Raw genomic sequence first — 72,089 nt, forward strand, 5'->3', positions numbered from 1 at the left:
ATCCTCTTCAGGTTTTAGTCCGCATTTTTCTGGAAATTTCCAAGGTGCTGAAACTATTTTGGAAATAGGCTTCAGCCTCTTGGATGCTAGACTCTGAAGACTGGACAATTTGTCACTAAAGGTATCATCACCAGTCTGTTAAACTTCATCTGCTATGCTTATGCTCATCTGCTATGCTCTGTGTTCCCTCATTTTGAAAAAAAAATGACACTGGGCACCAATCATGAGTTATATTAGGGCCTCTTAATTTAAATAATTCCCAAGGCTGAAGCTGAGTTATGGGGTCCTTTTAAACCTTCTTATTGCCAGTGTTGGGTGGACCACCCAAATCCCAGGCACAAGCCAAAGCAAGTAGCTTTAATTTGGTTCCATGGATAGTCCATTTTCCCAAACCTAATCCCTGCAATTTGAAGTAAGAAGACAGTCCTTCTATGCAATGGATGTTTATAGATCATCACCTCTAAATCTCTGTTCTTTTCCTCTGCATAACTTGTGGATTGACCAGCTGTTTTAGGCAGCACCACCCAGATCCAATTCTCTTAAACAGGAAAACCCATGTATCCACAAGGGACATATTCAGAGATGGACCTAAGTTAATTGACACTATTGATACAACTGAACATCATTAAATTACCTGAGTTCTGATCCCAGCATACTTTTGAGTTGTGAACCTAGAGATTCCTAAGAATTTGTGAAGTCTTCCAAAGCAACTATTGTCCCCTCCAGGGACAGATGAGTGAAACCACAGATATGGATTCCATGATTACAGGGGGCTTATTGTGTTCCCTGCTATGGTTAATTTATGGTAGGTAGAAACAAATATACACACACTATGCATTTTTATACTGAACTCCATTGGCAAACCAGCAACAACCTGTGGAGACTGAACAAAGGTGAACATTCTTCTCATTTCCCTCTCCACTTTCTATGAGGGAGGCAATATATATGCCTCAAGCAGATGGCTGTGGCTGAAAGCTGGGGTTTAGAAGGACATGTACCTCATCCTAGTCCAAGATCTATTAAGAGTGAAAATTAAAGGTGACATATCCTAGATCCAATCTAGTGTGACCAAAGGGAAAACAAATCTTTGAGTGAGTATGCTTTTATAGACCTTATATATTTCCCTGAGCTTCTGTGGCATAGCATGATTATGTCATGATGGAAGCACATTATTTCCTAGCATTGCCAAATAAAATAAGGAATGTTCCTCCTGTATCCTTAATATTTCTGTAGAAGAGGAAGATCGAGCACCTGCAGCCATTACATTTTTAATAATTAAAGACTTCTGAGCCCTGTCTCTTATTTACCTGGCAACCCTATGACCTCTCCTCTTTCTGGCTGGACTACAGACTTATGAGCTCTGCACAAGCACAGATGTGAATTGTAATGCCTGGCAGCCATTACTAGGTATGTCTGATTGTTTTAATTCAACATCTTGTGCAGGACTGCATTACACCACCAAGTCTGTAGACTCCTGTAAAGGGACTACAGATATCCACATTTATTGCTACATTCATTCTAACAGGCCAAGGTACTCTTAACTTTAGTTGAAATGAGGGAAATAGCTCAGGAAGAAAATAATGAGGGCCACAGAGTAGACAGAGTTTCCCTTTTGATTAAAAAAATCATCCAACAAAGGATAGAAGGCAGTAGGAAAAGAAGATCCTACAGGTAGATAGACTTCAACAAGGAAACCACAGCCCTAAGTTGTTAAGACTTGAGCGAGGCTGGTGATGATAGGGTGACCTGAAGATCTCTCATGCATAGGGTTGCCATAAGCCCAGGAAAGTACAAAGTGTTCGTTATTACCTTTACTCTACATGGTTTGGGTTACGGCTACCTTCTCCCATATTTTCTGCAGACACTTAAGTCCTCTGAGGGATTTTTATTTCAACCAGCCAGAACTCAACAGCAACTATCACCCGGAGGACTTCATCATCCCACTGGAAAAGATTGGGCAGATAACATACTATCAGAATTTTTAAAATAATTAAAGACCCATTCCCTTCTGCAGGCTTATCCAGGCAATTTTAAATTGACTTTTTAATAAGTATGGATATGTAACACTTTGTATTAATGGTTTTGTGTGGTTTTTAGCTATATATTGTATTTTAATTCTTTATTGTATCCCACTTTGTGTCTTGAGCAGAAACAGGGAGGAAATTTTAAAAATCAATACATTATTATTATTATTATTATTATTATTATTTAAAACAAACCATAAATATGCTGTGAGTAAATTCCTAGGCAGCATCATATGCAAACTAGCAATTAGTGGTCATAACTGCATGCAAACCTTGCTACTCCTAATATACACTGTGCACACATTTCTGCCTTCCAGAAACTTGGTGTCAGTTCCTATCTTCTTGCACATATTGCTTGAGGTGTGCACCTCAACATAGCTAATGTAGGACTAACACTTAGGACCTCTTTGCACTGGATAAAATACCTTTTTGCTGCTTTTGTCTGTGGCTTGGAAGGGGCCTGCAGAGTACCATCAGACACTGCATGACAGGTCCTACCCACATTTCTCCTGAAGTGGAGGAGAAGCCCTAGAAGGCACTTCCTCCACCACAGGGAGGGAAGTGTTCTTCGGGTAGCTCTTTGGGTAGATGAAGCTACCTGAATTTTTCTCCTCTTTTCCCCATATGATGGGGCAAAGGGCTGTTGGGCAATACGTTTGATGGGGACAGGGTACCAGAGCGCCTTGTTCCATCCTCACCATGTGATGAAAGAAGGAGGGAGGGTGCGTAGGGTGTCACAAGGCCTTCTTTTCCCTGATAGCTGCCGGCACAATGGCACAGCCTGCATGGGCCGTGTGAAGAGGTCTTTAGGGTGCATCTACACTGACAAATGAATGCAGTTTGGCACCACATTTACTGCCATGTCTCAATACTATGGAATCATAGGAATTGCAATTTGGAAAATCACTAGCACTATTAGGCAAAGAAGGCTAAAGATCTTGTAAAAATTCAATTTCCATGATTTCATAGCACTAAGCCATAACAGTTAAAGTAATGTCATATTGCATGCATTTACAGTGCAGATGCACTCTTGGAGAAAATATTCGGCTGCTTCTTTTGATGGTGCATCATATATTTCAATGTTCAATTTTGGCCTAAACTGCCCTATTAATTAGTGACTGAAATTAGGTGCCCATGGCACACTTTCCTTTCAATGGCTTTTATTCTTTGTGTTTTGTTTCAATTGCAGCCAGGGCCTGGGGATTACTCAAGTTTTCTCTTCTTTACTCTCATAAGATAGGAGTCCAGGGACACCTGATAAAGCCTATGAAAGAGATTTAAGGCAGATAAAAGGAAGCAGCACTTCACACAGAGTGTAGTGAAGCTGAAATTTTTCAACAGAAGAAGAACTGATGATCACCAACTTGGATGGCTTTAAAAAGAGATTAAACAAATTCATAGAAGGTGAGACCCTCTTCGTGTCTGATGCTAGATTCTGAAACACATACTCAGTGAGGATAGACTATCACCCTCTTTGCTATCCTTTTCTTGGCAGGAAAATTATTATTTAAAAATCACACATCACAGAATGTTGTGAACTTCACATTTTAAAAGAAAAGATTTTTAATAGGATATTGTTCTATTTTTATTTGTAGATTTTTTTAAAAAAAATGCACTGTTTTTAAATGGCTTTATGTTTCTTTTCATTGATTGGCCAATTGTATTCAACATCACATCAGGTAAGCATAAATAGCTGCAGACATTATGATATACAAGAATACCAAGCTCTGCAGCAATCTGAGAAAGGATTCCTGCATATGCAAAAAATATGTATACATGCAAATATCCCTAACACAATTTCAGCTAATTGTAATTGTATGGAAATGGTAATGTAACATTTTAACTCTATTGGATTTATTAAAAAATTAAATTGTTTTCCAACATGATCTGGAGGAAAGTGCTGCTACTCCTGCTATTGTCATTGGTTGTTGCTATTCCTGGGACATACCACTGTGAGAATGCTATTATACCCATCTCCTCCTTGTGAACTATGTGTATTGAATTTGAGAGGATGCTACTGATCTCTACTCTTACTTGTTGATTTTTTGGTAGACCATGTGGTTGAAAGTATTGAAAATTCAATGTTGGATAACAGACCTCTAGTCAGATGCAGCACAAGTTTTTCAATATGCTCATTGCTTAGACCACAGATTTCAAATTCGTTTTCACTGACAGCCACATCAACCTTCAAAGGGATATTTGTAATTGTAAGGCTGTATAAATGTAACTATGTTGCCCTGCCATTGAATGCCTTCTGGGCCACATGAAATGACATGAAGGACTGGATTCAGACCGCAGGTCTTGCATACATGTTTAGTTTAGACCATAGGCCATTCACATACAAAATAAATAAATATGATATAAAAGTACGCCAATATAAACAATCTAAAACAATCTAAAAGAACTACAAAAATAATTGCATATTGAAAATTAGTTTCTCTAAAATATAATGCAACACATGACCATCCAAAAAATGCTATGTTCATCAAAAGACAAAAGGGATCCTCTCACTTTTGCAGGAGTCTACCGAATACCATGCAGCTGTGGACAAGTCTACATAGGAACCACCAATCGCAGCAGAATGCCCAAACACGAATCAAGGAACATGAAAGGCACTGCAGACTACTTCAACCAGAGAAGTCAGCCATAGCAGAGCACCTGATGAACCAACCTGGGCACAGCATTTTATTTGAGAACACAGAAATGCTGGGCCACTCTAACAACCACCATGTCAGACTACACAGAGAAGCCATTGAAATCCATAAGCATGTGAAAAATTTCAACAGAAAGGAGGAAACCATGAAAATGAACAAAATCTGGCTACCAGTATTTAAAAAGTCTAAAATTATGACAGTAAAACAACACTCAAACACAGGGCAACTCCAGAGAGGGAACAATCAGGGACAGCTAATCATCTCTCAACAAAAGATTCCTCCAGGCACTAACAAGCTACCCCCCCCCCCCCAAAAAAAAAAACCTGCCAGGCCATTAAACGCTAATCAAGGTGGCCAACTGAAACATTCACATCTGTCTTCAGCAGACAAGAGTTCTTTCTCCCACCCTGGACATTCCACAGATATATAAACCCCATTATCCTAGTTTCCAACAGATCTCACAACCTCTGAGGATGCCTGCCATAGAAGCAGGTGAAACGTCAAGAGGGAATGCTTCTAGAACATGACCATATAGCCTGAAAAACCTACAACAACCCAGTGATTCCAGCCATGAAAGCCTTCGACAATACAACGTATGAAATATAAACAATACTGAAACTTAGATGAGATAAAATTAGATCAGATCCAGCACAACTCTTCCCAGATGCTTACTGAATGAATCCCAAAGTAGCTATTTAGTAGCAAAGACTCACCAAAGGAACTTAGTACGGAAAAGAGAAAAACTGCATTACCGCAAGTTGTCTCTTGGCTTATCTATACCTGCCAATTACTCCAGGACCAGTTCAGAGCAGAAATGCTCTGAACTGGCCCTGGGGGTTCTAGAGATCTTTAGGCACTTTGTTTCCAACCCATGGCAGCAAGGGAGGGGGATACAATCTATATGGTCAGCCAGACTGAAACCAAATAGAATGTCATCTTACTTCTCTGATGAGGCTGAAAGGCAGCTGAAAAAAGTAGGGTAACTGAATGAATCAAGACTGTTCCTGCCATATTGGGACAGTTGGAAGATATGAGACCCTGAGTTTGTAAGACCTGAGCAGGACTGTTAATAAAAGGGTATCTTGCAAGTCTCTCATTTAATGAATTGCCATCCATCAAAGCTGACTTGACAGCACATAACAGATAATGGTGGCATGGTGCAAAATGTATTATCAGTTTTCTTCAATGGTGTTCTTTAAAGGGAGAAAAATACTTTACAAGTATTTTTTTCTCACTTTAAAACAAATGCAAACACAGTATGCTTCCAATATCATAGAAATGGCTAAAAAGAAAAAGGCAATACCTAGAGGATTTGAACTCCTGGAGCTGGTGTTGCATCTTTTCAGCAAGACAGGTGGAAACATTTTATTTATTTTTTATTTAGCTGAAAAGCAAGAGCGTATCACATTTCTGTAAGCTTTGGGGATTCTTTCTACTCAGTTTCCTGGTAGAATTTGTTCTGCTATAAGGGCTGTAACTTACCCAGGTCTATGTAGGTCAGCATTTAGAATAACAGAAAATTGGGCAAGCATGGCAGCTCCTTTCAATTTTAAGTGTGAAAGGATAAATTGCAACATTACAACATAACACTAGGATATAAACTATCCTATTGACTAAGGAAGGTGAGGAACTCTTCTGTCAATGTTTGCATTAAGAATCAGTAGGCTATATTTCTATAAAGACCTTTGCATCTATTGGATGCATTATTGAAATCACACATATCAGTCACATAGATAACAGCCTGAAAGTTTGGTTCTTTCTGCATATGCACATATACATGTATATATTTCCCAGGACTGCAAGATCAAAAAAATATATATTTTATTTTCACTGTACATGGATTCTAAACTTTGAGGAGGCACAATAATTGAATCGGGGCTTTTAATTTTAGCATCTTTGTATTTTTTTTAAAAAATAAAAAATTATACACATACATCCCAATTTAAGAATTCCTGGGGATTAGAAACTCTGGACCAAATTAGATGTTGGGATTACCATACTATTACATTTGCACCTGTGTTTTAAAATACATCTGTAGCAAGGGGTGGGAGTTTGTCAAATGAAATAAAAACAGAACCCTTGAATGTTCAACATAATCAAAAAGTTCTCCAGGTACACTGTTCTTCTTGCTTTCAATTTCAGGTGCAGGTGAAAAAAGAAGCATAAAGATATTTTAAACACAATGTGAAGAATTTTAAGCCTGAAGCTTAAATCAAGCTTTCCTGGGATCTAGATTTGGCCTTTGGAAGTTTCCTCTCAAATCCACTGTTTGTTATCTGCATTACATTCATAAATTTGTGATGATTTACCAAGTTTTTTGAGCTCTGGATTTAGCAGCTTGTGTCCTCATACACTGCCATTAGAAGCTTTAAACAGAAATTTGCTAGTATTTTTGAATCTACACTTTTGCCTTTGGCCCTGTCCATCATGGACACCTACTTTTCCGTGTAGTAAGCCAATGTGCCTAGAATGCTAGAGCACTGAGGAGTAGGGTCCTTTCATATTAAAAGGTATCAAAATAGGTCGGTTTTAATTTGAAGGCTTGACATTGATATTCCTTTGTGACTCTAAGGATAGATAAAAGAAAGGAAAAATAAAATAAAATAAAAACTTACATTCAGCTGAATTACCCATAAGTGATTTATAGTGCAAGAAAAATGTTTATAAAAAGAAACATTTAGTTATGGATATTGCATGCTAAATTGAAGCTGACTATGAATATGCAAAAGAAAATGTCAGGTTGGAGATGAACATGTGAGATAAAATTTTGCAGCTCCCTCATTGCCAATAATGCCTCAAATTAGGTCTCACTTTATTTTTTATTGACTAATACTCATAAATCAATTCAGCCTTAATATTTAGATGCAAGTTACATTTAAAACTTCCCTAGTGAGGAAGTGAGAACTTTTAATATTCTTATAAAACAAATGGAATGGCTTGAATTCTTTTCTGATATTATAATAAAAAGTGTGCATCTTCTTTCACATCACATAAATTTCACATCACTGCATCACCCTCCATTTTTTGTAATATATGATTGATCAATAGTTTCTTCTGGGGGAAAATAAACATTATTACTATACACTATAATTACTTAGGATGAGTGTATATCCAATTAACGGGGGGGGGGGGGAACATACCGGATACAGTCTGTATCCTCCAATATTTGATAAATGAAAATAAGTGCAATTCCTTAATAAACAAGTGATTTTAATCCACAGTGTCTAAAGATAAGCCCTTCCTTTTGGTTTTCCAATGTTAGTTTTAATATTAGACTCTAAGGAAGAGTTACAAAAACAATGATCAAGCAGTTGATGTTGAACTACAGCTTCCACATCCCCTAAACATTAGTCTTGCTACCTGGGGCTGGTGCAAACTACAGTCCAACTACATTTGGCACAATCACAGATTCACTCATCCTTCTGTGATGGACCTGACTGGAAGACTCTAGAGATGTATGAAATGTTAAAAAATATTCCAAAACAGTCAAAAACGAGTTTCTTGAGTGCCAGAAAACCATGACAAGAAGTTTAGACAGGTGAGAATCTTGACACTTCAGGGTGTGTTTTATCCAAAAATGCATATAAGTTTCTTTGGACAGAAAACAAATGTTGTTTTTATTTTGCAAAGACTGCAAATGGATATCTCACACTTAAGAGAAAATTGGTAACTTTTTTATGCATTCAAGTCTGAAATTCATGAAGATTTATGTCCCTAGTAGATGCATCATAAAAGTAGACATGATTGACCTTTGGGTGTAATACAAGTTAGATACATGGTTTCATAGTAAAGCTGGTAATTCTGGAGTGTTACTAAAGTAGCAAGTGATAAAAAATTAAAAATGACCTTTCTGAATTGATGGGACTGGTATGACCTATCCATGTTTTGAATTGGTTCAGTATACAGAGCTATCCCACTGTGGAACTGGAAACTGACCCATCTAGAAATGGAAAAAAGCTTATATTAGCCTGAGTCAAATCAAATCTATCTATTCAAGTGCTTGTATAAAGCACTGGGCATTTAAAACAGTGCTTTATACATCACTCAGCTGAAATCGTAATGCCAGTGTGTACTGGACTGATTCAGGACCTTATCACATCAAGGGTGGGATTCGCCATGCGTCGTAGCAGTGAGCTCCACCGGAAGTATATCGATGTCATGGGATGGGAGCGGGTAGGCTCCCTGCCACAAGTGAAGTAGGAGCATTGTACAGTGGGTATATTTGCACATATGATGAGGCTGTCAGTTTAACAAAATGGAGCTGAATTAGATAATTACCACAAGCTCCAAACTAATTTCCAGATAGCTTCAAAGTACGGATGTTTCTAATGGAGCCCAGAAAGTGCATTTTCTCTCCATGATCAGATGTTTTATGGTGTAATGGAGAGAGACCAAATTTTGGAGACACAGCTCTAGCTTCCAGTCTAGGATGTTGGACAGTTTCTGTATGATGTCACTGATTTTTCCCCCTGCTTTCCTCATTATTTAGGTTAGGAACTACTGTAGGGCTAAATATTGTAGAGATTGAGAATTGATGAGTACACTTTCATTCTTTCTCTAAATGCAAGACAGTGTTCTCAAGGCAAGTCTACACAAGACAGTTTAGTCATGTGTAAATGTGGAGCAGCTCCAGACATGTTATGGAAGCACACAGCTTATCTGCTACAGATTACTGACATCACCATTCCTGGCTAGCCACCAAGTTCTGTGCGAACTCCTGGCTGTTGCAGGAGCCTCTGCTCATGTAAGAATAGGGCACATGTATGACCACTATCAAGGAGCAGGATGATCCTCCTTCGTTCTGCTTGGTTGCATGAGCACTCTATTCTAACATCGGCAGAGGCATCCATGTGACCAAGTAATCACCTCTCCTCCTCCCTTAGTGGTGTGGGGCAATGAAACTACCAAATTCTGAGAGAGGACATATCTTTAGGAATTTACAATGTCCTTCAGGTTGACCCTATGGTAACTTCCATTGGGAGTTGCTTATTTCAAGTTGTTCATTTCAATAGCCACTGTTTTTTAATTTCCTGGTAAATTTAGGGATATATACTCTGCAGATACGTGGATTGTACTGTACTCACCCAGCACGCTGACTCCCTTTTTTGAAGTATCAATATTGGTAAAACTACAGGACATACCAGTATATTGGGTCTCCTTCCTTCCCTCTTTTAAACATGTTACCATTTAGAGGCTCAAACTATTGTATAACATGAATAATGAATGTCTGATCACTTTTTCTGAATTCTGTTTACCAAAAAACCTTTATGTTGAGTGCTCTAACTGCATATTTAATTCCTAGTGTAAAGCAAATAAAACCTTCTTAATTCTCTGAAAAAGTAGCAATCAGGAAATAATATGTAAACTGAATCCCTTTTTTGAATTATTTTATCTTAGTGTTTCCTATGGATACTTTGAACTTAAATGTCCTCAATTACCACAGGTCTGTGATAATCTTTAGCAAATCATATCCTAGCAAGTCCTATAGATACCTTGGACCTTAATGTATACAATTGCTCCAGGTAATTAGAAGATTGTGGTGCCTCATCTGGGATTTCAGTCTTTTCCATTCACAGGGGACATTGAGGAGCCAATAAGTCCACTGTCTTTGGGATTTTAGTCTTCCAAATATCCTCTAATTAAATGTCTGCTTTATACTCCCCAAAAGCAAGTGTACAAAGCTAATGCATTTTGGCTGTCATCCAGAAGTATAATGGCCCACCTGTATTTAGAGATTTTAAACACAGGTAGATAATTGCTTGGTATCTCTTGGTTCTTATCTTGGCACTAATTCTTATCTCATATCATCCGAAGCTCTTGATTAGGTTAAAGCAGAACAGTTGCCCACATTACAAAGCACATAGCAGGTGGAAATAAAAAGACTTCTACTGCTCCAGTGTCCTTTATTGTCTTTCTTTTGGTGGATACAGAGCTATAAGGAATTTAGACATGAGTAGCAGCCGAGGTCAGTAATTTCCTCAGTCCTGAACAATCCAACAAGGACTGCACACTTCTTAAATTCAAGCATGTAGTTTAGATTAATATTCTTGATATTTTTAATGCTGTATTTTAAATACCTCTATTTCCAAATAGAAATAGCATAGCCTTTCTGTTGAGTTCCCAGAGATGAAGGCAGTTCATGCAAACACATGCTTCATTGGGAGATGCTAGCGGGGTACAAATAAAGTAATAATAATAATAATAATAATAATAATAATAATAATAATAATTGTTCAAATTCTACACTCTCTAAAGATATAAACCTACTAATTTGGATGGTTCTCCTAATGTGACTATAACACTAATCAAACAATGTATGTGTTATTTATGTGTATTATATTATTCTACAGAGATTAGCATCAATACATTGATATTTATTACTTTAAAGCACAGCTTTCCAAATAATTCATGCTAGTTACACGCTTTTTAGATATGCATCATTTTATGACACAGTTATTCAGTTTTACTAGCAAACTAGAGGTTAAACCAACCCCTTATTAGATATATGTATATACAGGTACATAACTTATAATAACACAATGTATGGAGTCACAACATGTTTCATGAAAAACTTTTATTGATATTTTTAAAAACTATATGATTTCTTATTTTACATACAAATGTGTCATGACACACAGTTTGGAAAGCTTTGCTTTAGAGGTTACTTTGGTAGCGGTGGGAATGGAACAAACCTTAAGTTGGAATATAAAGTATCTCTTTTAAAACAATTATTCCATGTAGTTTAAACGACTTTTCCTGTAAACAACAACAGAAATGGCATTTTAATTGGTTGTTTAATCACCCTTTACCACCGCCATGTACTCCATTTTACATAGTGCCTGTGATCATGGACACAAAATGTGAAAGATCTTCACAAGAAGAGGAGGGAAGGTAGGAGGAACAAGAGTAAGAAATCTGTACAATGTCAACATATTACCTTTTTATGTAGTGTACATGGAACTATTTGGGCACACATATGAATGGTGAGGAGAGTAGAACAGGAGGAACATGTGGAGATAAAGGAGAAAATACAAAATGAATGGATGAAAGATAAAAGGGAAAAGAGGATGAGAGAGAAAAAGAAAGCATAAGAAAAAGAACACAAGACACACACATAGAGCATAAGTCAGAAAGTGGTGAATGACCATAAAAACATCTTAAAAATGCTGCATCCAGGGCACATAATATTTCCAGATATGTGTTGATCAGATTGGAGTCATTGCAAGGTTACTGTTATTTTTGAATATGATAAAAAGTGTCAGGTGTTTTGAGTTTAATCCGAATATGAAACATCCTCTTTTGCAATCTTGTCTTAGGACTTTCTCCTTTCATTTAGCCAACATACCCTGTAATAAGAAGAGCATAGGCAAAAGGACTTGAACGGCAGCAGAGTGCTAGCCACTTACTGGAAATTAAGAGATAAAGACCAGTGCAGTATAGTGGGCTGCCGAAGACTGCTGGAGATTGTTTCAGAGCCCCCATTGGTCTCAATTCCCATTATATACAGTGGCATAGCAAAACAGTGCTGTTATATACAATGGCAAAAATATTTTAATATTTTAAAGCTGTGAATAACTAAATCCATTGATGGGTAAATCAATGTAGATGGCTCAATTCATGGATTCTGTGGATATGGAGAACTGGCTGCATAGCTATTATGCAGTCCATTCTTCAAAATATTTCTAAGATAACTGTTATCTTAACTGTTAGTGATGACAAAATTTATAGAAGAGCAAGTAGGTGATAGTTCTTTTAAATTAATATCTATCATATATCTAATATTTTATCATGGGAGTCCTTCTGCTTTATATTTCATTTAGAAATTTAGTTTCATGCATCCCTCTGATATGTATGTATGTATGTATGCATGCATGCATTTTTAGCATAACCCATTTTCTTTCAATGGGTGGAGGGAAAATTAATTTTCCAAAAATGTCCTTCCAGTCAATGATATACAAGTGACAAAAAAAGAATACAATAGTTTGAGGGAATGTTTAGGCTGAATCTCACTTTGTTGACCCCTGAAGTCTTCTAAAAATCCCAGATCTCCCCAGTGTGTGTCTGATTTTGGGATGATTTTTCACCTGAAAGCCCCATCCTCTAAAATCACTGGAGCAAAAAACTGGAAATGAAGTGTGACTTCCAGTCCACCACATATGAGACAAAATGGCCTCCAGAGGAAAGTGAAAATTGGCCACCCATCCCCATAGTGTTGCCTATCCAACGAGTAAAAGCAGGAATGCAATTTTTCACTTTAATGCAGATGAAAATATAATTTAAACACAACACCAACTTAAAATGAATGTAAGTATAATAAAGTCCTCTTTGCAATGCCAAAATCATAAAAACACAGGGGTCTGTTTTTTAAAAGCTTTTTAGTTTAAACGTAGCATAACATCTTTTCAGTAACTTTTCTGTTTCTGATTTATACCTCACTCTTCATTTCCCAGTGCGCTCTAGAGATCAATAAAAACAAATTTGTCCCTGACCTCAGGCTAACAATTTAACAGGACACAATAGCAAAGGAAAATAGATGGGAACTAAAAGAAAAACAAGAAAACTCCGGCCATATGGTTCTTATAACAACTGTGATGGATACAGGTTGATCACAGCACAAAAAGAGACCTTGGGTGATCTATAAGATTGGTGACCCTATCTTATTAGAAATGGCTATAATGCAGCTAAACCTTGTGGTAGTCTTCATGGGCCTGTTCTCAGCTTTTCTGGGACAAGTTGGAACATACTCACTTCTGTCCCATGAGATCATCAACAGCTCATTGCCCTCTAACTGTAGATGGGGGTGCTTCTTGGTCCATGTACCTTGGATATTTCAGGTAACAGCAAAACCATCAATAAGCGGAGATGACAATTCATAGTTTTTGTACTTCCTTACAAGCTGAAACTAGTATCTTTTATAATAGAGAGGAAACGGCTTCTGAAGCTGGAAGGACACTATCGTATACTTCACTGTAGGTTGCAAAATGTCTTAGGGCAGCCCAACACACATGCCTCCACATAGAACCATATAATAATACAGTTGGAAGAGGCCACATGGGCCATCTAATCCATCCTCCAAACAACCCCAGTACACTAAAAATGTCCTTCCCAGGTCCTATCCATTTGTCATTGTTTTTTCTTGTACCCACACACACACATTCATAAAGAGAAAAGGGGCATTATGCACCTATGTAGCATGACCCTCATATTTATGGGTTATATGATTCTTGACCCTGCTCTGGATGCATGAAACTACGTATAATAGTTATGCTCATATTTTTACTAGCCTTGGATTGGAAGCATACCATAGATTCACACTAGGGGAAGAGGGTTTTTTTGGTTGAAATCATACCATGGATTTGTCGTTCATGGATAAAGGGCTCAAACTGTATTTGTATTCACATAAGTATTCATCTGTGGATGTCCTACTGAGCATGTAGGCACAGAAATTACTTACATTAATAAGTAATGGAAATTTATTATTTTATTTATTTACAGTATTTATATATTGCCTTTCTCACCCCTGGGGGGACTCAAAGCAGTTTACACATAAATAATGGCAAAATTCAATGCTTTACACTGGGCACCAATGCGATGCCAATACAAACAATTACAATAGCAAAACCACAATTAAACATAAATCATAATTAAAATAATACATCAACAAGCATTAAAACAATAAAACAGTCTCCTCAGTCAAATCACCGTTCCAGTCAATGTCCCTCTAAAATGCTAGATACATCTACTGTCTGAAGGCCTGGACCCAAAACCATGATTTTTTTTTCTATAAGCCAGGAGGGAGGGAGCGGATCTTACCTCATTTGGGAGTGTGTTCCAATTGAAAAATCATTTCACTCAATTTCTGCAGAAAAAGAGACATTCTCTGGTTCTTTCCACAGCAGGTAGGGTTTTGTTTTGGTTTTTTCTTTCTTCTGCAGCTAATGGCAATGGCAGCAAGAATATCACTGGAAACCTAACTACTTTCGTATAACTCAAGCCCCAGCGTATTGAGGGGCAAATGGAAGTCATTCCTCAAAACATAATGGGGAACTTTGAGAGAAAATTCTGCAAAGTGACCCTTTTTTAAACAGAAATGATGCATACATGAATAGCATGTGGCTTGAGCAAAGCCATCCCATAAGATTAATAATGAAGTTGAACAAAACATGCATATTCAGCCTTCGAGCCATAGATGTCACATATCAAAGTATATGACTAAATTTCTCAAACCTACTAATCTTGTATGCTGAAGTAATGCTGTAAATACATTTTATGCACCATTACTTACTTTGCCTTTCTCTAAACTTAAATTATTACCAGTAGCAATATTATGTCTTCTAGGAAAGGAAAGATATGTATGAAATCAACATTTACTGACAATTCTTAATTTTAGGAAAACATAATCCTGTCAAACCAACTATCAACTGGGAGAGTTTCATTGACTTTTTGAATGTATTTTATTTGTAAAAAAAAACCTATTCAAGCATTAGCATGTGGAAGTTTTTTTTTTCATATATTCAAGGGCACATTCCAGAACTTTTATGAAACAGCAACCTCATGGCACAGTAAAAGAAATTACCCTGTGTACACAGTAAAACAAACACAATTTCCATGTGCACGCAGAAAGAAAAATTATCACAAGAGGAAGGGTGAAATGAAACACAATAAGAAAGCTGAATCGTTTCGCAAAGGTTAAGGGAAAACTAGAGAATAAGAAACACTGCCTTGAAGGTACATTTAACTTCTGAGACTCATTCTTTATATCTTAGGTTTCCAGAGCTGTCACTAACTGTCGTAACCAGAGGGCAAACTTCCACATAAGCCTGACATTTTCAACACCTTTATTATGGAGCCCACATTAAACTTGGATCAGATGAATTGTGTTCCACCATTATTTTCAGATATCTGAGAGAGGAGAGACAGTAGACACTATGGCCTAAATCAGAAAATAGTTCAACAGATTGCTTTGAAACTTACAGACAAGAGAAGTTGGATCCGAGGATATTCCTCTTTAAATTTAAGATAGAAATGCTAAGATATCATGTATTTATAGGATTTTAAAATGTATTAGGTTAGTTTCAATCATTTGACAGGTATTGTATTTAGCTGTTTTTCCCCCCAGAATCTGTACTTGGTTTAGATTTCTGGGCATATTTGTTTGTTTTTACAGTAGCCTTGAAGAAACTGTTCGGCTAACGACAATGCTTAATATGTGTTTTGCTGTAGTCTCTATGAGCTTGCATCGATTTTGTCCCTTCCATATGTTCATATTGCCAAGATGATCCATTTGTTCAAAAGGTGCACCTACACTATATAATACATCTACATCGGCTCAGTGCTTTGGAATTCCAGGAATTGTAATTTGGTGAGACTCCAGCATTTTTAGCAGACAAGGCTAAAGACCTTGTGAGAAACTAGTTTCCATGAGTCCGTTGTACATGCTGGCTGAAAACTATTTTAGTTCTGTGAGATATTTACCATTCTCTCCCAGACAGCACTTGTGCCACAACAAACTACAAATCCCAAATTCCATAAAATGGAGCTATGGCAGTTAAAAATGGTGTCCAATTGCTATAATTTTGCAGTGTGGATGGGAAACCTGTTGTGCATATAAATGCAAGCTCAGTCTCTGGGCTGTCAGTCAAATAATGATTAAAAATAAACCAAAATCAGCTTACCTCTCAGGATGTTAATAAATGAATTATTTAAATTGATTATGTAAATTTGCATACTGCAAAGTATCTATGAAGGTGCCTTCATTGATTAATATGATGTGGGTGGGGGCATAAATCCACTCATTTCTCAGTGGCAAGATGACTCACAAACTAGGTGAAAAGACCAAAGTTTCAACTAAGATTTATTGCAAAGCTTTAGGCTTTCCAGAATGAAAAGGAAAACAGCTTTCTACCCATCAAGAGGCAGTTGTTACTAAAACTTCAGGACACATCTCTTGGCTGTCCTTTATAACCAAGAAAAGTTGTATTACTAGAATCTTGAGAAATTAGGGATTATTTTCTGCACACCACTTCAGGCTCAAAGAAAAAAGAAAACTGCAGCTTGTCCCTGATATGCTATGCTTTTGAGGCAATTTAAGATTTGTAATGCTGTTGGTAGCTTCCTCCTAGTCCAGTGGAAAAACCAGTTACCTTTGATAAGACACAGTAGAAAAACCAGTTACCTTTGATAAACACACAGGAGCACATATGTGCAAGTCTTGAATGTGTGGCTAACTAATACAGAGGCATCTGAATACTAGAAGTCGTATACAGCCATCATGATTAGTGAGCATTTGTTGACTTTAACCTCCACAAAGCTACATTAGTAAGTGTTCTGATCTTATGCAACTCTTGAATTGCATTCACCCATATGTTTTTACATTTATTTTGCAGAGCTTGTGGCCTTGCTCCCCCACCCAGTGCTTTCAAAATTCAGATGACCAAACAAAGACACATGAATTGTGTGCTTAGGTTGGCAGATATGAATGCCTATATGTGAACAGTGAACAAAGTGTGACCAATAGGCTACACACACACCAAGCCTTCAGAACTGTCTTTCCCCCTCTCCTTCTCCCCCTCCACCTCCCCTACTCAAAATGGCACTCACTCCCTATAGAAAGTGCAGGACACAATTTTGAGTAGTTTTCCTCTCTGTCCAAGGTATTTTATGTCAAACATTGTGACATGACAAAATGCATCTATTAACAATTCAGTTTTGATGTTGTTATCTGCTTTCAAGTCAACTTTGACTTATGGTGACTTCATGACTGAGACACAAGTTGCCTTCAACTTATGCCAGTCATATGAATGAGAGCCCTCTAATGTACTCTGTCATAAACAACCCCTCTCAAGTCTTGCAAACTTGTTGCCTTCGTGATTAAGTTTATCCAGCAGTAATGAGATCTTCTTTTCCTGCTGCCTTCTACCTTACTAGGCACTGTTGTCTTTTCTAGTGAGTCATGTCTTTTCATGATATGTCCAAAATACAACAGTTCCAAGTTAGCCATCTTGGCTTCTAGGAAGAGTTTAGGCTTTATTTGATCTTTTTTTGTCTCTTTAGCAATCCACAGTATCATATAACTCTTCTCCAGCAATTGATTCTCTTCCTAACAACTTTCAGTACTGCTCAGCTTTTACAATTATGCATGGAAATTGGAAATACAAAGGCATGAAAAAAATCTGACTTTGGTTTCCAAAGATAGATAGATAGATAGATAGATAGATAGATAGATAGATATTTGTACTTGAAGATCTTGTCTGATTCCTTTCATATACTTTTCATCAGATGATTTGATTGCAGTCTCCATTTTGATTAATGACTCAGTTGGAATATGAAAAATCTTGAACTTTTTCATTGTCTTTCATTTCTGTTTTAAAGTTAAGCAAATAATATGTGGTCATTATTTTTGTTTCCTTAATGTTCAGCTGTTCCCCAACTTTTGCACATTCTTTCATAGTTGTCAAAGATCAATGCAAAATATGAACAGAGACCAGACAAGCCCATAATAAATGTCAGAATATTTGAGATGATAGAAGATTTGATGACAGTTTTCCCACAATAGGCAAACATTACTATCCCACTGGAAATTTATTTCTTTTCATCCCTTCCTCGCTTTTCAACAATATTTCTGGAAAAGCATGGTTTAGAATCTTTTCTGTTATTAACAATGGACAAAGCATGACTACATCTCTCCTACCACCACTTGAACAGATCTCTGTTATCAGCAAGTGTTACCAATGTGTTAAACCAAGCAGTCTTCTTTCTAAGCTATCTTCCCAATGGAGGTGTTAGCATTGTGACTATCGTTTCCACAGGGCTTTGTTTTTGGCATCCTCAGGTCTCAGGTTGGCAGTACGCATGTCTTCATTGATGGTGTCCACCCATCTTTTCTTTGGCTGTCCAAGTGGTCGTCATCCTGCAGTCTCCAAATGAGGTGCTCTTTCTGCTATTGATGTTGGTTCTCTTTTCATGACATGGCCATACCACCATAGTTTTGCTTCCTGCATTTTCTTGCTGATTGCTTTTATTCCTAGTCTTTGTTAAACCAACCAGTAATCTGCTAAAATTGACAAGATTTTCATCAGGTTCCTCAATACAAAGTGGATACAGTATGCATCGAATCATATGTCCTAATCAAACAAATTAAATCTTATTGACTTTGTTAACTATCTTCAGTGGATCTGTACACTCAATGACATGCTGTTCCCTTAATGTCTTTTAGCATGACACCTGCAGTTTCTTGCAAAACGATGCTTTTTCCACAGTGAATTCATATTTAAGTGTGAAAGAAATGCTCAAAAATATTTGGGGGAGAATGATCATATAAACATTTTATGTTGGCAAACTTTGAGAATTTTGACCTGAGAAGAATCTTCACACTTTGGGACTTATTCTGGGTAAAATTCACACAGTTTTCTCTATGTGTATGCTGCTAATGTGCCTTCCAGAACTATGTAATATGAGTCAAATACATCCCTTCAGAGATTTCACTCCATCCCTCTGGGATTCTCCATATGCCTTGCTCTCTCCCCCTTGACATAACCATTTGTTGCTTTTCCTGTTTTTTTAAAAGGTCAAAATGACTCTGATGGCATTAAGATTTTTAAGTTAAATGGGGCAACTGTGTTGATATTTTTGGTTTGTTTCCTGATATTAAGCAACCCTCAAGGTTTTGGCTCTGAACGTCCACAACTTTATTAATTACAGCTAAAATGGGCTAGGTCTCAGCATGAGTCTGGATATAGACATTTTGGACTTGACTACTGGTGAATGTAAGCCAATCGATCTAGTTCACCTCCTAAGGACATCCAGAACAGTAGACATACCAGAAACTACTGCATTATTCCCCTGTTTTGTGGAAGTGAAATGGAATTATCTTTCCCAAAACTGGGCATATCCCAATATATCATCACCTCCAAGATCCCATAAAAAGGGACCTCCAGCAGGGTTTAACAGGAGCACTTGCCCTTTTATTGGCAAACTTTATCAGAAAATATTTTCCTTTGGCCTCCTTTGGGGCTGAGAGACTGTAAGTTGCCCAAGTTCGACAAGTGTGCTTCCACTGTCAAGGAGGGATTTGAACCCTAGAATCCAGAATTGCAATCTAATACTCAAACCATTACCCCAAGTTGGCTCTTCATTTAAATACAACAATAAAAATACAGGGCTTTTTAAAAAAATCAGATGGATTCAAAATAAAATAAATAGAATGCCTAGTATTTTCATTTAGAATTTGTAAAAGCGCATATGAAATTGGACCAAAGGGAGTTTTAGACGGAGACTATTGAGAGGAAAGGGCTACTCTTGGGAATATAAATGTTTGGTAATGAAAAACGTGAGGTGTAACAAGTCTCAGAGTTTAATCAACCCAGCAATTAAATTATACATTTGCTTTTCTTTTATTCAATTACATTAGCACTTTTTCTCCCCAGCCGTTAATCATACAACAAGTGCCAATGGAGCATCCTAAGGCAGCACTCCTCCCACACACACACACTTTCAATTCTTAGATTTAAACACTGTTTCAGTGCACAGCTTGTGGTTTCTGCTTGCTAGAGAGAAAAATATAAGGCCTGATTTGCATTTCCAAATGAATGTAACATTATTTTTATAGTTTTGGTGTAGCAGCAGCTAATAGCAATACCATTTGGGAAGCACTCATTGAATGTCTGAGAGACGATTACATATCAGGGCAGAATTAGGTTGTTCAGGTATGATGGCCAGGCCAGTGGAAATGAATGTATCATTTGACTCTAATCCAGTCATTGGCAAACGTTTTTGCCTTGGGGACACATTGCGGGCCCAGATTGGAGGGCAGGACCAGGAGGGAGGGGGTCAGGCACACACTGGGAGGAGGGCCCAGGATAGAGTGGGGCCAGGGAGAGGGAGAGGCCCAGGTGATCCTCAGGTTATGCTCCCAGCATAAGGACGGGGCTGCTTGCCCCATCTTTATGCCAGGAGGAGGGAGGGACACACGGCAACTGCATCGATCCTCCCCTCTCCAAACTTCGGGCTGTCCTCTTTGCATTATGCTGGGAAGAGGGCAAAACAGCGATGGGTGAGAGTGCTCTGGGGGGCTCTTAGCCACCGCATGCCTTCATCAAGCAGTCCTCCCAGCATAAGGATGGGGCCTGAGAACACTCCAGAGGGATCTCAGCTGCTACATGCCTTCCTTCCCCATCTTTTTGCCATAAGGACGTGGTGGGCTGCTGTGTCCTTCTACCAAGAGGACAGGGAAAATGAGGAGGGACTGAGGTAAGCACCCAGGGGGCTGCATCCAGCCCCCAGGCCTTAGTTTGCCCATTCCTGCTCTAATCCCTTCTTTCTTCTAATTAGGAAGAAATTGGGGTTTTTTTTTTTTTTGTCGTGTCAGGAGCAACCTGAGAAACTGCAAGATGCTTCTGGTGTGAGAGAATTGGCCATCTGCAAGGACGTTGCCCAGGGGACGCCCGGATGATTTGATGTTTTTATCATCCTTGTGGGTTCATAATACCACTGCATTTAACCAGGGAGAGAATTCAGTCTACTTTCACTCTAAAACTGGGGGATTCAGAATATAATTGATTTTCTGAAATTCTTAATTTCATAAATGGTTTAACATTAAGATTTTTTAAGGAACTTTTCATTTCCACTTCTTTTCCCTGCTGAAGCTTCAGTTTTGATAAAGGAGATTCTTGTGCTCAGTATGTATGAAAATTATGCAGAATTAAAGAGCATGTCTGTATTTTTCATCCACAGCCTAAGTGCAAGACATTGCTCACAATCTTGATTTTATTAAGATTCTGGGAGACCATGAAATACCTGGGAAAGCCACAAAGTGCAGTCAGAGTCTAATACCTATTTTAACACCTTGTTGAGGGAAGGCAGAGATGAAAATAATTAACATTAACTTAAAAAATTGTGGTCTGAGCATTTGTTAAAGTGTGCCTGTCTTTTCATGTTCTGTTCTTGGAAGGAATATATGAGTGTCAGATCCCCGTGTTCCAAAAACATTGAAAATTAAATGTATATATGGTTTGTTTGGGTTTTTTTTTAAAAAAAACAACACCATCCTTATAGTCATGGGGAAAATATTACTGAAATTATTGTGGAAGCAGGAAACCATGAGTGATAGTGAACCCTATAGAAATGAATGACTTGTGGTGGAAGTTACTTTGAAGGATCCAGTTATAACAATTTTCTAAGTCCTCCAATAAAATTATATAATAATGTCAAATGAAAGCATATCTTGGAGTCATCTGGGGGACCTAGAAAATTCATAGAGAGGACACATTTTATTGGATGTGGATAGATGAAAGCATAGGTATGAAGGTCAAAGAGTAGTCATTCTTTACATTGGTAGCAAATTTGAAAAATGTGTATGTATATAAGGAAACATGCATACTAGGTTCCACGCATATTTCCATATAGGAAAATAACAAGTTATATGATTTTTTTTTTCATGGATGATTGGTGGTGGGATACAGGGAAATGCGGCTAAAGCAAAACGGAGTGATTTTACATCACTAGGGAGATGATATTGGCTGTCACAATTATAATATAACAACATGATGAACAACAATAACAAACACCTGAGAGGAAAATATTGACAGACAATTCTGCAAAAGGGCCCTTTTATTAAACAAAATGAAGGTGAGAGAAATAACATTTCTAGAAAATATTAGAAGGAAAAATTATCTTCTGAAAAGCATACTCTCTGCAATAGTTTTATTTTTGTCAACAATATGGACAGGTTCTCCACTCCTTTGGAAATATAAATGCAGCCATTTTTTTAGAAAGGAAAAAAATGACTGGGGATAACATCTCTCACCCACATATCCATTTCATTTAGGAATCAACAAGTATGTAACTCAGTTGCTTACAAAATTAATTGCAAGTAGCTGGCATCTCTCCACATAAACAGCATTTATCCCTTCATTATCCCAAGTCACTTCTGTTGCTTCTTAATCAGCTCTTCATTCACGATTCTATAGATTTTGTTGTGCTTACAATTTATGGAAAGAGTTCAGCTAGTGGTGTTTATACTCGACAATTATTTTCCATAATAATGACAGACGAAGGGCCTTGAGATATTGAAATATGAAATTGGAAAGAAAGAAACAGTACATAAAACATTATTTTTCATACTTCAATTTATATAAAAAAATAACCTGGGCTTCTTAGGATGGGAATCTGTTTATTATTTTCAGCTAGACTAGAACAGTTGAATAACATAGAAACATAGAGTTGGAAGAGACCTCATGGGCCATCCAGTCCAATCCCCTGCCAGGAAGCAGGAAAACCTCATTCAAAGCACCCCATCCAGCCTCTCTTTAAAAGCCTCCAGAGAAGGAGCCTCCACCACACTCCAGGGTAGAGAGTTCCACTGCTGAACAGCTCTCACAGTCAGGAAGTTCTTCCTAATGTTCAAGTGGAATCTCCTTTCCTCTAGTTTGCAGCCATTGTTTCATGTCCTAGTCTCCAGGGCAGCAGAAAACAAGCTTGTTCCCTCCTCTTTATAACTTCCCCTCACATATTTATACATGACCATCATGTCTCCTCTCATGCATTGCTGAATGCATAGGTAAATCCCAGTACTTAATAGGTCTCCTCTACTTGAGATTAATGATAGAATTTAGATCTTGATGTGAATCATAGCTGAGTTTCTTTTTCTATTTGTAGGTTTGGGATCTAGACCAGCAGAACGAGTAAGGGTAAAGAAAATTCATTGCATGAGAACATCCCTGTGCTAAACCTCCAGCATCCCTGTGCAGGCTGGCATGCATATTTATGGTATAGCAGAAAAAGAGTTGGAAAAAAATTGGCAATCATTTCATCCGGTCAGCACTGCTCAAAATATAAAGGGAAACTGTACCAAAAGACACCTCTTTGGGTCTCACCCCTTGAAGCTCATCAGAGAAAAGAGCTAGGATGGAACAGATGACCCACCTGTAAAGACCTGCTTAAAACAGAGAATAAAGAGATAAAAAGAAGATCACAAGAGGAATAAAAAAACCAATATGGAAACATCACATGGCTTCAACACTGGCAATTAAAGGAATACTTTAAAAAAGACAACCAAATAGGATTTATGGAAAGTATAACTGCCTGGGATGAATTAATCAACAACGAAAGAAAACATATCACAAAGACCTATAAATTGTTACTTGAAGCAGACATAGACAGAGGCTATTTAACCTTTTCTGGCCACCAGGGGAGCTGTCACTTTCATTGTCCATCTGCGACACTGATGAAGTACTTCTGCATTCCCCGCATGCTTTTTGCTGGAGTGCTTGCTGGAGTCTTTTTTTTTTATGGCCTCATAAATTAGTTAATTTAGCCTCCCCACATTTTTTTAAGATGGTACCTAATTTTCCTACTTGACAGATGCAACTTTCTTTCGGGTTGCAAAGGTTGACAACAGGCTACACAATTAGTTGGAAACCCACTCCAACCTGGGCTGGCTTCGAACTCATGACCTTTTGGTCAGAGTGATCTTAATGCAACTGACACTCAGCCAGCTGCACCACAATCCCAGTGTATACAATTAAGCACTCCCTACAAATGGCTACTCAGCCTCTGTTTTAAAAGAAAGAGACTCCATTACATGCCAATGCAACTCTTACTATCAGGACATTCATCATTTCAACAATGATGATGCGGCAACATTTCCAGACCCATCTGAGGATAGTAGCAAGGCACAGAGTGGACAATGGGTGCATTTGCACTGTAGAATTAATGTATTTGGTGCCACTTTTAACTGCCATGTCTCAATGCTATGGAATCACAGGAGTTGGGGTTTTGAAGGTCTTCTCTGCCAAAGAGTGCTTCACCAAACCACAGCTCCCAAGATTCTTTAGTAAAGAGCCATGGCAATTCTGAATTTGAGAAATTGACCTAAAATCCTTCTGCTAGTCTCAATTAAAATGCAGCCATTGAATCTATAAGATTTACAAAAGTACTGATTTAACCAATGAGTTAATTGCTGTGCAGCTGGTCGCCTCAATTTACAATGAAGCAATTAGATTTAAGCTTTCTTCTATCCGCCCTTGCATCAATTAAATAAAATTGTTTTCTCAATTTCTTTATCCATACATGGAATGGAGAATTTTGAAAGACAATTTGCATACAGCTTTAGCTCAAATCATCTGTATTTGGCAAGTATGTCTCAACACAGTATTTTGGTCTCAAATCAACAGTGCCTGCTCTGTCAATGTGCTGTGTAGTTTGCTGTCATAATCTTTAATAAACCAGGGAGTGCTGATATGACCTATTCCACTCGGGTGCATTGAAGGGTGGGAGGAAGAAGTGATAACAAAAACATGACTAAGAAAGGAGTTCACCAGGAGGCAGCAGTATAATTAAAATGCTGCTTTTATCTCAAAATTTCATTAAAAACAATGAAACACTCAAAGATATATAGGACACAAGTTTTAATTAAATTGCAGCTGCTTCTTTGTCATCCCAACAACCAGCAAACATTTTACTGCCAATGCTCCAACAGTCTATTGTAGTACTTAGGTGTCATAAATTTTAACTCTCCTGCTCTAGAATTTTTTTTTAAAAAAACCCACTTCATTGCATGAATTTTTGAGTATTTTCTGACTTCAATGTTAATTCTAATGTACTATGAGACACAAAATGCCCTATGAAATATTTGTGAATGCAAAATCTGTTGTGTATACAAACATTCAAGAAAACAATAAAGAAGTGTAAAGTAGGATGAAAATGAAATAAAATCAGTGACATTGCAAGAAGAAAAATCCATATATGTGTTATGGTATCAACCACTTTTGTTGTTGTTTGTGAAACATAGGACCTACATGGCAACTAGCTGAAATATATGGAGTTTGCTTAAAACTTGTACAGATAATATTGTCATAGAACACCTACATTGATTAGTTCTATAGGATTTATGCAAAAATATAACATAGACTGCAGTTCTCTTTGTGTCGTTGTTGTTATTGTTGTTGGGTGTCTTCAACACATCTCCAACATATGGTAATCCTAAGGGTGGATCTATACTGACCACTTATCCAAGAAAAATGTCATGATGATCTATATCACCACCCACCTGTGCAATTTGAAGTTGGGAGAGAGTCCTGATTGTCCAGAGATGTTGAACCCAAGTCAGCATCACCAGACACATACCCTTGCTGTTTTCCTCATTGCAGCAGTAGTTGATGTGACATGTCTCACGTTGGTCATTCATCACTTGAAATGAAGTCAGCCAGTACACCAGAGGGATGAAGGAGGTGGGAGAAGAGCAATTGTTGTTTTGGTCGGCATTACTCCAGGTGATGAATGACCGGCTCAACCTCCTGGCCTCTGGGATGAGGAAAACAGGAAGGGATGGCCAGTGCCACCTGATATCTCTGGAACATCCAAGTTCAGGGAACATGGGGTGACTGTGTAAAAAGTTGTTACTGGTTCCATCTCAAGTGTTTCCCTTAGTCCAAAGTCATGGGTTGCTTTGGATTTTGAGACAGAATTCAGAGGATTCTTTTGTGCACAACCCAATTAGAACAAATAAAATGGGATGTGATTGTGTGTGTGTAAAACCAAGTAGAGTTGTGTTTGAATTTCCCTAAGGTCATTAGGGAGTTTGTTCACTAAATGTAAAACCTTTAATTTATGTACTGATACTACCATGACAGATATTTGTATGTTGCTTGATATGAGCTTACAATTCCTGAATGATGACTCTGAGTAATATCAGGTGTTGTCCCTGCCTGGTTTCTTTTGATCCTATCCTTTGCATTATTTATCCATTTTCAACTCTCAAGTGTTTCCATAGCAGATGTCTCACCAATGTCCTCCATAAATCTCTGCATTTTATTTCTCAGATGAATTTGATTTGAGGTATTACTTGAGAGCACGTATAAGTGCAGATATAATCCCTTCCCCAAAGATTCTAGATTTAGCCATTAATAAATGGACACAAATATGTCAAGGAGGACTCGCATTGGGAGAAAAATAACAGCATTCAAGCAAATTGTTTTCTCTCAGCAAACAAGCTTTCTGATATAAAATGGCAGGTGCTTTCTTCATAAGAAGTGACAAGATAATGCCCTCCAAGTACTACTAGTTGAGATATTTGTAATTGAAAAGTGTCTGTTAAGTACAAGTACTGATTTTCTTTTCATGTCTATGAGTTGGTGGTGTATGCCAATCATAGATCCTTTTCACAACATGTTTTCTTTAATATAATGGACTTGAATATCCTCGGATTTTGGTATCCATAGTGGAACCAAACCCCAGTAGATACTGAAGGCCATCTGTGTCAGAAACCAAACCAGTTGCGGTGCTGCTAACAGGCTGTACTACAACAATCTGTGTGTCAAAATGGACAAAGAGAAGTTCATCCATCATCTTGGCAATTAATGAAGATTAGTGCCTTCATTAACAATGAAATCATGGGCCAAAGTTATCTTCTGGACTAATAGGAAAATAATAAAGAACACTTTCAGTCTGCAGAGCAGGCTAATAAGATAGACAAATAGTTGTGGGAAGGACTAGAAGATGGGTAGATTTTTACATATAGATGTATCAACAACCTTTTGTTTTCCTTTTCCTGACTGGCTGCAATGTTTGATATTGGGCCAGTAAAGGGATTGGAAAATGTCAGTTGAATAATGGAAAAAGTGATGTAAAGTTAAGGTGACAAGAAAATAATAGTCATTGTCTCATCTATGAAACCCAGTGTCTCTTAAATTCATATTTAAATCATGATGGAGAGCACAAAACAGATCATTACAAAAGATATCACAGCAAAATGTGTATTTTACAGCTGCTCTATGAAGCACTTGGATTTCTTGCTATCAGTATTTGTGTTTTCTATTGTTTAATGTAGTCTATGTTTGTTTTTAAACTGTCCCCTTATTAACTGAATTGATGGATTGAAGGATACAAATTATGCCAGGATATGTATAAAAGACAATTTGTATGTGTTTTGATGTTTGTGCATTTGTGTGTGTTTGTTTTTTATTAGCAAGAATGTCCTTTCAAGCTGGCTTCAGCAAGAGTGGCCTTATCCAAGGGTTCTTGGCAAGATTTATTCAGAGGAGGGTAACTATTTGCGTATGAGGGAGGGCTTCTGTAACTTTAACGATAAGGGAGGGCTTCCATAACTCTAACGATGAATAGATCTTAGTTTTAGCTGATGCAGCCCTGTCTCAACACAGCTACTTAGGGTAAAGCAAGGGCAAAGTGCAGAGAATTAATGTCACCTTTAGCATTGTAAATCCTGCTGCATGAATGGAGTTGAGCTCTTTGATGAACTTCCTTTTGCTCTTGTTGTGTGCCTTCATGTCATTTTTGACTTATGGTGATCTTAAGGTGAAATTGCCATTGTTTTTTTCAGGGACTAAGAGCATTTTATTTCCCTAAGGTCACTAGTGGAGTTCTATGGCCGAGTGAGGAACTGATTCCTGGACTCCAGAAACATAGCCCAATGATCGAAGTACATAGTCAGAAATAACCATGCTGGACAAAGTAGCTTCAAAATCTAGGTTTGATGCAGTGTGGGGAAAGACATGCTGTAGTAGCATCCGATGGACCTTTATTAACAATTAAAGGATCTATTAACAATTAAAGCTAATGGAGCTCTGTCCTATACTCAACTTGGAAATCTAAAAAAAAAGGTTTGCCACTGCATTCCTCTGACATTGGCTGGATCCACACTGCCATATAATGTAGTTTAAGAATGCAGATTAACTGCATTTAACTGGATTATATGAATTTACAATGTCATATAATCAAGTTCAATGCAGTTAATCTGCATTCTGAAACTGCATTATCTGGCAGTGTGAATCAAGCCATTGAGAGAGTGTGATTTCTCCAAGGTCACCCAGTGGATTTTTATTTCTCAGCAGGCATTTGAGTCCTGGGGTGTATCTACACTGTAGATAAAAGCAATTTGACTTTTTAAGCTTCCATGCTCAATGCTATAGAATTCTGGGAGTTGCAACTTTATAATGTCTTTGGCCTTCTCTGCCAAAGAGTGCTGGTCTCTCAACAAGGTGCAAATCTCAGGATTCCATAGCATTGAGCCATTGCAGTTAAAGTGGTGCCAAACTGCATTAATTCTACATTGTAGATGCACCCCTGTTCTCCCAGATCATAGATCAGTTCTCAGATCATTACATCATGCTGGCCTTGTCATATTTAATATAGACATGTAGTGTAACAATTCCTTTTCTCAATATGTTGCTTAAACAGGCCATATATGGTCTTACAGTTCTTCGACACAAGACTTCTGCAATAAAGGTACCCGCCACATTATCTCTAAAGGTAGCTGACAGAAAATACAGCCAGATTCAATGCAATTGGTTTAAAATGCAGCATAGTCAGATTAGAACAATCAAGTTAACGTGCTTTAATGTGGTATAGATTTGTGTTTAAATGGGATGGAGCTGTTCATATAATCTTAGCTTAATATAAATGATGGAGATTTGTTTTCCGTCTGGCCCATGAACCTGATTTAATCTAATGCTCCTGTTATAGTTGAATAAATTCAGCCAAAAGAAGAAGAAACAGATTGTGAAGAAATATAAAGGAGAAAAAGTAATTAAAGGAAAGTTTTCTTGTATGGGGATAATGAGGTACACAGCAAAGATAGCAGGAATGTCTCCTATCAGTCTGGTTTTGCCAGAAGCTCACAAACTGGTCACGGGGTATGTGGGTGTTTTTAGTACTCATTAGTTGCTCTAATAAATTTCAAAACTTACTTATAATTTTTCTCTTCTTTTAAATATGGAAATGATACTTTTGTTTACCACATTCAGTATTCCACATGGCCGTTTGAGATTTAAATGCATTTGATATTTGCTGAATTATGTGTGCAGTGGTGTGTTTTTGTTAGTGCTATATGCCATACCCCATTTTGAGAAGCATTCCATCTTGTGAAAGAGGCCTCCATTTTTCACCGTATTTTATTGTTGCTGTTGTTCAGAGAAAAATGATGTATTTGCAGATATTATAGAGTGAATGTCACTTGGTATACTGAACCGTCCTCTACTTGGATGGGACATTTTGGTCCCTCAGTAATTTGATTCATCCTTACATTGTAAATGAGAAAGAGTAATACAAGCACAAATCTCATCGCAAGATAATGGGTTTTTTTTAGATGGAGTCACATACTAGAGAATGGTTTTTGCACATTGTAACTGTGCGACATTTTAAGATATAAGTGTCTCCTTATTGCATGGACTATTGAAAAAATACATTAGATGTGTTGCTTCAATAGTTTTAAGCAATCAGCCTATCCTTTTATGCTCATCATGTGGATCTGCTTTACTTCACAAAATTGGAAATTCAATGAAACCAGTATGTTGATAGGATTCTGCAAAATCCAATGGGAAAAATCTGCCAGATATCATCCTGGTTGTAAATCATGTTCTGAAGCAAAAAGCCAAGTCATAAAAAACCCCTTCGTATCCAGAAAGGCTGGTAAAACCTACCTGAGTCCATGGAAATTGTTCTGCTATATGTTTGACTCCATTCTACAGAAGATTGCTCCTCTGAACTTCAGTGGTCCTACAGTTTTCAAGAAGGATGGCATGGCTTTTAACTCTGTTGTCAGTAGATATTCCAGCTTTGAAGGCAGAGCCGAAAACATATGTTGCCCAATCTATAGCCAGTTAACCTCCCTGCCCTTCAGTTCAGAAGAACAAAGTAACATCAGGAAATAAAAACTAGATACATGGATGTTTTTATATGCCCTGAGTATGACAAGTTATTTCTGCTCATCCTTATCAGACAAGAAAAAAGTTGGCTTCACAGCAAAGATGTTTATCCAGGATCAGCACTGGAGACGACACAGTTGAAAAGATATGTGTTTTCTGGTCCTAGTCACTTTTACATGTGTAAACTTATAAGTCTGTTCCATCATGTTTCCACAATGAGTTTTAATTAAAAAAGAAAAAAATATTTATTTAAAGATATACTTATTTCACACAAAATGCTATTTCGAAATCTATTCCTTTCATGAATTGAACTTTTAACATGCATTTTGTATTTGTTTAGTGATCAAACCCTATGTTTATCAAAGTAAAAAAAATCTAAAACATTCCTATAATTTGATTGTTTGTAAACCCAGAACATGCAGGTCATGTGAGTTTGTTTTGTAAGAACTGTCAAAGAAACTGACCTCAAGCATCATCCTTGATCATTAGTGGTGATCTAAGACCACATAACATGAGTTTGTGCTATTAGAGCAGTTTGATGATCCATCCTGCATCGGGCTTTGTAGTTTTCTAGAGAGACTTGCATCCCCATTAACAAGTACACTGGAATTCTCTACAAAATAATTTTTATCCTTCATGACTCTACAGGTTTCAGATACTATAGGATGGACCCATGGCACTTAAAATGGCAATGAACTCATATAATTGTTGAGTGTGGATAGGCCTGTGGTGGGTATGCCCCCCTCAAACCCAAATGCAGCTAAGGTCTGATGACATTTGGTAATATTTATCAGTGAGTTACCATGATAATCATGATATAAGAGATAGACACAACCTAAAGAAAGTCCCATCATGAACATGAAACCCTTTTGGTCCTTATTCAGGACAGCAATACTCAATCTGGTTTGGCAAATTGTTAATTATCTTTGGTATACCATTGTTCTTCCAATGTGTAGCTCTGGGAGATACTCAGATGGAAGAGCTGCACTCCTCAGACCTTTGTATTTCTAATTGTAGCCACTGCACCTGCTTACAATATTGAATTTTTATGCACTGGATTATTAGGGACTGCCACAGTAATGCCACTGTTGAGGACACAGCAGAGCTTCCAATCAGCTAAGTGTCAGGCAGTGACGGCCCTATAGAGCTCAAGTTTATGAACAGTGCTCTGCAACAAAGGGACAACTAGGAAGCCAGCTGACTTGTGTAGGAAGAGCTTGGGGAATAAAATACACAGCTATAAATGAAGCATGGGCGGAAGTAGAAGGCAACAGAATTCAAGCTTTAGGAACAAGTCAGAAAACTGTGGTAGCATGTGGCCTGAGAGAAGGCCATGGGCCAAGAGTATGGAAGATCTAGAATGGGAGGAAAGAGAATAAAACAAAGAGAGAGGAAAGGATTGCTTCAAGGGCAGTCATCCCAAGAGCTTCTTCAGAAATTGAAATTATGATAGGGAAAGGGCTTTTTCACATATGGTACCTTGCCTATTGAATGAGAATTCCCAAGAGAAACCTGGCTCCATTTTTATCATATATTCAGCTTCAAGTTAAGATGCTTGTCTATTCCTAAGTATCAGAAGGAATGCAATTAGCTAGTTTTAAATTACTGGCCATTTGAAGATCACAGTATTTTGATGGGGGGGGGGGGGTAGACATGGTTTCATATTAGATATTATGGGGTTGCTTTATTTCTAATTTTTGTATTTTATGTTTGGGTTAATGGTTAGGGACAGGTCTATAGTGGGTGGGGGGGGGGTTAAGTGTTCAACCCCCTTCTCCCCTGAATTTTTTTTAAAAAACAGTTTACTTATGAATTTTAATGGGTTAACCAATTCATGAGTAAATCAGGGTTTTTTTTAACTCTTTGGCTACAGGCCTGGTTAGGGATCTTTAAAAATGGAAAAACCATGTATCATCATGGTTATTGTGATGATAATATCAAGAAGAAGAAGCTGTAGATACTGGTACATACACCTAAAAACACAGCAAATGTGATGGCTTTCTTTTGACCCTTCGATCTTTTCTTCAAACACTTTGCTAGTGGGCTGCTTTACAATCTCTGGCAACCTTTAAGCAATATGCAGTTTTAGGTTCCTGACATTTGTAGAGAGATCAGTGATGATCAGAAGGAGCGAAAGACCAAAGAAGATAAAGAACTAGAGCGTATTTCTCTTTTTTTCTGAGGTTCTGAAGATTTGCAAACCGACAGACTTCAGATCAAACTACTGCATTCCAAACTAGAAATTCCCATATTTCCTGTAGACACCATAGGGAGAATTGTAAGCAAATCCACATTTTCAACCTTATGTAGATTGTAAATGCACTGTTTGCCTCCCAATGTGAAAATGTAGGCTCAGATCCTGCATTGAGAGCAGTAGGTTTCTAGGAAAAAATGTTTCCCCTTCCCAAGTTGTTTCTGCACCACTGTGCTGGTCATGGACCATAATAACATCTTGTTGTTGTTGATAGAGATAGGTGTCTTACAAGGCTTTGCCTTCTGGTCACACTTGCATCCAACATGGTAAATTCCTAGTTGTCAGAGAGTAAGGCAGGACTACTGACACTATACCCACCTATTTTCATTTTCCCACCCACAATGAAATGAGTCAAGACAACTGTGTTGGGATAACTATGGGCAACTTTTATTAAATAGTTACCTATTTAATCATTCTTCCTGAACTGCAACCAAAGGAAAGTGGGTTTGAACTTGATGTTGGATAAGGTGAAGCAGTGGCCCTTCCAGACACACTGTTCAGCTAACTTGGGCAAGATACCCGAATTCCCCGCATAACTCAACCTGAGTCGTAATCAGGTCAACAGCTTAGGCAAGCTGCATAGAGTAATACTATTAAAGACAAGGGACGTACGGATGGATGGGAGTTTCTCAAGAGTGAAATATTCAAGGCACAATTGCAAATAGTGCCAACAAAGAGAAAAAATAGGACAAGTGCAAAGAAGCCAGAATGGATGTCCAAAGAACTTCTAACTGTGCTAAGACACAAAAGAGACATGCACAAGAAGTGGAAAAAGGGAGAAATCACCAAAGAAGAATTCAAACAAATAGCCAACACCTGTAGGAAAAAGGTCCGCAAGGCTATAGCACAAAACTAGCTCAGGCTTGCCAGGGACATGGAAAACAATAAAAAGAGCTTCTTTTCTTATGTCAGTAAAAAAAAAAGGAAGAACAAGGAGGTGATAGGGCCTCTTCGAGGAGAAGATGGGGCAATGCTGACAGGGGATAGGGAAAAGGCAGAACTACTTAATGTCTTCTTTGCCTCAGTCTTCTCACAAAAAGAAAGTCATCTTCAACCTCAGCAAGATGGAGTGGATGAGGGATTAGAGGACATCCAACCCCAAATTGGGAAACAAGTCATCCAGGAATACCTGACCGCTCTAAATGAGTTCAAGTCCCCAGGACCATATCAACTACACCCAAGAGTATTGAAGGAACTAATGGAAGTCATTTCAGAACCATTGGTAATCATCTTTGAGAGTTCTTGGAGAACGGGAGAAATTCCAGCAGATTGGAGGAGGGCCAATGTGGTCCCAATCTTCAAGAAGGGAAAAAAGGATGACCCAAACAATTGCCGCCCGGCCAGCCTCACATCGATACAAGGGTTCTGGAAAAAATTGTCAAGGGAGTGGTCTGCAAACACTTAGAAACAAATGCGATCATCGCTAATAGTCAACATGGATTTATCAAAAACAAGTCATGCCAGACTAATCTGATCTCTTTTTTCGATAGAGTTACAAGCTGGGTAGATGCAGGGAATGCCGTGGATGTGGCGTACCTGGATTTCAGTAAGGCCTTCGACAAGGTCCCTCATGACCTTCTGGCAAACAAACTAGTCCAACGTGGGCTAGGCAAAACTACAGTGAGGTGGATCTGTAATTGGTTAAATGGACGAACCCAGAGGGTGCTCACCAATGCTTCCTCTTCATCCTGGAAAGAAGTGACGAGCGGAGTGCCACAGGGTTCTGTCCTGGGCCCGGTCCTGTTCAACATCTTTATTAATGTCTTAGATGAAGGACGACACCAAATTGGGAGCGATAGCCAATACTCCAGAGGACAGGAGCAGGATTCAAAACAATCTTGACAGATTAGAGAGATGGGCCAAAACTAACAAAATGAAGTTCAACAGGGACATATGCAAGATACTCCACTTTGGCAAGAAAAATGAAATGCAAAGATACAGAATGGGGGACACCTGGCTTGAGAGCAATATGTGTGATAAATATCTTGGAGTCCTCGTGGACAACAAGTTAAACATGAGCCAACAATGTGATGCTGCGGCAAAAAAAGCCAATGGGATTTTGGCCTGGGTCAATAGGAGCATAGTGTCTAGATCCAGGGAAGTAATGCTACCCCTCTACTCCACCTTGGTTAGAACACACCTGGAATATTGTGTCCAATTCTGGGCACCACAATTGAAGAGAGATCTTGACAAGCTGGAATGTGTCCAGAGGAGGGCGACCAAACTGATCAAGTGTCTGTAGAACAAGCCCTATGAGGAGTGGCTTAAGGAGCTGGGCATATTTAGCCTGAAGAAGAGAAGGCTGAGAGGAGATATGATAGCCATGTATAAATATGTGAAAGGAAGTCACAAGGAGGAGGGAGCAAGCTTGTTTTCTGCTTCCCTGTAGACTAAGACACGGAACAATGGCTTCAAACTACAAGAAAGGAGATTCCATCTGAACATGAGGAAGAACTTCCTGACTGTGAGAGCCATTCAGCAGTGGAATTCTCTGCCCCAGAGTGTGGTGGAGGCTCCTTCTTTGGAGGTTTTTAAAGAGAGGCTGGATGGCCATCTGTCAGGGGTGCTTTACATGCAATATTCCTGCTTCTTGGCAGGGGGTTGGACTGGATGGTCCATGAGGTCTCTTCCAATTCTATGATTCTATGATTCTATGATAACTCACTAGCAAGATGCCAGCCTATAATGCAAACACCTATCGGCCATAGCTACCTTCTTAGCTACATATATTTAAGTGTATACTTATATGTGTGGGACCCCAAAGCACAGACCCTCTAGTGTCCAATATGTCCTAGATTTGCCTTCCAGTAGATCGCTGGGGACAACCCAATTATTGGATTGCTCTTGGGTCTCAGTTGTTTTGACCAAGGGAAGGCTGAGGAAACAGTCAAGGGGTAACACAGGGTTTCAGCTGAACCCACATCAAGTTCATTCTTCTACTTCCTTTTTTCCAGTTTTTATCACAATTAAATAGACTATATTTAAATTGATCAGGTTTCTCCCCTCTCTTCTTTCTTTCCAGTTTTCATCACAGCTAAACAAATACCCTTATTAACCCAACTCTATCTGATCTCCTTAATCCAAAATTGAGCATGAAATGATATTGTAATGGTAACCATTGCTTATTTCTGGATGCCTACTATCTCTCTGAGGTATTCTTCAGAGGTAAATATGTGGAAAATGAAATCATCTGTATCTGGAAAACTTGAAAGCAGGTATTAATTCTAAATGTCTTATCAGCCATGAATAATGGAAGTGATCACATGCTGTAGCAGTTAGACAATGGAAGAATTAAGACTTATCAATAATAAACAGGCAAGTATGAGATGCAATTAAAATAGGCTGTATTTTAAAACCCTTTCCTGTTTTTTTGTCTCCCATGGACATAGGTTAACACAATTTTGGAAAAGTTGCTGATATCATTAGCATCTCTCATCCAGAATATTCACTGATCACTGTTGACTGGCAGATTCTATAAGCTGTAATCAAAAAAGTAACTTTCCCAAGCTCTGATGTTTACATGTGTAATTGAAAGAACCTGACCAGCTCAGACAACATTCCCTCTTCATCCTATTGTTGTCTTGACAGTTAAATTGTGCCAGTTACTAACCAGCATATTGTGATTTACATATGTAAGTCTAATGCCATCCTTATGCTTGTGTGTGGGTGGTTTGGTCATTATGGAGGCAATGTAGAGGTTTGAATGTTGGACTGTGATTCTGGAGAGCAAAGTTCCATTCCCCACTCAGCCATGAAAACCCACTGGGTGAACTTGGATAAGTCACATGCTCTTAACCCCAGAAAACCTTATGATAGGTTCACCTTAGGGTTGCCATAAGTCAGAAATGATACAATAATAGAACAACTACAAAAATAACAACTTCCTTTCCTTTTTCCACAGAATTCAAAGCTTCCTCAGAACTTGCTGTGTTGTTGTGACAGCCATTCAATCAGGATGGTCAAATAAGAGTCTAGTTATGTACCTATAGACATATGCAGACCAATGACATCATGTAAGAAAACTGGAAGATAGGAACAGAGCTGAATATTGCCTTAATAAACTGGAAAAAATAGGCAAAAAATGAAAAGACAAGTGCAAAGTTCTACATTTGGGCCACAAAAACCAGATAAATAGGTATATTGTGGGGATACTTGACTTAGTACTATATAATTCGAAAGACTTTGGGATTAGTATTGATTTTAAATTGAATACGAACCCACAGTGGGATGCTGCAACAGAGATTTAAAATGCTATTTTAACCTGATTTAATAGAAGCATGTTTCCAACTCAAAGAATGTTCTGGGTTCTATGCAAGCCAGGCCTCTTCTGGAGTACTGTATTCAGTTCTGGGTATCTCATTTTAAGGAGGATGCAGACAAGTTGGGTCAAGTTAGAAGTGGAAAATGAGAGTGATAAGGGATATGGAGAGGAATGGTTGTGGAATGGTTGAAGGAGTTAGTATGTTTGTTTGGTGAAAAAAAACTGAGGGTTGAGATGGTTGTGTCAGCTCCACTGTCTGACAGTCTGCTACCAAGCACAATTCAAAGTGCTGGCTTTAGCCTACAAAGCCCTAAGTGGTTCCAGCCTAGCTTAGTTATCCAAATGCATCTTCCCCTATTAACCATCTCGGAGGTTAAGATCTTCTGGGAAGACACTGATCTCAGTCCCGCCTCCTTCGCAGGTGTGGTTGGTGGGGACGAGAGACAGAACCTTCTCAGTGGTGGCCCATTGGCTATGGAACTCCCTCCTCAGTGAAATCAGATCAGCAACCTCCGTCTTGGCCTTCAGAAAGAAAGTAAAAACATGGGTGTGAGAACAAGCTTTTGATCAGTAAAGTAATGCAGTGCTAGAAATGGATATGGAACATGTGCAACAGACAATTGAAATGGATCTGGATTATGAGTTTGATTTCATGGTTTAAAATTTGCTACTAAGATGTTTTCACTCCATGTTTTTAATGTAATTGCTTATTTTTAAATTAAGAACAAAACTTTTTTGTAACTTGGTGAGTGCCTGTATATTAGTATATTTCCTATAATATTTTCTCTTATATTCTAGCCACATTATAAATGTTCTATAATGTACAATGCTGTAATATTAATGTTAAGTATCCTGCATTATTTGCTCTTGCGACTATTTACTACTGCACACCATGTTGCCTCTTATTTCAATGAATGTTAAAATTTCTCTGTTCATCGCATTGTTTTGACTTTGATGCTCTTCATTAAACTTGCTGCAGCAAAATAAAGAGTGGTAGAAAAGAAGTCAGTTTTCATATTAGGTTTATTTTACTGTATACAATCAGCTGTGAGTTGGCCCTCTAAAGTGAATGAAACATACTTGTGAGTCTAGATGTGTGGTAGTAATTATTTTTAAGACTGGAAGATTAATTGCACCAGGTGTTATTTATCATCTGACATATACCTAAATAAATTAAATTATTTCAAGCAGATTTTCACCATAATTACTGGAATCTCATTTTACAATTCAGAAGAAAATGTCTTTTAAAGATAGAAGAGGGGCTATCTCTCTTACATTTGGAGCAATTAGACAGATGAACAAAAAATCATTTTCTCCCTAAAAATCTAAACTCTAAAAACAATTATTATGTCTTACTTAAAGGTTTCAGTGGGATGAAATGCCCTGCTGGCTTAACTATGGAGAATCCCTTAGCACATGCCTCCAGCTAGAGGATGATTCTTGGGTTCAAGAGGCTATGAGATGGGTTGCTTGAGAATTTGCCAGTTCCTTTTTAAGATGCACCTTCCCAAACCTTCTCTTCCAAGGTGTTTTGCTTCCTGGGACTCCTAAGAGCTGGATATGAAAGAAATACTGTTATCTAGGAACAGCCAGTCTTGGGCTGAATTGATAGCATGGACCAGGTCTGTTACTCTAGCATTGGAATATGAGTGGAGACTGTGAGAAAGGCTAATTGACATCATTTGATACCAACACTGCTCTTCTGAATGTGCAGTAAGGTCTTTGGGTCCTCTCTAAGAGAGTTGAAAAACTGGTACATTGTTCATGGAGCAGTCCATTTCATGAGTCCAGTAAGAGCCCCTGCAACCATGGATCCAAAATCTGCAGTTTCACTTAGCACATGCCTCCACTTATCTGCACCTGGGGGGAATTTTCTAGGTTTTCTGAGAATTTTAATATGCTTCCCTTGGAAGTTACTAGCATAGAACTGAGTGGGAGAATCTCAAAAATTCCAAGAGAAGTTACCTCTCTATTAATTTCTAGGACTATCAGTGTAACTATATGGTATTCTGGGACTGGAAGTCATGTGATTTGATGGCATTTAGACATATCTGTGGTTTCAAGTAACCGCAATACAGATGGGAACATATCCCCATGGGGTCTTGCTGTACTGTATTTATTTTTGCATTTATCTTGTACGTTGTTTTCATCTTTAAATATATCCTGGGATAATAAAACTGGAAAACTCAAAAGTCTATCTAGATAATATTGTGCTACAAACTTGATCATATGGCCACTTTACCTTTTGTGGCTACCAGAGTTGCCCATAGAGAGTTTCATGTTTGCCATTTTATTTGACACTCCATTCTACCTTCCACCTCACCAATTGCTGTTCCACATAAAGGGAAAAAATAACAAGCAGAAGATAATGAGCATATAAGGGAAACCTATATGTCCAGAGCTACAACAGGTATTAGAAAGGAAAACATTTACAGTCACCTAGAAGCTTCTGCCACAAGATGCTCATGTGGATGTCAGTGTAAACTGGTCATATGTTTTCCAATAATCTGTCATATGTAAGAATCCTGTTGGTTCCTTACACAAGTGTAAATTTCCCTGTGGAAGTTGGAGATGTATGTCTGATGTACATATTCGGTTCCAAGTTATGCATAATTCCACATATGGAGATTGATGCTGGACAATTCTCATGTAGGATCGTGACCAATATGTCTCAATAATTAAAAAGTCCTCCACATTATTATGTTCTTTAAAATATATTTTCCTCCCATTCCACACATGTAGCAGTGGACCCTGAAACTGTTGTTTAGATATGTCCTGCATTTTCATGCTTATGGAGTCTATACACATATAGATGGCCTATTAGAGCAGAACAGAATCATATTTGCCCCCAAAAGACAGGCAAGTAACAATGTATTTATTTTAGGCATGACTAGAATCTACATTTACCTTCACTACATTTCAAGAGAATGTAGTTATATTCAAATTAAAAAGTAGGGGATCAGCTGGAAATTTATAATTATCAATTATAGCTGAAAAGCAAGTAAATTTTCCATTAATCAGCAGGTGTTTCCCACTTCGAGTCGATACTTATATCTTTAATCTGAATTAACCTTGCTGTCAAAGTTGTTGTCTGCCTTCAAGCCATTTCTCACTGAGATGGACCAATCACAGAATGTTCGAGATCTAAGGGTGCGTGGCTTGCCCAGGGTCACTCAGTGTGTTTTCATGGATGAACCCTTTACGTTGTGCATTGTATGGTTATCTAGGTAGCTAAATATTTCTATATACATAAACAACTAATGCTTCTGGTAATACCAGTTAATGATAACTCCCTTTCATTTCAGATTTAAGTTATTTGAGGCTCACTGAGGGGGAAAAGGGATTATGCATTTAATAGTCCATAGCTTTTGATATGGAAGCATTAACCAGCTTTCCTAACTTAGTTTTAAAGGAATATGTTAATGATGTGACACTCTCCATAACATTAATTAGATTCTTTCAAAGTAGCAACACATGTTACCAACAGTTGGCATGCCATTATCAGTCAATGATCAACAACGTTTATCTCCTTGCCAGTTTCCTGAGTTCTCCAATATGAATAAATGAAGTGATTTAGTGCTAGAAACTCAGCACACACATCTCAAATAAATGTAATGTATCAGAATAATGAGACATCACTGTCACATCCACTGAAGCATATGGGATGGAACTTTACTGTACACAACCCAGTAAGATAGCTTTCATTTCCAAGATACTATTATGCAACACTATGTGAGTTTGTGTCTCATTGCCTCACCTTATATACCTGCAGGAAAAGCAGCAAAAGGTGCTGTTGACCTTGTGTGACCAGTGAGGAAGCAACAGCATTATGAGAAATGGTCTCCAATTGAATTTTTAAAGCAAGCTATATTGGTTGAATCCTTTTCTTTAAGCGAGGCCCCCAAATCCTTTCAGGCATTCTCAAAGCCTCCAGACTCCTAAATTATTTTGGAGGGGGGGGGGGGTTAAACTTCATTTGCCCAAGCCACTTGAAAATTACAAAAAAAAGTTTACTTTTCACACCACAAACCCTACCAACTCTCTACATCACCCTCACATGGCTAATTTTTAGCCAAAACCAAAATTGCATTGTTTTTTCACATCTTTATAAATGATTTAGATGAAGAATAGAAGACATACTTATTCAATTTCCAGATGACACCAAATTGTGTGGGTCAGTAGGTAATACTCAGGGGGCAGTGCTTCTCAAACTGTGCTCCTTTAGGTGTTTTGGACTTCAGCTCCCAGAAATCCCAGGCAGCTTACCAGGTGTTAGGAATTGTGGGAGCTAAAGTCCAAAACATCTGGAGGAGCACAGTTTGAGACACTGCTCCAAGGGATAGGAACAGAATTCAAAATAATCTTAATAGATTGGAGAGTTGGGTCCAAACTATCAAAATGAATTTCAGCAGGGATAAATGTAAGGGATCATATCTAGACATAAAAAATATAGAATAAGTGAGAGCTGGCATGAAAGCCATACACATAAAAAGGAAATAAGGTTGCTCAGATCAACCACCTCTAAGAATGAGTCAACAGTGTGAGGCAGCAGCTCAAAAAGCCAATGTAATTCTAGGTTGCATCAAGAGAAGTATAGTGTCCTGATTGGGGGAACTATTAGTGCCACAGTTCAAGAAGAGTATTGGCAAATATGAATGCATCAAGAGAAGGGCAACCAGGATAATCAGAGGTCTGGCCACCAAGACCTAGAATAAGTAACTTAGGCAGCTAGATGTGTTTAGCTTGGAGAAGAGAAACTTAGAGGTGACATGATGTGTTTTAGTTATCTGAAAAGATTTCATGTAGATGACAGAGGAGGCTTTTTCCTGTTGTTCCAGAGACAAGAATATGAACCAATGAATTCAAATTAGAATAAAAGAGATTGCATCTAAAAATCAGGAAGAACTTTTTTTTTACTGTAAGAGCACTTTGACAGTTAATTAGACTGCCTCTGAGGCTGGTGGATTCTCCACTTTGAGAGTCTTTAAACAGAGTTAAATGGGTATCTTTCAAGAGTAATTTTGTTGTGTACTCCTGGATGCCATGGGATTGAACTAGATGGCCCTTCCAACTCCAGGTTTTTATAATTCAATGATATTCAATTTATGAATTTCAATGCTTTATTTAACCCAGACAGCACAGAATTAACAGGCATGTTCAAGATAATCATGTTGTTAGCCGGCTGAATGACATGGAATTTTTTCCTAATTATCAAAAATATTCATGTATTGTCGAAGGCTTTCATGGCTGGAATCACTCAGTTCTTGTGGGTTTTTTCGGGCTATATGGCCATGTTCTAGAGGCATTTCTCCTGACGTTTTGCCTGCATCTATGGCAAGCATCCTCAGAGGTGACCTCACCTCTGAGGATGCTTGCCATAGATGCAGGCGAAACGTCAGGAGAAATGCCTCTAGAACATGGCCATATAGCCCAAAAAAACCCACAAGAACTGAGAAAAATATTCATGTCTGAAGGTGGAACAGAGAGCCCGATGAAGACTAGGGGTTCACAATAATAGTGTGGTATTTCAATTTTCCTTCTCTCCCCCCCCCCCCCCATCTTTTTCATCTGGGATTTGCAGTTTAGGAAGGGGTATTGAGAATTCTCAGCCAGAAACTTCAAGTCCTTCAAAAAATTCTAAATCTTGGACTCCGTAGGACATTATCATGGCAGTTAACGTGGAATCACAGCTCCCGAGTTTAGACAGTCTTCATTTAATAGAGAAAGCTGATTGAATGTGGGTAAGTGATACAGAGCAGTTAAAACAGAGAGGAGAAATTGGAAGTAGAATCATGAGGAGAGATAATTTCACACTACAACATTTTGTCAAAGGCTCTACTTGTTTTATGTAATAATCATTGATGGGACTTTCTGACATTAATTTGTCTTGTGATTAACTGAGCTTTCAGAGTGAGCCAGCAGTCCTAAAATACTTGCCTGGAGTCAATTCAGATTGACTTAAAATCAATGCAATTCAGTGTCTACACACAAACATTCAAGGCAGTAGCCTTTTCAAAAGCACACACTTTACAATAGATTATTTTCTGCTTGATAGAATTACAGGATGGACAGATACTTGGTATTTGAGCCACACGGTCTCATTGTTTTCCCTTGGAATCAGTTGGATTTATCAAAGTTTGGAAAAGTTTATTTATCAGAGTACAATGTTCAAAATTCTCAGCTAGTATAGTCTATGGTTGTGCTGTCTGCATTGCAGACCTAGATGTGATTTTTCCAAGCTCTGAAAAGTTTTGAGTTAAAGGTCTTGTCATTGGGTGGATCAATAAAGTAACACTTGGGCAACTAGTGATTCTGTTTCTCCTTCTTTTTCCAATAGGTTTGCCTCCAGATTTATGCTATCAGTCTATCTTACACCAGTAGCTATGAGCGATGTCTACAGGTGCAAGAATGGGTGGGGGGGGGGGGCTTACTCTCAGATATTGATACCCCCTTTCCTTGCTCCCATGAGAAACCACTACAATAGATATCCCAAATTCTAAGCACAACAGTGTTTGCAAGTTCAAGAACAAGAATCACTTTGCAGAAATAGCAGTTTACACTCAATATAAGACTGAAAAAGATCAGCTACAATTTTAATTGGTTTCAGCTCTGAATGTGGGTTAGCTCTGCTTGGATCCAGATCCAGGCATTCACCAACCCACCAGTTGATCAATGAGCTGGATGCTCTAGTCCATTGCGGGAAACCTTGAGATGGCATGAAGGAGCAATCTGAGTGGGTGCCTCCTGTCTGTTCCCCCTGCCATCAGGGGATGCAAGAAAGATTCCACCCCCACCCTCCAGTCTGGGCTATGCCAATCGCTCTCCACATACCCTGAGTTACCTGAGGAAATCTCCCCCATTGCAAATGCCAAAAAGATCTGGGGAATAGATCCCCAGATCTAGAATCCATTCAAGCCAAAAGTTCTGACAAAACATAATACCAGCTATATGAAATACATAGATATATCCTACTGACTTCAAGCTGTGTGTGTGTGTGGGGGGGGGGGGGGGTTACTACAGAAATGTCTTCACAGCATGTGCAAAATCTTGATCCCTCTAATTTCTCACTAAAAAGGCCACTCCACCAAATCTGAGGCAGGTGGGGTGGTCCTGGGCACATGATATTGCATGTGCAGCATTTCCAGCATAGAGTTCAGCAAAACAATATAGGACATGGGTGAGATGTCAAAATGGAGTTCACCTGGCTTATTGATTGTTTAAAAGCAATATTTTTGTGCTGCCAAGACACAAGTGTGTGCTTTCCACCTACACAACCATGGAGCCAACAGGAAATTGAAAGTTACCTGGAAAGGTCAAGAGCTTGAACATTGTTTCCATCCTAAATATCTCGGTTTCATCTTAGATTGGACACTAACATATAGGAAACACTGCATGAACTCCAAGCACAAAGTAGCTGTACACAAAACATCCTGAGGAAACTTACTGGCAGCACATGGGGGAGCAGACCCAAAATTAATAAGAACATCAGCCCTAGCCTTGTCTTATTCAACTGCCAAGTAAGCCTGACCTGTTTGGCACAAGTTTGCCCACGCGAAGCAGGTGAACATAGCATTGAATGAAACATGCAGAATAATCACAGGATGTCTCAAACCAAGATATTTGATGAACTTACAAGTTAGCTGGCATTGCTCCCCCTGATGTGCGACAGGAAGTTGCTGCTAACTGTGAGAGAAATAAGGTTGAACACTGTGAAAGACATCCGCTGCATGGCTATCAGCCTCCTCCCAGTAGACTCAAATCAAGGAAAAGCTTCATGAGAACCAACACTCCTCTTAATGTCCCCACGGCAACAACAAGAGTATCCCTCTGGACAGCTAAACCAGGAAATCCCAACTGGATGCCCCCCCCATGAAGGACTTCCTCCAGGGGCAAACCAAGAATGGGCAACTTAGAAGTCCCTGAATAGACTCAGAAGTGGAGTGGGCAGATCAAAAGACAACCTGGCAAAATGGCACTACCTAAAAGAATCTCCCGCTTTGTGTGACTGTGGAGCAGAAGAGACAATTCCACATCTGTATGCTTGTCCACTATACTTTGCCTCATGTACAGAGGAAGAATTGATGGAGGTTACAGACAATGCCATTGCTGTTGCCTGTTTTTGGTCAAAAGGTATTTAGCCGCTTGGGCTCCTTCTATTTCTATCAGCTTTACACTAATTTATGCCATGCTTTTGATACGAAATAAATAAACCTGGCTCATTCCAACCGAATCTGTAATTCTTCTTTTATACCAAGAGTAGGATATAGAAAAGAGAGAGGAATTCAGGGAGGTCCTTGAAAAGGAAAATAAATGCCCCAACTCATTTCCAAAAAGCCTGTATGATGATAATGATGATAACTTAAACAAGTCCAGCACATTCAAACATGTACTAAGGTTGCTTTTTGCTTAGATTTTACTTTTCTCTGAAATCTTCAGCTACTTCAGCTCATATGTTGTCAACACAATAGGATTTTCCCTCCCTAAAAGGCAGAGGTTTCTTCCCAACTCTCTAATTAAGAAGCAGAAATTGATTCAGAACTAAAAGGAAAAGTGAAAGCCAGCCTACTTGGGAATAGAGAAAGTTAATGAATGCAATGCCATTTTTGAATGAGCCTGTGAAAAATTGCCTAATTCTCTTTACCTCCAAATTACCGTTTCTTGTTTCTAATAATGCAGAATATGTTACCACCAAAGACTCAACTGATGGTTTTGTAATTGTTTTCTTTTATCAGTATAGCTAATGAAATGAGCATGATAAGAAACCACACTAGGAGTCAAATGAGAGTATTTGGAACTTTTCATATGTCAAGTGTTTTATATATTCAGTATGAGAAATTAAATTAGACTTCAGACTTATGGAAATTTATAACTCAGTCTATGTCATGAGCTGCAACATTTAATTAAAATGATAATATATTTTGCTGCAAAGATGTAGAATTATTTTAAATGAAAGCCATTTCTTCTGGGGTCTTATTAAGGTGGTGGACAAAAAGATGTAGATATGCACAGAGAAGCAATAAGTCCCTTAGGTATTCTGACCAGTGCTTATTATTATATGTTTGCTGAAGCCAAATTAAACAGTCTTTTCAAATTACTACTTTTTGTAATCATAATTAATGTATTAAACAGAATCTTTTATACTCTTGAATCCCCCACTCCCCAACACACACACTCCAATGTAAGAAGAAATACAAAGATCAGCTTCAGACTTCATAAATTCTGGCAGACCCCACTAATGCATCAATTTCTTGTATTTCTGAGTCACACTAAAAACTGTGTGCCGAAAGACACTACAATTGGAATGACTTATGCTGACCGGTTCCAATTTTCTCTCCTTGTAAAGTCTGTTTAGTGTTACAAAAACAATTCAAAGGCAGATTGTTGGTGCCACACATCTCCCCTGACCTTTAAATCAAATTTAGTATTTCACTCTCTAGTATGCCACCAAGCAAAACCTGACAGCTTAATAAAGTGGAAATTTTCAGCAATAAATCTAAAAAAATTCTTCCATCATTCTTTAAAAACAAAGATCAGAGTTTCATGGGGGAAGGGAACTTTAGCAATAAATATCTTCTAAAACAACTGTATACGTGAAACAAGAGTTTGTATTGTCAGGACTGAAAGCCATACTAAATTCCACCAGGGAACATTATACCATATTTTATTATAAGTGTGGTATGGATGACATAATGTGTCACAGTCGCCTCAAGTAAAGGGAGGATGTTGACTGAAGCTGAATAAAAGGATATTCTTCAGACATGCTGGGCCATTTGGTGAGAGTTTGCATATAGAAGAATTTAATTATCGAGAATGACGTTTAGTTCACCTTGGAGAATGATGATACAAAACAACACTGTTGGGTTAAGACCAGCCAATACTTTATTCCATGGTACATGAAATGAAGCAGAACATGAAATGTTGAAAGTCCCATGGCTCCAAATCTTCTCAGTTCATCACCACTTGTCTCCCTTAAGGGTTGGTGAGGTCCCAAGCTATTATCTCAAGCAATGCTGGTTAGCACTCTTAAAAGGGTTCAAACTAGCAGCAAGGAACTTCACATTTCACTCTTGCCTCTTCAACACTGCCAGGTAATCCAGGCTATCAAAGCAGAAAACCCACATTATCTGATTTTAACTTGATTTTCTTAGTTTAAAGTGCCATATAATCTAGATCAGTGGATCTCAACCTTCTTAATGTCACAACCCCTTAATACAGTTCCTCATGTTGTGGTGACCCCCAAACATAAATTTATTGTTGTTGCTACTTCATAACTGCAACTTTGATTATGATGTAAATATCTGATATGTGGGATGTATTTTCATTCACTGGACCAAATTTGACACACAAATATGTAATAAACCCAAATTTCAATACTAGTGGGGTTGGGGGTTGATTTTGTCATTTGAGAGTTGTATTTGCTGGGATTTATAGTTCACCTATCATTAAAGAGAATTCTGAACTCCACCAATGATGGAATTGAACCAAACTTGGCTCACAGAACTCCCATGACCAACAGAAAATACTGGAAGGATTTGGTAGTGAACTACAACTTCCTTGAGTTTTGGAGTTGTAGTTCACCTACATCCAGAGAGCACTGTGGACTCAAACAATGGTGAATCTGGACCAAACTTGGCTTGAATACTCAATATGCCCAAATGTGAACACTGGCGGAGTTTGGGGAAAATAGACTTTGACATTTGGGAGTTGTAGTTGCTAAGATTTATAGTTCACCTACAATCAAAGAGCATTTTGAACCCCACCAACGATAGAATTGGGCCAAACTTCCAACACAGATGTTGTGTTTACTGAGGGTCTTTGGTGACCCCTCTGAAACCTCCTTGTGACCCCCCCCCCCCAGGTTCCCAACCCCCAAGTTGAGAAACACTGATCTAAATCAAAGCAGATATTGTAGATTTTATACAACAGTGTAGAAGGGGCCTCCCCCACCCTTGGCAAAAGACAATGTTTTCTGAATTCTGTCTGTGGTGAGGCGATGATATGAACAGATTACAATACCTGAAGTGATATCAAAGTGTGAACATTGTAAAACTGAGAAGAAGCATGCATATTTGAAATAAAAGGGGGAAATAAAAATACCAGAGGTGCTTTGGCAAATTAAGCAAATTACATAGTGTTTGATATCTCAAAAGCAGTAAACCTTAAATGCTATGAATATGTGCTTGACTTCAAGGTAAAGCCAATGTAATTTTCTGCAGTTAGCTGGATTAACAATGCAACAACGTCTTAATCACTTGACAAGATCAAGTCATGATGCCCTGATACTTTACAAATCTGAACTTTGGATTAAGTATTAAAGTTTGATATGAGTTTGCTGATCTTGCTGGATGTAGACATATTGAAAATATAGAACACACCTTTCCTTACAAAACGTTTTTCCTGTTGAATTGTGACTTGCTGAATGATGCAGTCACAGCTGTGATGGTACCAGCAAACAGGGCCAAAGTATAAAAAGGAACCTATAGTACCACTCAAAAGGTTCTATACCCTCCAACTGTCCTGATCTGGCATGGGCAGTATCAATTAATCCTGCCATATTATTTTTTTCGGCCGTCTTCCAGAGAGAAATGTTCCAGTTTTTCTCTATTCTTTTCATTTTACCATTTTGTCCTCAAGTTACTTCAGTTATCTCCCAGAGAGAAGATGAAAAACAGACTTCTATGCTATATGGATTTCTTTGTCTAAGCATCTTACCTGAGACTATGCCTTAGGGCCCTTTCCACACAGCCATATAACCCAGAATATCAAGGCAGAAAATCCTACATTATCTTCTTTGAACTGGGTTATCTGAATCCACACTGCCATATATTTCAGTTCAGAAATTGTAGGATTTTATTCAGCTGTTTAGAAGGGGCCTTACTCTGAGGCTGGATGTGAATTTTCTGTTAATTCATGAGGCAGTCACAGAATGAACTAAGAACAATGTAATCCATTCTCTGCCTTTGCAGGAACCCTTAAAGCCCTCATACGAGGCAATTGCCCAATCTCTGTTAAAAATCTCAAATGAAGAAACCTCCACCACCTTCTAAAGTATCCTATTCTGCTGTCAATCAATTAATCAATCAGTTATTTATTACGGTCTTTGACCAGCACAGTATAAAATGGGGCACAGGTGCCCAAGGAAGGGAATCTCAGTTCCCAAGTAGGTCAGATAAAAAGCAGATTAAAAACATGTTATAAAATTGATTGATTGATTATTCTGCTGTCAAATAGCTCTTGCTGTATGGAAGTTTCAGGTCCTATCCTCTGGAACTTCAGAAAACAAGTTTGGTCCATCTTCAGCATGACAGCCCTTCACATATTTAAAGTTAAAGATGGCTCTCAAGTCACCTCTAAGTCTTCTCTTCTCCATGTTAAAGATATCAATTTTCCTCAATTTTTTTGGTTTCCAGATATTTTATCATATTGGTCACTCATCTCTAAAGATCCAGCTTGTCTTGATGGTCTCCAGGGTACATCACCATCTGCAAGATACTACAATTTCTATCAGTCAAATGCATGCTTTGAAAAAACTGATGCATTTATTTGTTGTTTTTCGGTGTTTCTTCAAGTTGGCCATAAAACAAGGCTAACACAGGGCTGAGATTATATGAATTGCCTAGGATCATGCAGTAGGTTTTCACAGCCAAGCAGGGATTCACACTGTGATCTCCAGAGTTGTAGTCCAATACTGAATCCACTACACTGCATTCGTTACTCACCAGCCAAATCTACTTCTTTTTTCTCATTGGCTCATGCTAAAAATGATTATAGTGAATCTCTTAGAATGACCTGGAATCATTCTACCTCTAATTCAGAACAGTGCCATTTTCAAAAAGATGACACATAGAAGTGGAAAGAGCACTCCAGGTGAGGCGTGGGCACATCAAAACAAAGTGGTACTATGACTTCCCTTAATATTGACATTGTAGTTCTTTATTCCAATCTAACTTAACAGAATACAAAAATATTATTCAATTCTTTATATCATCTGCAGACAGTTTTATTTTCTAGAGACAATCATAAATCTTTCAAAAGTGTTCAGAAACCATACACTATGTTTTTCTTTTTGCTGGAGAAGGAAATTCACATGTCTTGTGTGTAAACCACTGTTTTGCATTGTTGGCTCATGGACATTATTTAGCAAGCCCTGCTCAGCTACAAATTAACGTATGCCGTAACAAAGTGGGATAAGCTTTTTGCTCTGAATGTTACACATAAGACAGTAGTAGATGAATGTGGTCCCAGAGTAAAGGTATCTTATCTCAAATTGGCCTTATATTTAAACCAGAGACGAGTTGGCATTTTGTTCTGTCAGCTAATGAAACTGCTGGGGAAAATCGAGAGATGAAAAATAGACAATTAAACAGTTTCTCTGCAAACAAAACAAAAAAAGAAAGGATTTGCATATCCCTTCAGAATGATGACTTTGCTTTTCTTTCATCCTAGATATCAACAAAGGGCAAATGTAAATCTGGAGAAAGTGTGAGAGCTACTTTAAGTTATTAAAATGTTGGGTCCTGTTACTGCCATTAACAGAGTCAGAGGCTGGAAAACAGGATTATAACATAGATGTTATGAAGAAAGGTGTTGGGCAAGTCTGGTTGAAGCCAGCCAATTGTAGTCCCAAAATGTATGATGGAGGTGAAAAGCTCAAAAACTAGGGATAATTTCTGGCAAAAAGCAGATAGAAGAAAGATTGCCTAGAGATAGGGATAAGATTTCAGGGAGATTGAAGATGACATAAAGATTGGAAAAAGCTGTAAGAGAAAAAGGGCATTCAGCCAGAAGGAAGAACAGAATACGGTTTTGTGAAGCTAGGAATGATTAAATAATTCAGGAGTTAATGTGTGATCTAAATGAGTTATTAAACCATCTACTCCTTTATTCTTGTTTACTACTGTATCTGATTGTTCCTGTGCAGTTATGATAGCCTGGTCACACTTATCACAGTGAACCTTCTGAAGAACATATCCATATACAGATCTCCTCCTCCTCCTCCTCCTCCTCCTCCTCCTTCCACATTTCTTCAGGCAGGCCTAACCAGTCAGTTTCAACTATGCATCTTAAACTTTGTTTGATGTCTGTTTTTTGTGTTTAATATGTATTTTATAGAAAAGCAGTTTTAATGTGGATCTTTAATATAAATATGTATATTTGTTGAATTTTTGCTATGTTTGTGTTTTTAAATATGTTGCCACCCACCTGATTGTTTAACTTCAAATGTTTTATGGCGTGATGGGGGAGGGAGGGGGCAATGCATGTGAGGATCTCTCATTGGTACCTTTCCAGTTACCTTGGCTGGTGAAAGAGGAACACTATTAGAAGAAGACTCCATCACTAAAAGACACACTTCACTATGTTTGGGTTAATAAAGAAAAAAGAATTAATAATAAAGAAGAAATTCAGACAGGACAACCACTAGTAGACACAATAATCCCCAAATGCAACGTTCCAGAAGTTCTACACATTTTGGTAAATGTTATTTCTTTAAAAAGAAAAAGAAAAGAAAGAAAGAAATTGTACTTTTGAGGGCAATTTTCACTTTGTCTCATACATTGCACATTTGTTTTATACATTGCCTTAGCACATTGCATTTCATCTTTGGAAATTTAGTAACCCTTGCATCTAAAGCTTTTGCTCTTAAAAGAAGACAAGCTGGAGAATGTGTGACGGAATGTTATTGTTACTCAGCATTTGCTAATAGTTATATGTAATTTTTTATCCATTCTTTCATTGCTAGTCATGTTAGATTTGTTTAAGTTTTTATTCTATGACCCATATTACTACTGTTATTATTGTTACAAAAACATTAATATATGCTTTGCTACTTTCATAACAATGTATTAGTTTTCCCCTTTTTGACTCTCATTTCAATATAGTTTCAATTTCCTTTATTTTTGATTGGGCAGCTGGTTTAGGATTTGCTCTCCTTTTGTTTGTTGGATCCATAGGATATTTACCAAGGGTAAAATATAGAAGGGCCTTAATTTTCATCAGCCTGTGTGTACTGAAATTTCAACAAAAGGATTTTAAAACTATATAGGATAGTGTCTGAATTAGTTAGGTTCACATTCCTGAATGCATGTTAGCAAGCAAGAATTTTGAAGATGCAATTCTTAGTATCTGGATGGCAATTCAAAATACTGTATTATCCTGCAGTTTAAAAATGGAAATGCCAGCATCCCCGTTTAGTTGATTACCAAGGGACTAATTAAAGTGCTAATGTAACATTGACAAAATAATAACTTTGTTATACCTTAACAGATAACTAGCAACTTCCACAGTTTGAGATGTTTAAGCTGTTTGAGTTAAAGACAGTGGTCTTAATTAATTTGCAGACACTACAGAACTTAAATGGGAACTCAGCTACATTTTGATTGAGGTGCTTTGATCTTAAAAGCTCAACTCTTCCACTCTCCTAAATTGATAATTATATCATTTTGATAGTAACAGTGAATATGAAACCAAGTAGAAATTGTGAGGAGATCAGATGCAAAACAAAAAGATTAATGCTATGAAATTTGGTTTGGGTATTTTAAAAGAATACTGGCCAGTGGCCACGCTTGGAGAAATGGCAGGAAAACAAAAGTCTAAAATTTGCTTAGTTTGTTGTGGAAAGCTATTTCTTCTCTTGGAAAATGACTGCTTGATCTCTGTTGTCCATACTGTAATGAGTAACATTTAACAGAAGTTGCACCAGTAGCTGGTTACAGAGGGTCTGCAATTTGGTTGTAACAACACACTCACTGGCTACTGTCTTTCTTAATTTAAAGTACTTTTCCTGATTCGTCAAGCTCTATATGATTTGGGTCTACTATGTGATTATTTTCCCACACAGTCATGCTTAGTTTTTAAGAAAGATCTTCTCTTGTTCCCAACATCTTTAGAGGCATTTCTGTTAGGAAAGCAAGAGAGGTCTTTCTCAATAGTGGTTCTCATGCTCAGGAATTCCTTTGCCACATCCTCCAATGATCACAGTTTGCCAGGGACAGAGTCAATTAACCCTCTGTCACCCCACTTTTTCAACAGCTTTACAATGTTTCAGTTTCCGTTTCCAGTTTCCACACTTCCCATTTGTCTTCCGGTGTGGAGACATGGTGGCAGGTTGGAAGTTTTGAGAGCTCTCTCTAAGCCTCAGCCTCTCAGGTGACTGGTAGAGTGGTAGCTCCCCCTTTTCTGGTGGATCAAGCCTGGGAAAGGCAGCAAACCCACCAAGGGGGTCAAACCAATGGCCCAAAACCACTTTCCCTTCAATAAAGGGGGGCCAAGGGCCCAGACGAGACCCCCCACAGGGATGTGGGTCGTCGTGAGTGCAAGCCGGGGATCTGATTGGGCCCCAGGCACACTGCCAACCACCACATTTTTAACTTCAAGAACAAAGAGATATAAAGAATGTGAGTAATATGAAAATTCTATCTTTATAATGGCAAGGATCCCCCCCACCCTTTTATTGGCTGCATAGTGATATTGAAGAATGCTGGTAAAGCTGAAATATTGGGGAGTACAAGAGCAGGAGGAGGTGGAAGAGGTGGAAGAGTAACAAGAGTGGCAGGAGGTTGCTCTATATAGGATCCTTAACAAACAAGAAATGATTTTTGCTACTGACTACTAGTTGCTAAGGAATGGTGTTTTGCCAAGTGAGTGAATTCTGTGTTCCTTGTTTTAAAATGTTTTACTAATATCTTCAGAATGTCTTTCTAGTTTGTGCATTAAATATGTGTTTTGTATTTTCACTAGATATTAATTTGCTTTTCCTGCAAATTTCATTGAGTTTGATTTCTGAGAAAAAGGCAGAACATAGATCTAATAAATAAACCAAGGAGACTACTTTTCAATATTTCATAGATGAATAGTGGACTGATTTCTCTTTCAGAGTTCCAAGCATGCATTGGCATCAATGACAGGAGGTAAAGGAAAGGAGGAACATGACCTTGACCGAGATCCTTGACTGGTTACTAGTCAAACTAGTTGCTATCATACCATAAAGATAGATAACCATGGATCTTTGTAGAGTAGTTAACTAAAAGAACTCATGTCTAAAGAGACCAAAGCAAAACAACTGTGAACCCTTTTGAATAAAGTTTTATTTTAAGTTCTAGCAAAAGGCCAAAACTGCAGTGTGTGGTACTAACAATAACTCACTATTAACTATACATACAGAATAAATACCTTGCAGACATGCAGTATAAGCAGGGGGCACCAGATGGTTACAATAAATATTCACTCTTTACTCAGCACAGCAGGGCTGAACTGTCATGGTGCATATATCCTGCTAAGACTTCCAGCCTTGCTAGTAAGCCTTTGCAATATGTACCAAATGCACTATTGTTTTCAAACATTCCACAGTTTTAAGTTCATCAGGTAAACATCTGTTACATCCCCTCCAATTTTTTTTTTTCAAAATTGACTTGAGCTTCAAAAAAAACTTTAAATTAAGAAGGTGAATATTTCGTAAGTAAAAACAGTATTTGACATTCAATGGCATTTGGTACTTGACAAGTTGACATATAATGACATTTAGTACTTTGGGGGGAAAGTTGGTTGCCATACAATGGTATTTTGTAACTGTACAATTGTTGGCATTCTAAACTACACATACTGAGCCGTCTTTAAAAAACTGTGTTCATGTCAAATCAACTTTCTGATGAGTGGGAAGCAATACCAAATCCAGCTTTCTTTCTTCCCAAATTGCTGAAGGCACAATTACTAGTTTTCTAACACTTTTTTGTGATATATGAAGACATATTGGCTGCATATGTGGCCATTTTGGATTTTGTTGCTCCATTTATTTATTTAGTTAGTTAGTTAGTTATTCACCATATTTATATCCAACCCTTCTCACCCCACAGGGGACTCAAGGGGCCTTACATATATAGGCAGCAATTCAATGCCATATGGACATACATTGTAAAATAAACATATGCACTAAAAACAATAATTGAAAACATATCCTGCACCCTTTTATTCCTCCCAGTGTACAATAGAAGCTGAGGTGCTCCTTGGGGCAATTTCATCCTCTGGTGTACATCTGGCTACATGTTAGCGGTTCTCCCATAACCAGGGAAGAAGAGACACCCTTATGCTGGAGACACCCAGACAGCTGAGGGATGGAGCTGTACCCAAAAGCATCCTGACCACTACTGTCCCACCAGTAGTGGTCAGGACAAATACTCATTGAAATGACTCCACATGCCTATGTCTGGTCTTATTTTAGCTCTTTTGGAGAACACAGCTCTTGGGTTCTGTTTTACTCATTTTTCCTATTCATATCGATGTCTGAATAGATGTGGATATTTATATGATTTCAACTTTCATAGTGGAATGGCTATCTGATTCTAGGATTATTCATCAATATCGAAGCAATCAATGTTTGATCAATGTTGTCTGCCTGTAAAAGTCTTTACAAGTGTTTATTTTATTTATTTACAGTATTTATATTCTGCCCTTCACATCCTGCAGGGGACTCAGGGCAGATTACAATGTACATATACATGGCAAACATTCAATGCCATAGACACACAACATATATATATATATATATATATATATATATATATATATATATATTATACACACACACACACTCAGAGGCTATTTAACAATCCAGCTTTTTTCTTGAGGGTATTCTGGCCACCAGGGGAGCTGTCGCTTTACAGTCCATTTGTGACACTGATAAAGTACTTCCTCATTATTTGCATGCTTGCTGGAGATTTTTATGGTCTCATAAATTAGTTATTTATTTATTTATTTATTTACTTTATTTTTATACCGCATTTTTCAGCCTAATTCGGCGACTCAATGCGGTTTACAATGCAATTTATATAACAGTAACAATTAGTTAAAATACAGCATACACGACAGACAATACAAGACAACACAACATAGTCATCAACGCCTCAGTAAAAATCAGATTCCGTTCTCATAATCCTTCTACCATTCCTTTGTTCATTTATACCGTCTTCATGAGTTCAGTTGCCTTGTTGACCAAACGCCTGTTCATAGAGCCACGTCTTGACCTTCCTCCGGAACTCCAGCAACGAAGGGGCCTGCCTGATGTCTACGGGTAGGGCATTCCATAGCCGAGGGGCCACCACCGAGAAGGCCCTGTCCCTTGTCCCTGCCAGCCGCGCCTGCAACGCAGGCGGGACCAAGAGCAGGGCCTCCCCGGACGATCTTAACGTCCTCGTCGGTTCATAGGTGGAGATGCGTTCGGAGAGGTAAGCATTAGCCTCCCCACATAAGTGGTATCTAAATTTCCTGCTTAACAGATTCAACTGTCTTTCGGCCTGCAAAGGTCGACAACAATCTACACAAATTGGTTGGAAGCTCATTTCGACCCAGGCAGGCTTCGAACTCATGACCTTTCCATCTGTAGTGATATTAATGCAGCTGACTCCCAGCCAGCTGCTCTACAGTCCCAGTGTTATGCATTGTCTTATTGTACTGCCTATAGATTACTGTTATTGTGTATCATATACTTACTGTTGGATACTTGTTTGAAATAACTTGTAGTTGCCATTTGTGTATTTACCAGTTTAATATTGCCTTATATAATATGGCCTTATAAGTTGTGTTATACTATGTTACCCACAGACTTCCGTTGCTTTGTATCTCCAATGTTCCTTAACACATTTGTAATTATGTGTATAGAGTCTCCCTCCTCAGTCCAGTTTTATGTTAGTGTTTCCCATGTTTAGAGAACCTCCTTTGTGTCCTGTTGTTAGTAACTAGCACCTTGCTAGCGTACTAATTGGACTGCAGCCCATATACACAATTAAGTGTATAAGAGGCGGATGAAATGAATATTTGTGAATATGTTTGGTGGTGGAGCTTTATACCAACTGTGATGTTATCTTGTTTTGACTACTGACTCCAGCCCCTATTGTCATGTGGTCCCCAACCTTCCAGCACAAGGTAAATATGACTTTCATGATTAACACAAAATTGTCAACCTGAAGGGGGGGAAAAGCAAGGAGGAAAGGGGAACAGGAGAGGGAAGTGTTTCTTGTGATTTTTGTGACAACAAAACTCTAAATCTAAATCTGACCACTAGTGTGGTTCTGTGAGCTATAGCAAAAAATAACATTTCTGAGCTGTGGGAATCTTCAGTGATATATTTGAGCATAGTGTGGTTCAGCCTATTCCAATCAGATGTTTTCCTAATGTTCTGGACTGCAATTCAGTTTATGTTGGGAATGATAAGAGCTAGAGTCTGACACGTCTACAGGGTGTCAGTTTAGGAATATCTTATTGTAGGTTTGTGTAATCTCATTTCAACTGAAGATATGATTAGCCGAATGCATTTGAATCTCTCCTTTTCCTTGATCACGACAATCCCGCCAATTTTGTTCAGGCCATTTGGATAAATGGAGTGGATCATTAAATGATTCATCTGAACTTCTTCCAGAGCATTATGCATTTGCAATAGGTACATATTATATGCCATGGCAGATGCGCTCGCATGTGAAATTGCTCAATTTGTGTGCAGTCACAGAAGTTAGGTTTATACAGGGGGCAAAAAACTAAGCTTTACAACAATCCCATGTTAGATGGTTTGAGCAAACATCAAAGACACAGAGTGAGAGAGGACAAAAACCTAGATTACTTAGGTATTTAGTAGAAATTTGTCTTTCCTCTTGGGTCATGAAAAGTTCGCAACTTCTTTCATGTAAGTCAAGATGTAAAATCTATACCCATCATGTTACAGACTTGTTTGTAAATAGTGTCGTTTGGGGAGCATAAGGACTGGGAAATTAGTTCTCTATTGAGATTTTGGACTGGACTGCAATCTCTCCAGCTGTGCAGAGCTATGAACTCTCTACTTTCTTTTAGCTTTTCCTAGTTTCTCAAGGGAGTAAAGCTTTCCTCTCTTTCTTTCTTTCTCTCTTTCAGTTTCACTGCCAGTTTTGCAAAGAACAGGCTTGTAATCTGTTGCCAACTATCCCTGTTGGGATCAAAATTACCATTGAAAAAGTAGACAGATGCATACACTTATACACACATACCTCAAGGGACTTAGGTTAAATTGTGCACATGATTATTATTGCAAGCACAAAATTGGACTGAGTATCCATAATGTCTTTTTATATTTCTCATCAGTTTGGGTTTAACAATGAAACAACAAATGTTAACAAGTTGGCTATTTTATGCCAATCATCTGTAGGGGCCATAAGAAAACAAAAGCATTTGCTGACATAAACAGTACCATGTACTGCACATAATGATTACTTCATGAGCTACTAAAGTTCAGCAAGAGAAAATGGGAATTCAAAGTAAAATTTACATTTGTCTGCAAGGGCAAAGAGAAAAGAGGGAGATAGCAGATAATTTTAATAGGGTGCATTGAAGACAGATTTGAGATAGCAGCAAAATATAGTAAACCACCCACTTTCACAGGTTTTACTAATCACCATTTTTAATAGATACCACTAATTCTCACAAGACTGAGGGAGGCCGTGAATATGTGAAAATGCTTATACATCCCAATAAAAATGTAGGCCAGCAGAATTAGTGGAATACACTCCTTTCCTGCTTCTCTTATTTATTTAGTACACTTGTATACCGCTAATATCTCAGCCTAAACGGCGACTCATTGCGGTTTACAACATTTAAAAACAACAATATTCCAATTAAAAATATAAAACACATACATGTACAATACACAGTATTGGGCCACCAATACAGACCAATGCATCTCTTAAATTAAAATCATAATCCAATTTCGTTGTCTGTGATTGCCAGTCCTTGATCAGAGATTTCATCGCATCGGATTAGCCGAATGCTTGCTCAAACATCCATGTCTTGAGTTTTTTCCGAAATACTATCAGCGAGGAGGCTGATCTTATCTCTATAGGGAGGGCATTCCAAAGCCGCGGGGCCACCACAGAAAAGGCCCTGTCTCTCGTTCCCGCCAGCCGCACCTGTGAAGCAGGCGGGATGGAGAGAAGGGCCTCTCCCAAAGATCTTAGGGTCCTGGTGGGCTGATAGGCCGAGATACGTTCGGATAGATATGTTGGGTCAGAACCGTTTAGGGCTTTAAAGGCCAATGCCAGCACTTTGAATTGGGCCCCAGCAACCCTGGAACAGCAGCGGCACCGACGCCGAGCAGCGGAGACGCCGAAATCTGCCACGTCCCGCGCCGCCGCAGCAGCCTCCTTTCCTGGCTTGCTTTCTCACCAGTGTGGGGGAGATGCAGCCAGGACGCCGACCCTCTCCTGTTCTTGCAGGCAGGCTGATAGCAGGGTGTAGCTGGGAGACAGAAGTTCTTAAAGCCTCCTTTCCTGGCTTGCTTTCTCACCAGTGTGGGGGAGATGCAGCCAGGACGCCGACCCTCTCCTGTTCTTGCAGGCAGGCTGATAGCCCTGCATTTCCTCTCTCCATCTGCATTTCCTTATTAACTGGGACAGGAGTCTACCATTGCCACCAATACACCAGAGCCTCTTTTCAGGAAGTGCCTGAACACTGGCCACTACACTCTGGTGTAGCGCCGCACACCTCCATCCTCTACCACTGCTGCCCTGTCTTTTTCCTCCTCCTATGAGCAAGTGACAGAAACCAGCAAAAACTTCTTTGTGATGGTAGTGGCAGAGGGCCAGGACTCACAGAAATGATGGGCAGGAGATACCTGTGCAGCTTGATTGAGTCTGAATGGATGTTTTTAGATGTGCATGTGTTTTATTTTATATTATTTTATATAGTGTTCACTTTTATGTTTGTTTTTAGGCACTTTGTGCCGTCTGTAAGCCACCCTGAGTCGCTTCGGGGAGATGGTGGTGGGATATAAGAATAAAGTTATATTATATTATATATATGCATGCCAGACAGCATTAGGTTCTATGTTTTGCTCTCCTGCTTCATTACTGGTGATGCTTCTTCCTAGGAAAACAGAAAAACAAAGTCCTGGCTGATCCAGACAGAATGTATTCTTCTGTTTCTCTAGGAAGAAACCTGACCTGGGATGGAGTGGGCAGTCAAAACACAGAAATAAATTGTGGATGTGTCAGCTCAGGCTCTCCTTTATCTTTTTTCTCCAGGAAGCAGTATGACTTGGAGGAAAAGCAGTGAGCAGAAAAAAGAAACAAATGAACAAAGAAAAAATAAACACCAGTTAGAGTGCATGTTATTCTCCTGCTCTTTGGTAGCTTTTCTCCCACCTACCCTTGGCAGACCCAAGGGTAGGTGGGAGAAAAGTTTATTTCTGAGTTTATTTCTGTGTTTTGCTCATCCTCTTCACCCCTGGTCATGCTGCCTCATGGGAAAACAGAAAAACAAATGCTGCCTGGATTGGTCAACTGACATTCAAAACCACAACCAAGTCACTTCAGTTCTTTGAACTACCTTCCCACTCACCCCCAAATGCATTTTATGGTACTCCTTCCATAGTCAACTTGCATTCCTGCAGTTCACTATATAGAAATGTATGCATATGGTCATATTAATTATTTAATTTAGCTGAAATAAGGATTCAGATGAGGATTCTTTTTCTTCCTATAATCATCAGTTATCTGAAGAAAGATATTGCTAATCAAAAGCTCCATATGTGGAATTTAGATTTTGTGTATAAACAATTCAAGGATCTCCATGTAGGATTAGGAATGAATCTTTCTTGAAATCCCTGAAAGCTGTTGTCAGCTTGTCAGAAATATTAATGTAGATTGATGAATTGAACCATTCAGTATTAAGCAGTTTTCCATACTCCTATGCTGGTCACTACCATCATTATTATTTTAATCATTACTGAACTGTTTTGAAATTAGCAATCAGCCTGAGAATCATCTTCAAAAAGTAATGATTACTAGAACAAACAACATGGAGGAATCTGGTGGCAGCAGATCCATAGTGTTTAGAGACAAACAAATTATTTACTGACAATCTGAAGTCAAGAGCCATTGTCAGTAAATAGAGGAAACATTTGCTCTGTTAAACCTCCCAGGTATAGAGTGTGCTAGACTTCCAAGCTTTTAAGCTTAGGAACAAACACAATACTCATAAATGTTTGGGCTAGTCTTTGAATACAAGAACAGCACAGTGTCAAAAGTTGGAGACTGTATTTTAGAGAAGCATTTCAAGGTTAAACAAACTGTCTGGTGGACAGTGAATTATTGCAGGTCTCTAGTGAAGAATCATTTTCCATCAGGAAAGCAGGCTTGTCTATCACCTGACTATTGTTTCCATCCTCTTGTGACAGATTAAATGCTTCAAACAGCATTCAACAGAACTAGAGCTATGCCAACTATTCCCACTCAAACATTTTGGTGTGACTGTAAGAGCATCATTTTCCATCAACATTTGTGGAACTGTGAGCTATTCAGTGCCACCAATCCAGTCAACAACTCCTTCTTCAACATGTTGTTGTTCTTAGTTCCTAAACAGTTTTCTGCTTTTAAGTTATGTCACCATGTAAGCAATCATATTGGACTATGTGACTACATGTCATACCACCTCATCCTCATCACATGGGCAGATTTGCCCATCATATGCTGCTTCACCTCCATTTTCAGCATGAAACCCTTCACACAATGCACAGGCACTTCTAGTCAGGCTCCATGCCAAAAAGGGAAAGGAAGTGGTGCATGCCACCACCTCTGCAACACAGGAACCTTCCCGTGTTGTCTTGCCAGCAATGGGGGGAATCCAGGCAGAGATGCTTCCCCCATGGGATGAAGGGCATGGTAAGGCAGACAATGTGGGGTGTGGAGTGCCAGGTTCTCCCCATCAGGAGACCATGGATTCAACCCAATGTGATGAGATTGTCAATTCAGGGAAAAATTGTGCTTTTTATTTGCTAAATTTTCCTACCCTTACCATATAATATAATGGATGTTATTATTATCATTATGAGTATTCATTTGGGGATAGCCAGTGAATCTATTGCCCCAGTGGTAGTGAATCCTTGTCCATCTTTACTCCTCCCTTTGCTACTCTAAGGTGTATGAGAAACTTCCTGCTGCTGGATCATGTTCTAATAGAGGTTCAGCACCAGGAGAGCTCACACACAACTCAAACCAACTGCAAAAGAATTGGCTATAAATTGAAAGTGAAATTTTGAGATTATTTTTATTTGGTTTTATAGCAACAGTTGCACTGGCTGATTTTCACCTAGGTGAGAGAAGAGGAGACAGGAAGCAACAGAAAGTGATAGAAATGGAGAAAGAAAAAATGTGTGGCAAATCATATCATATAAGTTATTTTCTTATAGAGAAGGAAGCAAACTATGAACTTCTAAATAGGTTTGGAGCATTTCTGTGTCTAGGGATGCTTAAGGGATTTCATTTTGCAAATTCTAATATCTAACACCCAATCTAATTGAACCCAGTCTCTTATCTAGAATCCAATCCTCACCACAACCCAGGCAATGTCTGCTCTGGAACACAACTTCCCACTAAATATTACAGTTTGGACCTCTTCACACTAGCCACTAAAATTGCCACACATTATGGCAAATCCAGAAACTGCTATTGGGAGGTGTGGGAAACACCCTGACAGCTTGGAATCACACAGCTTACTGGCAGGGTGATCACACAGGGGCAAGCATCAAGCATCCAGTTTCCCCCAATCAATCCAAGGCAGCACAGGAAGCCTCCTGTGTTGCCGCTGCAGTGGCATGCTCCATTTTGCCACTCCTTTAAGCATGGAGCCCTGCTAGAAGTAGCAGTGTGTCATGTAATGGGAGCTAGCGGGCATCATGCTGAAAGGGGCAGTGAAGAGGAGCATGCTGCCAATTCTTCCTCCAACTGATGAAGTCTTTCATTGCAAGACAATTCTCATCTGAAGAAATGGCATTTAAATGGCATTTAAACAGCAATTCTCTATTGTAATCAAATTTAATATCTATTCTGAAAACCACATCCCTTTATATTAATTTGTGGATTCAAGCACAAGTATCCTTCTGAATCTCACAAGTCTTCTCAAGGTTCAATATAAGTCTCAGTTGCAGAAGAATCTACTATGCCACTGAAATTGTGTATCTTGAGATAAAATTTAGAATTTTTTACATTCAGAGCAAGGTTCAGTCATACTGTTACTATCCCCAATTACAATCAACCAATTGACTCAGTGACATTTGCTTATGTGTTGACAAACCATTGAATAATTGCTTCAAGGGAATTACTCTAAGTGAGGGAAAGCAAAGAGAAATCTGACCTATATATGTTTAAAATACATATTCAAAAAGTATTTTACAAAAGTGTTTCTCTCCTTGTGGAGAGAAAAAGCATAATAATAATAATAATAATAATAATAATAATAATAATATAAGATTATGTGAAAGGCAGTCAAGAACCAACATTGAAGGAAGTCAATAGTAGTAAACTGCTTAAAGTGCAAAAGACAAAGAGTGAATACCATAAAAACACAATTTGTGCCAGGAACTCTCCATGGACAGTTTCTGGCAAAAATTGAGAGCCAAATTGACAAAGAAAAAACATGGCTGTGGCTCACAAATGGAACTTTGAAAAAGAAGAGTGAGGGCCTGATTCTGGCAGCCCAAGAACAAGCCATTAGATGCCATCAAAACCAGAATTGAAAAGTCGACAACAGATCCCAAATGTAGACTCTGCAAGGAAGCAGATGAAACAATAGATCACATCTTCAGCTGCTGCAAGAAGATCGCACAGACAGACTACAAGCAGAGGCATAACACCATTGCTCAGATGATTCATTGGAACTTGTGCCACAAATACCATCTGCCTGCAACAAAGAACTGGTGGGGATCACAAGCCTGAATAAGTTACAGAAAATGAACACATCAAACTCCTCTAGGACTTCCAAATTCAGACAGACAGAGTTCTGGAGCACAATACTCCTGACCTCACAATCGTGTTAAAAAACAAAGTATGGATTGTCGATGTTGCAATCCCAGGTGACAGCAGGATTGAAGAGAAACAACTGGAAAAGCTGACATGAGGATTTAAAGATCAAACTGCAAAGACTCTGGCACAAGCCAATCAAGGTGGTCCCAGTGGTGATCGGCACACTGGGTGCAATGCCAAAAAAAACCTTGGCTTGCACTTAAACACAATCGGTGCTGACAAAATTACCATCTGCCAACTGCAGAAGGCCACCTTACTGGGATCTGCACGCATTATTCGCCGATACATCACACAGTCCTGAACACTTGGAAAGTGTCCGACGTGTGATCCAATACAACAGCGAGCAGAGTAATCTTATGTGCTGTGGATTCATCTTCTTGTGTTTTAACTAATAATAATAATCTCTTGTAAAAAAAAACTTAGCATATTAATGTGGAAACATAACTTATTCTTCAGTAACTGCCACAAAGAAAAACAAGCAAATCCAGATTCCAAACAAAATGTAGACCTAATGGGAATGGAACACTAAAATGGTTTAATCACTCTGTCCTGTAAGACTCAGTGATGATCCAGTGGGTTTTTTTTAATGAAATGACTTGTCCATATTCACAAGAATTCTTCAAGTGTGTCTCACATTCTGCCTATATACTACAGTGGCATTCATGTTGAGTGAAATGCAGTAGGATTTGATTCCAGCACCTCCTCCCGCTCCCCCCGTGGATACCAACTTCTGTGTATGCTAAAGTCTCTTTATATACACTGGAACAGCAAAAGAGTTATATCAAAGTTTGCTTCAAGGAATTTTAGCATTTTTCAAATTTTGGCCGGCTGAATCCAGGGGTGCAGAATCTATGGATATGGAAAGTTGACGGTACATCTCTTCCAACATCAGCTAGTTTTCAGAGTGGAACCAAATGTATCATCCCTACTCCAAAATAATCCTGGAAGATGTAGTGAATGTAGCCTCAAATTGTGTTGTACAGGATTAGAAAAGCATATGCTCTTCCAATCCAATAACATGCTAGGTTTCTGAATGTCATGCTTCTTGGAAGAAACTAAATGCTTAACTTATATTATAAGATTCACTCTGAGAAAAAAAATCAGGCAGAATCATCAGCATTTTTATATGAAGCTTGGTATGAAAAATTGCAGGACAATTTTGAAACATTTTTTTAATATTATATTTTGCAGACTACACTGCTTTCTGGTTGGGGAAAGGGCACTAAAAGTCCACATAGTGGTTAAGAATCAAACAGGCTTATGTTTTATATAATACCAAAATAAAACTTTGCTTTTTATCCAAAAGATACTGCAAGCTTGCAAATATACAAACACGCATACACATGTACTTCAGAACAGGGTGGGCACTGTATAGTCAGAAAAGTGCAGCCCCCAATCTATTCCTGGAACCTTCCTAGAACCCTAAGTAGTCTGAATGGAGAATTATACTCTAAAAGACTCCAGGGAAAGTTATTCCCCATTTTAAGGCTATTTCAAAGCTCCAGCCTTTTTTGAGACACTTCTGGGCTGGAGCTTTGATTACAAGTTCTGAAAAATGAGCCAGTATATGAAGAAGTCTGAAAATGAAGAAAATAAAGCAGCTGGATGGCTAGTTAGTCACCTCTGATGTAAAGAGATGGTGGAAACCCCAAAACAGGACAAATAAGGACTAATATTCCTTAGTAGTGTTAGAATGCTGGCTTGATTGGCAATAGGACTGGAACCATAGGTAAAGGAGAGTATTTGGGAAGCTATAGTACCTTGAGCACGGAGCATACATTTTCTTGTAGGCCTTACTGGTTCTTGGTAAATATGATTGTAGTAGTCTAGAAGTCAATACAGCTATATATAAAAAAACACACCACTCCATTTATAAATGCCTGTACTGCTATTCACATCTTTTTTCCCCCTCCTCCTCTGTTGAAACAACTTCTTTAGAAAGTAAAATATGCAAACAGCTTAAGACTGGCAGTGTTTTGGTTTTGGGTTTTGTTTTTTGTTTGTCTAGCTTTTGGAATACATGTATTTGCACATATGTGCATAATAAGGTATGAAACCTAAATCTTAAAACATTTATTTATGTTTTACATACACTATATACACACGGCCTGAAGGTAATTTTATACACAATATTAATAATTTTGAGCTTTAACATTTGTGTACATTCAACCATCAAAAGACAAAGGGCTCACTAGGAACTCATCATTGCCTTTTTCCACCTGTTGTAGAACAATTCACTGCTGCAGCCAGCATGGAGCCCACTGGATCCCATCACATCTGCACAGCTACTTCTGGCAGGCTCCATGCTGGCTGTGTCGGTGAACTGTTCTACAACGGGGAACTCTAAACACAGGAGACTACCCATGTTCAAATTGAAAATGCTGGTAACAGCATAGTAGCAAGCTGGAAAGATCCACTTTCCAGCATGTGATGGGCAAGCGGGCGATGCAAGGCACTAGGTGACAGATTTGCTCTGCTGCTCCATGATTTGGCCCACTGCCCTACATATTTACCTGCATCAAGGAACTCCATGTGATGAGGTGAGGTTCTGCGTATCTCAGCCCCTCCAAGTGAACTGTTTTGGAGGACTCTGTCATTCTAGATAAGAGATTCTCAATCTTTGGACCATCCTGCAGTTATGGGTTTTAACTAATTTTGTAATATTCTTTGGTTTTGTGTTCATAAATGTTTGTTCACTATTTATGCTAGTTATGTTTGCATTTTCTTCCAAACTACAAGAACTACTTTTGATAGCAGTAGATTCCTCCCCACGCAAACATACACAATTTCCCCATCCTTAGATTACAAGCATGAAACAAAGCTGCTGTTGTTGACTTATCTTGATATTATGTACTTTCCTTTTGTTCCATGAAAGACAATGAAAAAGAGAGCCAGATCAGAGAAATCCAGCAAAATTAAAAATGTGCACAAATCTGATTACTGTATTTTCATGTTAATTTTTTTCTTAGTATGCCAAGACTTTTCTTTTATTCTCTCTGTGTCTCTTTCTGAACAGTTTTTTCCTCCTTTCTGTTTATACTTATTTAGAATACATCAGTAATTAAGTCTTACAAGCAAACTGTTAAACAAAATCCTCATCAATTATGAGTTTATTGTTGTGGTATGGAGATGCTAAATCATGTGCTTTTGTCATCTTGAAACTAATGAGGCCACCCTTTATCATGTTCTGTGCAGAATTATGCCTGAAGTTGACTGTTTGCAATATCTAACTAGGCAAAATATATGAAAGCAGACACAGTAAAAGTGAACATGTTAACAATGTTTTTTACCCATATAGGCTGTCATTTTGTTGTATATTGGATTTCTTGTTTATTCCTTTTATTAAAAATAACTATAAGGTCTTATGTTCACTCCCTAACATCTGATCAGGAACAGGAAATTGAAACCCTCCAAATGGTTTTATCCTGTAGTTAATTAGCAGTGAGAGATTATGGGACTCACAGTCCAAAAGTATGTACAAGGTAGCCCCCCCCCCCTTTAAAAGAAAAGATCTGAAGTTGAAAGACTGGGCAAGGAAAGAAACTAGCCTGAGATCTTGAAGAAACACTGCCACTCAATGTAACAGTGGTAACAGATACACTCTCTTCCATCATATTTTAACAAAAACATAACTGTATTGTTGAAGGCTTTCATACCCAGAATCACTGGGTTGTTGTAGGTTTTCCAGGCTGTCTGGCCATATTCTAGAAGTATTATCTCCTGACGTTTCACCTGCATTTATGGTAGGCATCCTCACAGGTTGTGACATCACATCCTCTGAGAATGCCTGCCATAGTTGCAGGCAAAACATCAGGAGAGAATGCTTCTAGAACATTGCCACATAGCCCAAAAAACCTACAACAACCCAGAAACATAACTAATTTGTATATTTTGAATTAATATGCAAACTGAAGCATAGTTTTGCTGACCAACCATAGAATAACAAAAGGACATTGAACTGGGTTGAACAAGGGCCAATTTGTTTAACCTAAAGCATACTAAACTGTGTTGAACCTCAAAAGGAGCAAGTGGGGAAACCTAGTGTAGAGTCAGCCAAGGCAAATGTCATTCCTTCTCTTCCTCATCAACCTTTTCCTAGCTGAATCACTTCAACCCTGAAGACAATCCTTTGTCTGCATTGCTATCTGGCCATCTACTTCAAGGCAGATCTAAGAAAACCCATCTTGAAATCACAGGACTTAAATTGAAGGCAAAGATCCCAAGAGAAGTCTTCTTCCTACACCCCAGGTCTTAAAACATGAAGGAGTTTCAGAGCCTTCCCATTCAGCAAAAGGGAACCAATATGTTCACCAAACCTTGCTTTCTCACCCACCACTCCACTCCCCCCGCCCCCCAACCATCCTGCACTACCTATCATGGACAAGGAACAAAAACATCTATTTAGTCCCTTTTCCCCAAGCTGGCTGGCCATCAGGGACCTTACTCCTCTTTCTTTCTTTCTTTCTTTCTTTCTTTCTTTCTTTCTTTCTTTCTTTTTGCAAAGTCCCCAATAATCATTTATTACATTCCTTTGATAAGCCCCATTGAAAGAACCAAGACAAGTCTTCCCTGATCCCCCACAATTGAGGCCTAAATGATAGCATTTCCATGCCACTTTATCAGCCATGGTTACATCCTATAGAAATCTGATATTTCTAGATTCATGAAGAATTTGTCATGAATTAGATGTGTGGAAGATTAGCAAGGAGTTTTTGTAACTGAGCTCCTCATCTGCCATGCACATCTCTTCAAATTTCACACATACACAAGCTTGCTCTAAAGCTCATGTTTCATAGCTTTATTGTACTCAGCTTGAGTTACTAAGTAAAAAAAAGGCTTTAAGCCTAAAAGCAAACAGATACACAGAGTGATTGTGCTAGCCCTGGTGTTGATAAGCAGCCCTATCTCAGAGCAGGAATTTTCCTTCTTTTTCAAAGTCCTGAAAGGAGGGGGAAAGGGGAACTAGCATCATCTCAAAGCTTTTAAAAAGTGAATCCTAAGAAGATATGTAAAGCCCACTTGAAAGAAAATGCCTTTTGTCCCAGTCAATGGAAGGAACTTAAAGACCCATCTGAAACTAAGAGAATGATATATCCAGCAGTGCAGACACAGGGAGCATCTACACTTTAAGTTCTGTCAGAATTAAGCCAGAGAGATATAAGAACATTTTCTTATTTTATTTATTGTTTTGCAACCTTTTCTCAGTTACAGTGCATATACATGAATTTGGCATTCACAGATTCAATCATCCACAGATTCCATAATCAATGGATCAATCACCCACAGCTTGAACATATTCCAAAAAGGAAAAGTTCATTTTGTCATTTTATATAAAGGCCTTCATTTTACCATGCCATTGTATACATTGGGATTTGAACATCCATGGATTTTGGTATCAATGGCAGGTCCTAGATTCAAAGCTCAATGGCACTGACCCACTGTATTTGTCAACAAAAAAGCTATAACTTGTGTTCACATTCTTACTTTAATGTATCCTTTGGACCTAAACCGAATAGCACCTGAGTGGATAAGACCTTCCAGATAATTACAATATTTAGAATTTCATTTTCTGGTGCCTCACCAACTAAGAATCCTAGGATTCCATAGGATGCAGGTATGGCAATTAAAGTATCAAACTCTCATAACTGTGCAATGGGAAAGACATCTGAATAACAAGGTTGTTGGTCACTTGTCAGCTCCACCATCAATTGCAGTAGTTTCCTAAACTGCTCCTAATATTAGAAATAGGGCTTTACTAACGGGGGCTGGATACAGGGAGCACACCACTCCACTGTTACGCCAGCTCCACTGGCTGCCAATTAGCTTCCGAGCACAATTCAAAGTGCTGGTGTTGACCTATAAAGCCCTAAACGACTCCGGCCCTGTTTACCTCTCCGAACGTATTCTCCCCTACGAACCATCAAGATTACTAAGATCATCTGGAGAGGCCCTGCTCTCGGTCCCACCAGCCTCGCAAGCGCGGCTGGTGGGGATGAGGGACAGGGCCTTCTCGGTGGTGGCCCCACGACTCTGGAACTCTCTCCCTCTGGAGGCCAGAACCGCCCCATCCATCCTAACATTTAGGAAACAGGTGAAGACGTGGCTGTGGAGTCAGGCCTTCGAGGAATGAGACAACACCATAGGACTCTGGATGGAAGTGGATATAGATCCATCTTATTAGGACAACTGACCACTGTAGTTTTATATTTAGTGTTTTTAAAGTTGTTTTGTAATTTGTGATATATGATATTTTAATGAATGTATATGTTTTTATGGCTGTAAAATGGGCTGAGTCCCTCAACAAGGTTGAGAAGCTCGGTATACAAAACTGTGAAATAAATAAATAAATAAATACCTATTTCATGCCCTTGAATAATATGGATACAGTGAAACAAGCTTGGAAAGGTTACAGCAATTCACTTTGGCCTGAACCCACAGGGAAGTTTAGGGACATCTTCATATGCGCCACCAGAATCAATGTGTATTGCCACAGATCATAGAAGTACTTTTCTGGGGTGTGATGGAAGCCATCGGGCTCCATGTCTGAAGTTTAAAAACCCTGTCACCACTGAGGAATTTTGGAGACTGTGAAGAGCTTCCAAGATTCTACCTTCTCTTATCCTTATCCCTCTGCTCAGAAAATTGAGCTCAATCTACTTTTGTACTTTGAACTCAGTTTGCTTCAATGTATGTAAGATGAAGGTGGAAGCTGGGAGAAGCAGAGAAAAAATGGGATATTTGAAAGCAGCTGAAAAATTGGAATAGCAGAAGATGAATTAGAACTACTATCCTATCCAATCTGGGACAGTTAGGGGAATTCTGGAATCTGAAGTTACCTAGGAGTCAGACTAATATTGCCTAGACCAGTGGTTCTCAACCTGTGGGTCCCCAGTTGTTTTACCTGCAATTCCCAGAAATCTCAGACAGTTCACCAGCTGTTAGCATTTCTGGGAATTGAAGGCGAAAACATCTGTGGACCCACAAGTTGAGAACCACTGACCTAGACAAACAATTTTGATAATTATATTTTATTTCCTTGGAAGCCATCTGGATACAATGGGCCAAATAATACCTGGATGAAAAAGTACAGGGAGAGCAAACTCCTGCTTTGAAGATTCTAAGAAGCAGCCATTACATGTTTGTGTTTGTGAATTCTTGTCTGATATTCATAGCTGTTGGATGTGTCTACGAGAAAAAGCTGGCACAAATAATCCCATTCATTTGCATTCATCTTTGTAATCTGTTTTCTTTCTCATTTTTTCCTAGGTGCCTGCTGAATGACAGCAGGCTTGCTGAACTGTGTGTAAACAAGGGAAGAGGAACACCAGCAAATCAAATTATTAAGCTTCATTCACACCTGTTTGCAAAGCTTTTGCCAAAACCTCTTATCACAATAGGCTTTTCAGCATGAGCAAATGCAAGAAGCCTTTTTTTCCAACTCTGGCTTCCACTGGAGCAGTTCCATAATTCATGCAGACGGTTAAAATCAAAGAACTTGTGGCAAACTATGGAAACAGAAACAGTGGTGTCCCATCATAAGGAAAGATCGGGAAGAGTGCCAAAGTGTTGAATTACATCTTCATTTGCTCTGACTTGTCCTATTTATCAGGAGCAGTCTCTATTTGGTAGGTAAATCACTATCACAATTATGCTTTTGTTTCCTTGCCACCTTCCTCACTATATTTGTTAAAATGGTGTTAACCTACCTTACTAGTTTGGTCATTCATCAGAGATTAATTCTTCTACCAGAACCTCTAGAAGCTGAGAGCAGAATGTATTGTATCTTACAGTGTGTGCCTACAAATTAGGGATGAAAAACAATTTCCATAGACCTGTGGGACTGCGATAGATATCTTGTTAAGGAGTTTTTCAAAACTACATATGAAAAAAAATACATCACAAAAGAGAACAAAAGATGGAACCAATTTGCATATATTAATTCATATGCATGCACTGAATATATAAAAGAATGGCTACAATTTAAGCCGAACTGTAAATAGCTCACCATCGGTGGGTGGAGATGACTAGGTGACCCTTGTATCTGCTCAGTCTCCTCTCCAATTGTTGATGGAGAAAATCAAAATCCCCAGGACTCTTATCATATGGATCATTGGCTTTAAATGAAATATGGAGTAGACAGACATTCCTTCAAATGCAGCAGAAGTGAACAACTGATGCCCCTTCATATGTTCAACTGGAAATATCACCATCATTCACATTAGCTGGAGCCAATTGGAGTTATTGTAAAATAGATCAAACTTGAAAGCCATAATTGCCCAACCAATAATAGAGAATACCTTCAAATAGAAAGTTGTGCTTTCTAAAGAGGAATCTATGGACTGCCAGAGCAATTTGCACCTGTGGGGAAATTAATCAGAATTGATACTGAAATACTAATAGCAGCAAAATTTAAAGTACCCATCTCCCC

The sequence above is a fragment of the Anolis sagrei genome, chromosome 4 (genome assembly GCF_037176765.1).
Source record: "Anolis sagrei isolate rAnoSag1 chromosome 4, rAnoSag1.mat, whole genome shotgun sequence".
NCBI lineage: Eukaryota > Metazoa > Chordata > Lepidosauria > Squamata > Dactyloidae > Anolis > Anolis sagrei.